This window comes from Amphiura filiformis, chromosome 9 (assembly GCF_039555335.1).
Source record: "Amphiura filiformis chromosome 9, Afil_fr2py, whole genome shotgun sequence".
NCBI classification, from domain to species: Eukaryota; Metazoa; Echinodermata; class Ophiuroidea; order Amphilepidida; family Amphiuridae; genus Amphiura; species Amphiura filiformis.
The window spans coordinates 37,482,164-37,545,481 of record NC_092636.1 but is presented as its reverse complement, the minus strand read 5'-3'; the positions used below and the strand labels follow the sequence as shown (position 1 = coordinate 37,545,481).

The window sequence follows — 63,318 nt, the reverse complement described above, 5'->3', positions numbered from 1 at the left end:
GAAAAGCGAATCCTACGCATGCTCAGTGTTTACTTCCGTTTTTAGAGTGTCAAGCCGATCAATTGTTACAAATCGCTGAGGCAAAAACGACATCACTTTTGCAAGTTGAAGAAAACGTTTGTTTTGGAACTGCGCCCATCGGATGATGTTAAAAATGGCGCCGTGGTCGCTGTGGGGAAATACGAAATAGTGATTTACAATCCAAACCATCCATCGGAAGTTTCACATTGGATTTCATAAAAGCATATGGAATTAAGAGAAGATACATCATGGCTACCATACAATGTAATTTTGTCGAGCGACACTCGCGTGGTGAAATACGCGCGGAATAGCATTGAATTTGTACTGTAGTTTGGTAGGTAAATTTTCCGATTTTTTTTCGAAACCCCCTGGTTGGTAAATTTTCTGATTTAAAAAAAAAAGCCATTTCACACCCCTGCTTTCGAAAAGCGGTGCATTTCAATCGCTCAGCGATCAAGTATAAATTCAGCTTTATTCTTTCCCTTAAGGGCATCATACTAGCAGTCGTATATATGCAATTCAAAAATCATTAGTGATTTTCACAATCGCCTACAGCGAGCAAAAGCTGCAAATGTTGGATTGTCAAAGTTGTCTTGAGTCGACGGACTGTCACGCAACTTAACGCTCAGGCATGCTAATGGCATATCGATTAGATATCAGCAGTCTTTCTGCCGATCAGCAACGGAAGTGATGTCATAAAGAAACCACTACACTCCTAGCAATTGCTAATAGTATGATATGCTTGATAGGGTTCTTTGAACTTCTTTCTCTTAGCCTGAGTTCAATGTTGCTTTTCTAAAATTGGTGACATTCCAAAAAATGGCCCTGTAGCTTGTGAGTTTTTTTGGTATGACCAAAAATGTTTGTTTATGTATTGTGCTGCTTACTTAGTTTTTAGTTTAAAACCAGTTTTTAAAGCTTAGTTTTAAAACATGTACTATTGTACTTTACAATGTTTATGTTCTTTATCAAGATTTTTATTGTATGTTTTAAAAAGGTAATTATAAACAAATTACTACAGATTCCAGGAAATTGTTATCAAAAATGACGAAGCAGTACTGAATCGTAATCCTGTATAATTTAGATTGTATATAAAATCATCCAACAATGCCAACTTTTTCAGAAAGGTCCATAACAGGTTTTTCCCATGTGTTCAATATGCACTTATAGTATTCTGACTATATAATACAAGTATATTAATTTTGATTTTCAAATGTAATAATCTACCTCAATTACACTGGAAATGAGACGAATATACGTTATACCAGTATGACCCTTCTCCGACTGGTAGTAACTTTACATCCAAAAATTATTATTTTTTGTGCTTGATTTTTGTGTATAATGTTCAAACTTGGAAATAACTGTTTTAGCAATCCTATTATAGGCCATTTGGCTTTCTCGAAATAGTAGCGTTAGTGTGTGATACACATGCGATCAAAGGTGGTATGTAGGGTGTATCTGTAGGGTGTAGTCATTTCGTGCTGCACCACACCTTTCAGATGCAATGCCTTTAATCTCACCATAATACCATGTGTAGACAATTTATAGTCTGCCATATTCTGGAATCAGGGGTAAGATAATAATATGTACAACTCATTTTGTTCTCAAAACTTGATAATCAGTTTTATGTATTTCATATTACAATAATGGCAATATTGTATTATAAAATATGAATCTAATAGTTATTTGTTTGTAATATTTATATGCAACATGATTTGATCCAATCAGGCCAAATTGGGGCCTGCTACAACAAAATGAGTCACTAACGTTGTAAGTTTGTAGTTTTGAGATCTCCTGGCTGCTGCATTGGTGTTCTTTGTTTCCCACGCACATCTTCAATCCAATAGTATGTCACTATGTCCTTTGTGAATGGGGCACAATGGGCCATTCATGAAGGACATACTGGATTGTACATACTGTGTGCGGCAAACAAAGAACATCAGCTCAGTAGCAACCTGGTCTTCTAGCTCAGTAGCCAGGATGTCTCGAAACTACTTACTTGCGACATCACACTCATTTCTTGATAGCAGATCACAAATCGGCAATTTAAAAAAAGGCAGGACAGTATAGCAACTGGTCTGTAGACTTTTGTCAAGTGTAGTTAGTGATATTGGAGTGAATTTCATTGTGTATTGCATCAAACTACAAGGGTTCACTGAACTTCACTCAAAGCACTTATTGTACATATGTGAGCGTTCAAAAATGCCGCATATAGATGCATGAGTGAAACAATGTTGATGCCAGGGTCTTGGCTAGAAATTGAGGTTTGCTCATCATTTGAATAAAAATGCCTGTATTAATTTGACCTTTACAACATTTACCATATTTCTACAGCCCATTGGGTGTTTCAAAGCGTTCGAACTTGTGTATTGATATGGCCTTGTTTTGCAAAGCTGGTCTGCTAAAAAGGTCAATAACCTTTGTCAACACCTACAATTATAATGTAGCATTTGTCCAAAGCATCCGTCCCAAGAGCAAACACCTTGTCTAATGACAGGCAGACGGGTGGCTAGCTAAGGCACTGGTTGATGCCAATGATTCACTTGGCAAACAGTACCATATACACTGCTGACAGATCTAGGTGATAGTCTTTACAAATTGCTTGATAATCTTATGCAGCTGTGTGTGGAACTTGTAATAATATGAAAGGAGAAATATATCATATATAGAATAACATTTGGCTATGTCACTGTAGCCTTCCATGTTGATGTGTGCAACTGTGCGTGCTGTGAGCATGAAGAGTGTTTGCTTGGATTATGAAGTGGGCTTGCATTTCTTCCTCCTGTACTATTTCAAGAACATTGGGATAAATGGACTGTAATTGCCCTAATTATTGCCCGGGCATTAAAATCAAGTAAGTGCATTATAGTATTCGGCAAGGTCCTTAAGCAATCTGCTGATTAGGTGCTGTTTACCATGTAAAAACTAAAGTGGGGTTATGATTGGCTAATTGAGTCATATGGCATCATTACATCAGCACCTTATTCGCAGAACAAGCTATAATCGCGTGACCAGGCATGACCTAGATCTTTTTACACAATGATTGGGAAGAGTGTTAGGGCATTGGGACCTCACCGAATACAAGGGAGCTGCGCTAATTGGGTCGAATATGGTTCCTCAAAGAGAATATTAGATCCTATGAATAGGTTTAAAAAATAATTTTGGAATCGATTATGTAAAGCAACTGGTAGTTTTTACTGATTCTATGATTGATAAGCATTGATCAATTTATTAGAAATGTATTTGGTTTGATAATTTGATTTGCTACAGTGTAGCTATAGGTGTTGGCTTTTCCATTATAATACATTGTGATCACTGCATATTGACAAATCCCAGGTGACTATTTTAAACCAGTCCTGTTGTTATGACAATAGAGGGCAATTACATATCAACTTCTTTATGGTGCAAAGTTGTTTTGCTATTATCGCTGCCTGTGCTGTCACATACAAGTCACATGGGTGCTTCACATGTTAATATATTGTCACAAACCAACTTGCCATGGCTATCAGGCGTAAATTCATTGAAATATATCCTGCACTATCTTTGTGTCACTCAGTAATGCCAATACTCAAACCCACGATCTTGTGGTAAAAAGGTGATTGTGCTGGTGCATAGACAATAGACCAAAAGAGGACTTCCCTGTATGTCCATTACACTAATGCACATATATCTTGGTGACAATATGTGACAGGGTCTACTCCATGGCGGCCAAAGAAGGCTTTTTTTAAATTGAGTATTACCTTATACAAACATTAGGCTATCATATTGAAAAACATCAAAATTCTAGCATACTTAGTTCTGAAGTTGTATTTTCTTATGTATTGTTTTTGGTTTTTACTCCATATTTTTGTTTTTATCTTAATTTAAAATTTGACGCCTTTGGCCCCCATGGACCAGATTGTGTCACATATAAACCGGACATATAAACTGTTAACAGTAATCTGGTATTTGTTAATAAACAGAAATCACAATGTAATAAATTATGAAGAGCTGTGCTCAGCCACTAGAATTTATTCAGTGTTTTATCACATGTGCACACTGTATATAATCATCCAGCCAATTATTTTGTAAGTATACTATTAGATGTTGAATATTTGAGATGCAATCATGATATTTATACCTCAAAAAGTATTCCAGATTTTAAAGGATTGAATTTATGTAACTTTATTTTATAGATCAAGTTACCCATGACAACAAGATGAGTATCAACTGGAACTAAACATATATTCTGTATAAACCAAGGCTTGCCCCTCCTTTTTGACTTGCCAAAAATCTCTTGCACCCCCCCCCTCCCTCCCTTAAAAAAAAAAAAAAATTGCTTGCCTCTCCCTTTTTGTCTACAGGTGTATAATTACTGCACAGCTGCGAAGCTATAGCAACTTATTGGATGATGCAGTTTCAACATGAGGAATTCCAATCCCTTATCCTATATTATTTAATTGTTGCAGGTCTTTTGAGCACACCAGAAATGCACATATTTTGTAATTATCTCTTTGAAAACTTATGGCAACTCAATTACCAAATAGGTGTAAATAAATAAAATATTTTATCAAGGGCTCCTACTAAAACCAATTCCCCTGGTCGGTGCCAGGAAAAACTTGATATTTATCATTTGCTAATCCATTATTTACAAACAAAAACCCTGTTCTTTCCTTGGGCATGCACTAAGTGGAATGATTCTTGGCTCTGTCATTGGTCAGTAAGAACCGTGAGTTACTATAATAAAGATCAGATATATTGTACCTATTTGTCCTTGGTGTTAATCATTGCATTCGGCAAAATATTAAAATGCAGGGGACCAATATTAATGATCCTATTGCTTAATGAGAAGCATTCAATTTCCTCAAGTTGGTTTAAGAATGAGTACACTTGTAATCATAGTGGTAATATGGACACCATATAACTTATTTTATGATTAAAACATGGATTGCAAACCAATGAAGATTTGTGCTGTGTCACTTTGTTAAATATAATCCCTTACCCAGTTTTGTCAAATTAAAGCAAGCAAGCAAGCAGATAGGGGAAAAAATCTAAATTTTGTTACAATTTATCCAAAGAACTTTTAAACAGGTGTGATCAATTTGAATAAAATTTATCAGGGGTGTAGGACCAGAGAGCTTTGCTATTCATCTTCTTAACAAGTGATGTGAAAAAGTTGAATAGCAAAGCTCTCTGAGGATTAAGGTGGTACTACACCTGTGATAAATTTTGTAACTAATTTTGCATTTTTCTCAAAAAAATAACTACACACTGGTAACAAAAGTTATGTATATGGGCAAGGATTGATGACTTCCTATGAACGGAACTAATTTCACAATGGGATGCCTAAAATGTTGATTACTTTTCTTGTGTACTCATCTATTTCATTACATATGGGAAGAGAGGAGAAGTACATCTTTACCATGAAACTACTTAAGTTTAAAATGCTTTGACCATCTTTTGATTTATTCTGTACTTTTCTGGTAATATCTTTCATTTTGAAAAGACCACAAGCTCAAGATTCCAGTTCAAAACATTCAACTCCTGACCAAAAGGCATCAAGTAACAATTTCCCAAGTGGAACCTGACACGAATGAGACTACATTTTCAAAACGGATTTAAATTCCTTTTTATAAATGTTTTATTAGATTCAATTCAGGTTTCCAGAAACCAGACAGACACTATAACATTTTATGTGCAATTAATGCTGTCAGTGACATCAATGTGTTTGGGCATACATCTCTGGTGTCTTGAAAATTACGTATGCGTGGATGTCAGAAAATGCTTGCGGTTTGTAGTTGTGGCCACTATAAAATGCACTGATGTCACTGGCTGCAAAGCCTGCAAGTAGAGTAATCATGGTGATGGCAGGAACTACCCTATTCTCATCATTCAGATGATGGTGTACAGGTCATCAGTTTTTGTCACATAAAAAAGTTCTCACAAATTTATGATATTGTTAAACCATCTTTTACGGTCATACAATTCTGTACTCCCAATTATGGTTTAATACCCCATGTTCAAATACACATGCCAACCAAGTAAAACAATAGTTTACAGTGTTATTTCCTTGTGGACATTGTATTTTTCCTTTACTAGCAGACATTCAAAACTGTTTCCAAAGGTGCCCCCTCCCCCTATATTGCCATAATTATTGAAATGGTCTTGGCAACTGATGGTCCTAGGTATGACCATGCAACTCCCACAAAATCTGAGGTTTTCTTCATTTAATTTTACATTATTTCGATTGACAACAGTTAAAAACTGTGTTCATGGAAAAGCACACTGTTCATCAGATTCCCAGATACTGTGGAGCTTAATTGGAAAACTGAACAAATTTAATAGATTTTGATAATATTATATTGATTAGACTTCTTTAGCTACAAAATCTGTTAGGTCCAGTGATTTTTCTTTGATAACATATTAAATACATGATCACATGATATAGTTTTGAACAGACATGTATCACATGTACATAAAGCCAACTGCTTCCAACAAGAGCAACAATGGCAAGATAAATGAAAGTGATGTCCTTGTTTAGATTTGTTGACAAGCTCACCTTTTTTTAACAAAATTACTTGGCAATCTAGGACGGCAAACATGAGTAGGATTTCATTTTTCCCATTAAATCCTACTCAAACTATACCTTCTTACCAAGTAGTGTGTTAGGGATGAAATCAAAATTCGACAGGCGGTTGACTGCCGGTTCTATTGTTCTAAACAATTGAACATCCCTTAATATAGCAAAACTCACAAAAGTACAACTCTACATGATTGTTTTCTTTACACAATGTATATTATAATACTAAATACACCAGCTTCATAAACACAATGAAATAAAGCTTCAAGTTCAAAAGTACAGGTAGTTCTTAAAGACTTTACAAATCTACCATGTGGTTTAGAAAATGTCAGATACTATGGAGACACAAAAAGATTTCTGAAGCAGAGGCTTCAATATAAATGTTTGGTGGCTGTGATATCCATTATCCAACACTTTTACATAAGATTTTAACATTGACTTTGGCTTATGAGACCTTTTCTCAGATGTCACCAATTAATCGATATTGGGTCCAGATATCGAGTCATCAGCAATTAAATGCAAATACCGAGCCAGTGCATGCGATCAACTTTGCGTGACGCTAGGCATCCTGCGCGAGATTGCGAGCTCGCAGTACGCATTTAGTTTGTCACACCATAAATAGTAAACAAAATTGTATAACAAAACAAAGATTGGATTTTCAAATAGCATTGCGGTTTTTCCGTATCTTTTGTATTTTGTAGTATCAAAACAACCTGAAACAATTATTAAGGTACCGGTAACCAATATACAGTTCCGGTTTAAACAATTATTTTGTGGACACTGAAGCGAAAGATGACAAAAAAAAATGGAAGAACAAATATGCAGTATTTGGTGTTTTCATATCGAGGGCACATGGGCAATGCACATGTTGTTTGTTTACATCTAAGACCCCAATATCGATTAAGTGACGTCATGGGAAAAAGTTCTATAAACAATATTATAATGTACGGTATGCCTTATATGTGACCATCCACCATGAAGTGGTAGTAAAGTTGGCTCTATCGGATATCTGGAACTGAAGTTATGGTTCATCAAAGGTCAAATTCCTAATATATTTTACATAGAAATCCATATACTGTTTTTGACTATATCTCAAAATGGAAAATGCTGACCTTACGACCAGTTTGTGGTGGACGGGCACATATGTACTTAAAATATTCCTGTATCCCCTTTACGTAACAAAATTCAACACATGCCTTAAGTCTTTGGCTTCCCCACCACATGATTTTGCTTTACTGGTGAATGTAAAGACCAGAGAACAAGGAAAAACATGAGATAAAATATAGGTGCTTGTTCCTTCTTGCAAACAATAGGGAATAGAAAAGTAGGTAAATTACTAAAGTATAAATTAGTAAAACTATTCTTAACTTAACTATTTGATAGAATGTAAATACAAATGAGTCATCATTATCACTTTATCACAATAAAATTGAAGTATAAATTTGTATATATTTATTCATGACATTACATAATGCACATCTTCTATAGAACTTGTATAACCTAACACATCACAGTCACATGAACATACAATATGTACAAATACATTAGCCTAGGACAGTGTGGGAACATAAAAGTTGGAGGTACATGAATAGTTTTTCAACAAGTAAAATATGAACAGGTTTAGAATTCTTTTGTAAAAAAGTTGAAAAAAGTTGAATCTACAAATGGTAAACAGTAGATAATCAAGATTTATTCTACAATCAAAGAAATATATAGTTGGCACACTTTGACAATATGTTGGAACTCTTCATTGCTGCTCTGAGAGTTCAGTGAAATTAGAATAACTATGTTTGATGAGAAGTACAAACCTTCCCCTTCCCCCCCCCCCCATTCCCAATATTGGGGACTGGAGAGCCCAATGTCAAAATTGCTTTCATCAACATTGAATTGGGAGAGAGGGGCAGCGATTTATAGTTATTATGCCAAACTGTGCCAACATTAATTTCTTTGATTGTAGCTGTCACACCATGTCACAAAATTTTACCCCTACAATACATCACATTCACATGGATAACTTAAATTTGTGATGTGATCAAGCAAAATGAGTCGGATGTTGGGAATATTGATTTTGAGACAGAGTCAATAGTATTCAATTTCCTTTGTAGTTTACCGTTCTGAGCAACACTATATTGACCATATCTCTGGAACCGTAAGTCTAATAATGATAGGTTTTCCGCAAAATATGGGTATGAGAATAGTGCATGTAATGAAAATGAAAACTCAATTTTGATTTTGATCGATATCAGACCAATTTAGCTTAATCCCATCACATTTATTTTCAAATTTTACATACAGCTCTGATCGAAAACTTTATGACAGTAATACAAACATTGTGGATGAGGTTCTCTCTCATCTGCATTTAGGATTAATAAACAAAATCAATGACTTACAAAGTTGGGAAAAAACCTCATACTGGAATTTACTTTTTTTTTCCTGTGTTGTGTCTGGACCCTCCAGACTCCATCTAATAACTGGCCCATTGGACTGGTCATGTGATAGATGGCTAGGTATAGCATTGATGGTTTGGTCCCCTCAAAGACCTTCACTAAGTTATATTATAACATATTCCACCCTTGTTCAGTGACAGAAGTCTGGAGGTTCCAGATGCAATATAGCAAGCTCCACAAAAGTTCCAGTATTAGATTTATTCCAAATTTTACTGATTTCAACTTCTGGATGACTGAGCGCATTTACTCAAATATATATTTTTTTACCAGGAGGATATATCTTTGATAATGGTTCTATAATCAAATTCATCCAACATTATTCTTCAAACCTGTTTGTGTGTATTCACTGCTCCAAAATTGACATACTAATCAAACATGTTGCTGTCCCATTCTGATTCTGGACTGCAGGAATGTCTAAAAGTATGATGTAGATCTAGTTCTCACTGTCAAGTCAGCACATGTTGAAACTGGTTAAGCGCCTGGCATATAGAAACATGTTTTTGACAAGTTAACTTTAACCTCATGAGGTGTCTGTTCATGGTAATATCAGTAATGTTAAATTTGTTACATATGTGTCAGGAAAATATTATTACTTAAAAAACTCATACTTGGTGCTAAGACAATTTGAAAAAGAAATCTCTGTACCTGTAGGCCCATTTACAAAATCACCATCATGAGGTTGAGAAAAATTGTCAATAAACCTTTGACAGTGAAATATAATTATGTGCAGGTGATCTTAGAATTTACCAGCTTGAATCAAGTGGTTGTTGATAGTAATGTCCTGCATCAGGCTCCATCATTGATAGATATATTTGATCATCTAATCTGCCTTGACAGTCCTTACTACTCTAACAGGTTCAGTGAAAGCTTGATAAATGAAAATCACAAGAACAACATGTACGGTCACCACTGCTACGATTGCTCCATAAAATACACTGTTTTTTGCCACCAACTTGAAGCATACCTGTAAAAATAAAATTAGAATATTATAAAATATTTATTAAAAAATAAAATTAGAACTGTATGTAACACAATTAGTTGAGGTCTAAATGCGTATACCCACAATAGCTGCTTTTACTAAACAATTTCTGTATCATGTCAAACACATACAATTTGATCCATTGCCCCAAATGGGTTGCTCCTTCGTGTAATTATACACAAAATTAGGGTTAGGGTTAAGGTTAGGGTTAGTTTAGGGTTAGGAACTTAGGATTAAGGTTAGAATTTGGATTAGGGTTAGAAGTAGCTTACACAAAATAATTACATGACGGATCTACCCCCAAATGACTGACAAAAGTACTAGTGTGGGTCATGCCTCCCTCTGTCACATACTACTGGTTATGGGGTCTAAGCTTGGTTGGGCACTTTAGATGTAGCTAGCACCACAACTATCACTATAATTATGGTTGAGTCAGCAATACCCCAATGGACACATCTATGCTAATATGATCTGAGAACCAGTCCAGACCAGAACCAGCTTGACTCTGATCCAGCAAGCTTAGTCTCACTTGACTCCTTCAAGGTCGGGTTGAGGGCTGCTGGGACCTAGCTCAAAACCAGGACATTTATTTTACTCACATAAGGTCAAGACACCTGTTGTATATATTTGTCCTTGCACAATTTTTGTCTTGCGACCAAATTCCAATTTTTGTACCATGTGCCACCACAGTGCAACTAATAAAATTAAGCAGCACTTATATGGAAGAAGAAGAAGAGAGCTGTGTGTGGATATTAAATTGAATACCTGAGTGGAAGAAGGGCCCAAATCCAATTTTTTACAAAATGAGTTAGACCTAGCATTTTATTGCCAGCAGATGGTTCTTCCTTGTGTGTGAAAGATGAGCCAAAATCCACTCTCTAAATAGTCTTCCACATACACTTAATCAAGGTTTTCATGAAAGAAAGGCCCAACTCCACACGGAGTTGGGCCCTTCTTCCACAAATATTGGGTTAAAGAGGATTTTGTTCATCCATGAAATCTGCTTTTCACTACAATAAACTTTCTTGCTAACATATTATAAATGCTTCTACTTGTGCAATTAATGGATAATTACCAAATTTCTGTGCACAGCTATTTGTAATACATCTGCTTAGGGAACTGTCACTTGCAGTATATTAGTGGAAGTAGAAGGGCCCAACTCCAACTTGTATTAAGACCTGTACCGCTGCCATAGAAACATCATATATAATTTCGAATGCATGTAATACTGTATGTTCGTGTATTTTAAAGGTCCCCTGAAGATGAAAACATTCTGTCTATAAAACTTTTCCAAATATTAAGTTTTTTCTTAATATATCTCAAAAACAGTTTTGATGGAGTTGGCCCCTTCTTCCACTCAGGTATTCAATTCTTATCTATGCTTGAATCAACACTTACCTTCAAATATATAGTTTTTTGAAAAGTAGTACATGAACAGAGGAAGCAACAAAATCATGAAAGAGTAGAATAAAACTGCCCTCAGTGGAGATGTATTGCTAGCAGTGCTGTAGCCAATCCTGGAACTTGCAAGGAAAAAAAAGTAATTAGAAGGATTCATAATGTATTTAATAATTTTTTGGAAAGTGCACTGATGATCACATAAAATTTCATTGACTTCAAAAGTACGGAGTACATGCATCACAGGATGCATCATCATATTGCCTCAGTCAGCTGCAAAGCAGGCGACTACAAGTTTTATTTAAAAATGAACTCTTCACTCATGCACCAAAGATACAAAAGCAGCCGCCTATATATCTCATTAGTAAGACCAATTGTTGAGTAGGCCTATATTGTTCAAGCAAGCGCATGGAACCCATTCACCAGCGTCCCCCCGCGAACACATGTATGTATGATGTATACGTGAGATAGGTAAAAATACAAAGAAGAGCTGAGCATGGTGATATGATTATGATAGAACTACAAGTGTTTCAGGACTCATACAGGAACATTTAGTGGGAATTCAAGATCTCCTAGGTCAATCTACTTTATACTTCAGGGGTCACCTACACTACAAGATTCCTGGCGACGGAGTACCTCTGCTGCAATGTTACTTCGCGGCTACTACCGCTGCTACTACCGAGTATCCAAGCCCTTTGTGGCCGACGCTGGTACTACACCAAAGTACCAGCGCGGCCAACATACTGTAGATACCCCGTAGCAATGTACTTACATCGATACTCCACCATGCGTCACCTAAGAGTCAACTGCGATGTACCGGTAGGTGACTTATAGGCACACCATAGTCGGGGTACTTGATGGCCCTTCAGCGAAGTACCTGCACAGTAACCGCATCCATGGTGTACCCATGTGTCAGCAGTGAAGTAGCAGTGAAGGTACTCACCCGCTGAGCACGCCGTCGCCAAAGTCCTTTGATCGTTAAGTTCATTGACTTCAAAGCGCGCTACCGTGGGGTACAACCACGCTGCCGACTGCATCGCTCAACTACGCTGCTCAACAAGGCTTGCACACGAACGCGTTGAAGTGGAATTATTAATTTGTTATGATCTGGATGTAATTGCTTGTTGCACAATGTAGTTTTTCCGCACGCCGGCGACAGTGTTATAATCCCGTTGTTTTTCTTTTGTTTTTCTTTTGTTTTCCGCTTTTTTATTTTCTTGTGCTTTGATTTTTGTATAGGCCTAAATTGTTTTATGTTCGTTTGATTGTTTACTTGGTTGGTTAGTTAGGTGTTCGCTTGGCTGGTTGCTAAGCTTGGTTGTTTTCATTTGTAATTTTTATCTTATTTAATTATTTAGTAAGTTTGTTATTTTTTAGAAATGTTTAGAAAAGATTGCATCATGTATTTTATTGACATGTTCATGCGTTGTTTTATTCATAAAACTCATTATTTGCTTTAGTTATTTACTGATTTATTTATTACCTATTTATTTATTTAGTTGTTTACTTATTTATTTACTTATGTACTTATAAATTTACTTAGTTCTTTACTTATTTCACTATTTATTTATTTAGTTAGTTGTTTATATATACTTATTTATTATCTTCACTTATTTATTTACTTACTAATTTAGATATTTATTTATTCATTTATTTATTTAGTTGCTTATTTATTTACTTGGTTATTTTCTTATTTTCTTGTTTATTTACTTATTTAGTTATTATTTACCTATTTATTTACTTATTTATATAATTAGTTATTTACCTATCTCCCTATTTATTTATTTACATCTTTGGGTAATTATTTATTTAATAACTTAATTACTTGTAATGGGCCTACTTAACTTATCCGCTTAAAAAATGCCCAAAGAATAAAATAAGAAACATAAATCAAGAACATATTAATCAATATAAATCAATATGGCAACAGAAATAAATAAGAAATGGCAACCCGCTTGCCTCATTTTTTTTTGCCAGAGTACCCACGCCGGTACTCAGCTGCAGAGTACCTGGGAGGTGAGTACCAGTGTCGGTACTCGGGGTACTTTCAAAGTACCTCCGCCATGAGGTATTCGCGAGTTGCAGCCGGCTTGCTGGGCCACAAGGGTCTGGTGGCTGACGAGGTACTCGAGAGTAGCAGCGCTGCTACTCTCATGAGAATCCTGTAGTGTAGTCCTAGCCCTACCGGCGTGTCAGACTACCTGTGCCCGGTAAATTGCCAGACTCAAAGATCAATGTACAACAAGCTCATACATCGATATCTAATTATCTAACCTGTACAGACTGTTTCAAAAAACTCATGTGACTGCAGGCCCCGCAATAAAAAGGACTGGAATAAATTACCAACAAATAGCCTTGCCCAGACCATAGAACACAATTAAAGTCAAAGAACAGATCATTCAAGAAGATGATTAAACCAGAGAGACTCTCTAAAAGTAGGCATGACATGACCATATTGCTTTATATTGAGTGCATCCTTCAAATTAAATAAAAGTTGCAACAATAGGAAAAAAATATTATGGCTTAATTACTGTGTATCCATATGGAAATACAAACATTTGAAATTTGGGCACCAGAAACTTGAGGATGAATGCAAAAAAAAGCTGGTACCCCGGTACTTTATCCTTGATTCTGAAGTTATCATGCAGTTAATAAATAAAATCACTTTTGTGTAAAATGGATCCCCGTGGTAAAAAATGATGCATCTTTCTTTTTTTGTAGAGTACAATAAATAAGTTAATAACTAAAATAAGTCATTCATATGATTAAGGCATTGTCAATGATGGCCACAGAAAAATATGCAGAATTTGAAAAGAGACATTTGCCCATAACTTTGCTCATTTTTGATCTGCAGATATAGTTGATCCCCCATTAAATAATCACCAAAATAATCCGACCTTTTAAAAGTGCCGCCCTACTTGCGCACTCATCATCATACCTTTTCCTGGTCCCACATGGTATGTTGAAAAGTATCCCAAAGAAGTAGAAGAATCTAATATTGTCTGACAATGCAATTTGGATATATAAATTATAATTTGATTTGCAGTGCATGCAATGCAGAACAGTGTGCAGTGAGTCTGTGCATGTAATCATGTATGTGTCATGTGCAGTGTTGCCAAAACTTTTCAGCGTCAAGGCGCCAAGCGCATTGACTCGCCAGGTCATGTAAAAGATTCTCCAGTAGCCCAATTTTTTAAGCTTCCAAAAGCGCCCAAATACCGGATATTTGGGCGGATGTAACCAAATTTAGAACGAAATTCACCCAATTGGGCGGAAAAGCACTTGACTTTTGGGCTTTTAAACTTCCGGTACTCACTATAAAGTTACTAACCGATCAATAAATGGTCACAAAACCCATTGTAATTGCAATTTAGAGCTTTAGAGACTCAAAACCTTTATAAATCGGCTAAATTGAAAGAAAAATACATCAAATTACTGCCGCAGCCTGACATTGTCAAAAGTAGCCCAATTTTAGGCAAGTAGCGGCATGCTTTTTTGAGTAGCGGCAAGTGATCGCCAAGTAGCCTAATTGTGCGTCTAAGGCGCGGCGTTGGCATCACTGGTCATGTGTGTGTGTGACAAGGCGGTAAAGGTAGCATACGTCCTCTTGTTATCCAAGACAGATTATAAGAGATTATATTGACCGACGAACTCCTAGAGCAGCTTACCCAATATCAAGTGCCGGATCAAGTGCACCGATCAATCGATCGTGGTGACCTCTTATCTATCAATTAATATACCCAATAATTCTATTACCCTTCCGAAACATGTGTGTGATCAGACAAATTGTTGTTTATGTGGACACCAAGATATTTATATGAATCACAAGTAGAGATGGTGCTTTCTCCTAATTTCCAGAGCATGTTTTTTCCCTGCCTATTGGATTCTTTACCTATGATCATAACATATACCTGGTCTCATGTACCCATACCTAGTGTATGGGTACATGGTATGACCAGGCATTCAAACAGGCACGGAGAGAGCTGTCAAAGAGTGTTTATTTCAAAACATGATAACTGCACCAGTTATAAAAATTCACACAAACCCATTATTTTCAAAATACACTGAAACCCTGTAATCCATTTTTGAGAAATATGATCCCTAATGTTTACTTACTTTTGTTCAGCAAAAACCCATTTCCAGTAAGTCAAATTCTGTAATTGTACATGTCTCCATGTTTACATTTTGTGGACTAAAAAAAAAAAAATACCTGTTTCCAAATATTCCACCCAAAGTGTTAAGTGCCAGACACATGTGTTGGGGCAAATAATATTAGAAGTCATGAAGTATACTCTTTTGACCACACACAGCTGTACATAGATTAAGTTATTCTTTAATCCACCATAATGTGGTGGATGTTAAGCATGAGTGGCAACTCTTTCTCATGCCAAGGTTAAATTGATGACATGTCTTGACCTAATTGGCCAATTTACCAAACATATCATAACAAGATAGACTAAAACCAAGCCTGAATGTGCTCATATCTGTAACCATGCTGTATACACATGCCTGTAACAGCTTCTATAAGCAGAGATGAGGTTACATGCTATGTGTAAAGGGCTACATGCTGGAGATAGCACATTCTAATGGTGGGAATTTTGATCACAAGAATTTATGTGGTGGAATAAACACATTTAAACACAGTTTTTGGCAACAAATTTCAACCAAATTGATATTTTAAGTGGACTATAATGCAGTAGGACTTTAAATAATCAAGTTTGGCCACAGAAGACATTTGAGGGCGAGGTGGCCTAGTGGTCTAAGGCGCTGGACCATTAGGGAGAGTTGAGCGAGGGGTCCGTGGTTCGAAACCCCGTCCTGCCCGATCCTTGCTCACTCTAAATAGTTCCAATAGGTCGGAAATATCATAATCATAAGCTCTTTTAGTCTAGTAGAATATAATTGTGATATTTCTCCTTGTTCCCATCCACCGTGTAGAATATGCAGGTGTTCACGGTGGGTGCCCAGCGTCTCGTGGTTCGAATGGTCACGTAAAATGGCGGTTCCGTGTGTCAGACGAGTCAAACCTGAGCACGTAAAAAGTTGCAGGCCTTATCGAAAAGAGTAGGGGGATCATCCCCGGGCTTGTTACCTGCACCCTCCCTAGGTCCCAGGGCAGTAGTACTAGTTGTGAATACAGTGACTGTAGTAGATTAGTTGTGTTAAATAGTAATGTTGTGAAATGGTGATATAGATAGATGTTAAAAAGTACACTGCTTGCTCAGTGGTGCGCCTGAAAATAGGCGGGATTTCCCAAAATACAATTGGTGAGTAAGTCATTTGTTGTGAAAAAAAACCAGCTGTACATTGAAAGTATGCTTTCCTAGTTTGTATGTGGATTGTAAGTATGTACCATGTTCTGCGTATAATCATAACATTCGATTTGTCATAATTAAAACCAAGCCGCCAGGTGCGCGAAAATGATGAGGCGACGCCCGTGGTACAACTACGCGGCCGACTGCACGTTCAACAAGGCTTGCACACGAACGCGAATTATTAATTTGACATTATGATCTGGATGTAATTGCTTATTGCACAATGCAGTTTTTCCGCACGCCGGCGACAGTGACAGTTATTAGTGCCGTACTATTACGCTGACTTTCGTATTCGGCGAGGAGGACGATTTCGACCTCCTCGTTTGTTTACAAACAGAGAGGTAGACAAAGGGGCCTGTCAAACCTGTTCCGCTTGTCCAAATACTCAAGTATCAAAAGGATGGTCCACAATAGAGACTAAATCAGTGATTCACGTAACATGAATAGGGGATTAAAAAACTGTGAAGTAGCACCATGTGCTTCTATTGTCCAATTTGCCATCAAGATTTCGAATGAAAACAGTTCAGACCCAGTACACGATAATGTCAGAAATTAATAATTTGTTCTGGGTCTGATTATTCGGACTAGACAGTTATAATCCCGTTGTTTTTCTTTTGTTTTACGTTTTTTTATTTTCTTGTGCTTTGATTTTTGTACAGGCCTAAACTGCATTGTGCAACAAGCAATTCCATCCAGATCATAACAAATTAATAATTCCACTTCAACGCGTGACATGAGTGAGGAAGGAACAGCATGAACACATGTGAACAGGGCAAGCCATGATGTTTCGGGCTAGCATGTCTCAGTCAAGATTTTTAAGGACTTTCACGTTCGGTCTAGGAAGAACAAATACTACAGCAATGTTCTTAGTAATCCTGTTCATAATATAGAAAAGTTAAAAATTTGCCAATATCGAAGAAAACAAGGTAATTCTTTGTCAAACATACCCTCCAACAGCAGCCGACCCTTCCATGTCTGCCATTGCTTTGTTTATCTTGCACAGCGCCTCCAGCGTTCTTAAAATAATTTATTCAGTTTTTTGTATTTTTTTCATGCTTTTCATCACAAATTTAGCCCATAAAGCGGAAACTCCTGTACAAAAAACAATTTTTAATAATTAATTTTAGGAATATGTCGTATTTTATGTCGTTTTTACATTGATATTCTTCAAAAACCAAAAGGAAAGGTCACTAAAAGGTCACCTATTGGAGGTCAAAGGTTAATTGATCTGCTGATTTGTCGAAGAAGATTCCAATTTTGAGAACCAAAAATGTCTATGCAGCAGGTTATACCAAGCTCCAAACCGGGGATAGCAGCTGATAGAACGCTATTTGTAGGAACAAAAGTCCCTACAGAAGTAAAGCTTACTGCAAAACTTCTTCGTAATGTTGATAAAGACACTTTCCGGAAGTTCCTAAAAGGTAAATATCAGACTCGGTGCAGAATTCGGAGCCCTTTTAAAAGTAGTTTTAGCGTGAGATTTTACTCATTTTCCAGCATTTTGCGTGAGATTTACTACCTGCATGACCTGACTGAGACTGAGTGAGATTAGGCCAAGTAACAAAAATAACATGTATATCGTCCCCGCCCTCACCGATTTTTGGAGATCAGATTTTCAAATATTTTTGTTATTTTTCTTATTTGCACCCTTCTTACTTAATTTCTAAAATTGTTGTGATGAAAAGACATGTTCAGAAGTTCTTGTTTGTCACTTTCTTCAAGCTAGGGGTAGGGCTTTGGATGATGTGTTGACAAACGCCTTTGCAATTGCAATATTACACAGAAATGAATGGTAAAAAAATAACACAATAACAAATAATAAGGACCTCCCTCATCGATTTTTGAAAAAGTCCGGACGATATGTATGTTATTTTTGTTACTCGGCCTTTGTACTTCCAGTTTCCCACGTGTTTGAAATGGAATTGGATTGCGTACTTTCTCAATGTTTATGTTTGGTGAGTATATTTAGGTATGCTAGGTGAATTCAAATTTGCCATCAAACTGCATCATATTATATATCAAATTAAAGCTCTTGAGTAAACAAAGCCAAAACTGAAAACCTTTTTTTCATAGCACTTTCCGTAGCAAAGTTACATCTTGTCAAAGATTGACTTTCATCAAAAAGATTCAGCTAGCAAAATTCCCCAAAACGGCATTTCGGGGTGTTTCTAGATCTTAGTCTCATTATGATAGCAGCTTTTTTTAATGGAACTGCTATCAAAGGAAACAGGACGGTTCGCACCCTTTCAATTTCGGACCCGTGCACTTTCGCCTCTTTCAATTTCGCACCCGTGCACTTTCGCCCCTTTTAAACCGCAGGTAATGTGCTGCTGTTGATTGATGATGCACGATCGATCGCTTCAACTCTCGGCGGTACAGTGGGGTGTTGTATGTGTATAGTATTGGTTGACTTTTGAGTGTTGATTGTCTGTGTTTGCAGTACCGGTACTGGGTCCAGCGTGTACAAAAGCAAATAGTATGTTGATGGACTCTCCGGTTCGATTGAATTTAATAGGCCTATATTATTACGATATATTAAATGTGCTTCGACTAAAGATTGGTATTCATTATGTTTTTGATTTGTTATTTTGTTTTACTTAGGCCTATTTTATTTTATTTCATTTCTATTTTATTTTATTTTAAGCCTATTAATTATTTTTATATTATTATTATTATTATTATTATTATTATTATATTAATTATTATTATATTATTGTTATTAGAATTATGTTACCTTATTAGTACTTTATAATAGGCTATATAATTTAGTATTCAATTATTTATGGCCTATAAAGTATAAAATTTTTAGGGCCTAATATTGATATGGCCAAAAATATGATGGCTTATAATTTATAATTTTATCCCATCTTTATGTTGCCGAATTGATCTTCTTTGACATGACACTAATGGAAAAAAAATATTTAGCAAATTTCTCAAAGACAAATGCGCACAAGCAAAACAAATGCCTGCAGCAGCTTTGCGATAATGCTGTGCCGACTTTCACCACCTTTCTTCACCGCGAGTATTAGCTGCCACTAGTACGCGAAACTCGCGAAAGCGCCGGGCCGGCGTGACATGGGTTCAATCAATGCAATGGTAGCCCACGGTGACTAGGCAGTAGCACGCATATATTCGATCCCAGAACACACCCGTGCGGATCGATTGCTTGACAAGTCTCCGGCCACGCGCCAGCGTGATTGTATAGACCTTTTCCCTCTTTCCCATCATGCACTATTCCAGGGGGTATGAGTGTCGCAAACTACATCATCTCCCGGGGAGTACAGAGTTATGTTCATTACATTATAAAATACGGACATTTCGGCTGGTGCCTTCATCACAAAAAAAGAAATCCCCGATAATCACGATAATGGCGCCGTGATCACTAATACCTTTCGGGGGCAAAAAACAACATTTTTATGCCTTGTGGACATGGTGACCTCACCCAAAAAAGTTTCCTGCTATTGAAACCTAACTTTGTATACATTTTATAGACCTAATGGTGAAAAACTAATGACGGGACACGCAGTGATATTTTGTCGGTGTCCGTTTCACTTTTTTTCGGAGATGAAAATTAGACGTAAACATAAATCTCTTACACAGATGTTCTGCATCGCTCCGTAACTGCATCATTCGTGTATTCAATAATTGCATAATTAGTAACATCGATGGCCTTTACGATAATCCGCATATATGGAATCAGTATGCCCATATTAAGACAAAATAATTGCAAAGGCCTGGCAAAGACCATCGGATGCACACGATCTATGAGGTTAATGAGCTACGTCATACCCCCCTGGAATAGTGCATTGTGGGATAGAGGGAAAAAGGTCTATAAAGTGTGACTCCTTCAACCCATTATGTAATGAATGACTTACGCGAAAGCGCCGGGTATGGTGTGGGTCCAATCAATGGTAGGGTTCCGTAAACAGACACGCAAAAGTGCCATATACCTCTTGACGTACGATCGTAAAATATTATTAATCAGGAAAGTTTTCTGTTCGTTTTAATGAGAAATGTAAATAATGAACCAAATGTTTTAACTTTTATGTCTTTTAATGAATGATGTATTTTGTCTGTGTTCTTAATTAATTTAAAATATATTTCTACAAGTGTTACGTAAATTGTATAAAACAAAGAAATGTAAATACTTTTAAGATATATTTGATGTATGATTTTTTGATGTTTATGCATTTTTATGTTTTTAAAAAATTCTTACATAATATAGGGCTTATGTATAATTCTACAAATTGTTATGTATTGTTTTTATGACACAGATCTTTGTAATAGCAGATTTATCTGAAAGGTAGCCCTGTATAAATATGGTTTTAATAAATAACATAAAGTAAATAAACAAATTTGTGGAAAAAATGCTATCCAATTCTGCATTGTAAATGATTGACATTTATGTGTTCATGATTCATTTTGTTTACTGGCCTGTCAATCACGGACTCATTATGACGATGCTTTATTAACACCACGGCACATCTTATATCTTAATCTGCTAAATACATATGCCGACAATTTTAAGGCGGGATGTTTGAACTCGAAGATGTCAATAATGTAATATAGCATCTATTTCTTAGATAATAAAGATCGTGTAAAGGAGATGAATTTCTTTCTTTATTTTTCTTTTCTTTTTCCTTTTTTTTTCGTTTTTATAGTGCCTTTTTTCTTCTTTTTTTAATCAAGAAAGCTGCTTTGTCTTTTGAACCCTGTTTTGTTTTTGGATGTTGCTGCACATAATAAACAGTTTTAAACAATCAATTTATTTCTATCAATTAGATTTGTTCAGTTCATCTTAATTTCTTTGGATTTCGCTTTTTTCTTTCCCTTTCTTTCTTTCCTTTCTTTCTTTTTTCGTTTGCATGATCAGGCTATAGGGGTCCGACGCATAAATGACATCTATCTTAAAGGAGTATTTCGTGATCCTAGTATCATCTTTTTATGACATTTTTTAGTAGACATGGTAGATATGCTTGAAAAAATCTTATTCCCAAAATTTCAGTTGATTCCGATTTTGCATTATGCGAGTTATGCATGACTATGTGTATTACACTGCTCCATAGGCCACTGTTGTAATTTCGTTCTGGTACACCAGAACGTAATTCAAAATATTTTTGCTAGACGAATTAAATCTGCAAGAATTATTTTTTGGACATAAACATTATGTAGCCAGAGGTTTTCAGTGGTATAAAAATCTCAATTTTTTTTGAGAAAAGTGAGGGATAATAATAATAATAATAATAATAATAATAATAATAATAATAATAATAATAATAATTAATAATAATTTTATTTATACACGGTAAAACATGTTCAATACAATATTGATCTTCCACATGTCCGTGAGGGGATAATAATAATAATAATAATAATAATAATAATAATAATAATAATAATAATAACTTTATTTATACACGGTAAAACATGTTCAATACAATATTGATCTTCCACATGTCCGTGTGGATATTAAAACATTACTAAAATATAAAATATAAAAGTTTGTTAAAAGATAATTATAATGCAAAAATATACATAGACTAATACAATATTTCACTAAGAGACAAAACATTTATAATAAATGAATATTGTAACGGGACCGAGCTCGCCCCTATTACCCTTGTAAACGACTGATAGAGAAGACTAGCCTTCTAAACATACAAGTGGTAGCGTAGTATCAAAGACTAGAATTCTCCCCAAGACATGTTGAATCAGTGATGCATGAAAGGAGAAGTAACAGGTAAAAATGAGACTTGACAATTCTGTTTTAGATTTGCTTCTTTTGTTATATCTTGTATTGTTATTTTGCTTTCATATTTGTCTTATCACATCACAACATAAATACAAGTTAATACAGCCTAGTAAATACACAATCTCTGTTGATGATCATGACGATATTTCCTTATTTCTCTCTTTTAAATCCAAATAAATTACCAATAAATGTTGCCGAATATACTATCTGCTTAAATAATCAAGAAGCATAAAAATACAATTTAATCAACAGAATCTGTCATCACATGACATAGTCGTAGGCTAGGCCAAGGCCTAGGCCTACGCCTACTTCAGGGTATCCATGCCTATACACCAAATACGAGCTTGCCATGCAACAGTGAATGCACATGAATACAGTGCATAATTTTCATTGGACTTGTGCGTGTGTGCGGCAAGTCACTTGCCCAAATTAGGCATAGGCGCTAGGCCAAATCACCGGAGTGTATAACCACCCTGGTGTTGCCACTATTGTGGTAGCTAAGCTGCCCCTAGCTCAATCTGAGCTCCAGAGTAGGGCGATTTGCTTTGGTTGGCAGTGCTTACCCTGTGGTTTCCCTTTCAGGGTTCGTGGGTGGACTAATTGTCCACCAAGCAATCTGATTAATTCGCCATCGTGCACTGGCTTTATATACTCTCCTGAACGCTGCTCATGGAACCTTTTGGCGGCTGCGTCAAAGCGTAAGCTCTTACTATGGATATCGCTAGAGTCACTCCGCGTCAGGCGCCACTTTCAAAAAGATTTTGAACATGACGAAATTTAATAACTAGAACTGCTAGTGTTTTTAAATCAGGAATCAAACTGATGACCCCTTTTGACCATGTAAAACATAAAAATACTCAAAAATATCTTAAAATTCTACATCCTTAAACAATTACATCTTAAATAATCCAAAGTTTGATCAACAAAAGTCGCTTTTAAGGAAATTTACAATTTTAGGAAAACTTGTTTACGTGCCAGACGATTGATGGCCGGGAAGTTTCAAATGGCAAATCCAAAATTCTGTAAACAAGCGGGTAAACAACACAAGAAAAACCTGAATTTTGTCCTGCATATTTACTCATAGACGGTATGTAATACCTTATTTTGTTCATGACAAAATTATTTCCACAATATTATAAGATCTCTGTACAACTTCTAGCAGAATAGTGAAATTTTGAAGCCAAATTCACATACGTCATTTACATGACAAATTTCTCTGCCGATTTTCAACCCACGGCAAAAACTGACGATCGACAGATAAACAAATCCAAATATTTACAAAAATATACCTTGTGCAGAGCCATGCAATCATTTTTAAATGCATAATAACAATCACAAACTACCACGAACACGTGAGCATCGTGACTCTTCTCTAAATAAGAATTTGACAAGAGCTAAATTCGGCCATTGACAACACACGGGAGGAGCTGGGAGGTAAGCTTAAAACAGGCCAAAAATCTGAAATCGCATTTTGGCTCTCCGTTTCAATATGATAAAAATAATCTGCATTCATCCTCATATCATTGTTATTCTTATTATTATTATTATTATCATATTATTATCATTATATTATATTATTAAATAAACTTTGTTTATATTATTAACATTGTTATTATTATTATTATTATTATCATATTATTATTATTATCATCATATTATATTATTAAATTAACTTTGTTTATATGTTTTGTGTTACTCCCCCATTGGATGTTGTGTCATACTTTCATTGTTTTTAATTTTATCCATTGCTTGTTGACACTTGTATCCTTTTGGATCCATCCTTTGGTCGTCAGTTGGAACACATTTTCACTGTTTTTATACATATTATAATTAATAATTAAATATAAATTTATTATTATTATCACTATTTATTATTATTACTATTTTTATCATTGAATTCTAATTATTTCATTATTTTGGGTAAGGGGGCGGTCACTATTTACGCCAGGGGGGGGGGGTGGAGGATTTTCCAACTTTTCCCTCAAATTTTTTCATGTTCCCCTGTTGGCTTCAGAAAAAATTCAGGTTCCCCCATCGATCAGGTAAAAAATTCAGGTTCCCCCCCTAACAAAAAACAATACTACGGTCTTCATGTATTTTTACTTTGTACTTTTATTGTCTCTCTTTTTAAAATAATGAAATGCACTTGTGCAAGTCGATGAATGGATTGTAGACTTAGAGAAGAAAAAGACTCACAAAAAACAAAGGGGAAAAAAAGTCAACACATTGACAAACTACTTTGCTTCGACAAGTAAACAAAATGAACATGAATCATGCTCAGATTCAGAAAGTTCAGATTCAGAAAGCTCAGCCTCAGATACAGACTCAAGTAGCAATTGAGAAAGGTTATAAAAATAGTTAACAATTTTGTGACATCCTATAACATCATAGGCCTACTTGGTTAAAAATTGCTATTTAAAAAATGGTCATAATCATCTTTATTATAAAGCAATTGTCTAGGATCAGGGACTTTTTTCCACCACAAAAATGGTTAGTTTTCAAGATATTGATGAAAACTGACAAAATTTAGATTTGTTGATAAAACAATTTAAATTTTGCTTCTTTTTGCCTATTAAGGCCAACTTAAATTAATTGTTTGTCTCAAAGCCCACCTATTTTTCAAAAACTTTATTGTTTGTTTTTTTTAAAGATTTTTTTCAAATGTTTTTTCAATTAATGTCAAAAGGCAAAACGTTTGGGTAAATTTTCAGTATTTTCGGGATGTTTGTAAAATAAAATTAAGAAAATTAAAAAGAAAACTTGGATTTGTGGGATATCGAATGCGTGTCCATTTGCTAAATGCTTGTGCAAGGGGGCTTTGAGACAAACATTTTTTAATTTGGCCTAATTGGAAAAATCATTGGTTTGTGTGAAATTTGATGACGGAAATTGAGTCTAACACTCTTGCCCTTTCCAAAAATGTATGATTTGAGTACATAACTTTGAAAGGTAAAACTTGACAGCATTTTGTATTTTTCACAAAATTTAGGTTTGACGTACCCCATGCCCCAGCAAAAAGTAATTTACAAGCCAAGAAAAGTAGTGGGATCTGTCCTTTTGTCAAGATTAAAATTTGAATAGTAATAATTATATTTGTCTTCATATACTGGTTAAAAATTCAATTTACTTTTGGATCATATCAATAATACACATTTTTCATTCAAGAAAAGAGTTTAGAATTGTGGGTTAGTACATTGATACTTTTGTATATGATTAATATTTTCCTGGGTTAGTCAGGCTGTAAGACTTTTTTCTCCGTCTGCTTTCAGATTTGCACATACATTTTGTATTTTGTACTTTAATGGTTTTGTGTACTGTGCTGTTTTGTAGGTGTAGAATAGTAATAACAACATCTGTATTTGTAGCAAAAGCAAAAATGAAAATACTTTCAAATTTGTTTCAAGCTTGTGGTGAAAGTGCTGGCTCTGGGGCCATGGTGATAATTCTCGCTATTCGCAATAAGGGCGCCGCCAGCGGTTTGCGATGTAATCGTGATGTGAAAATCGTGATGTATCATGGGAAAAGGTCGACATCCAAGTCCGCGCAATACGAATATTACCATGCTATTACATAGGAACATGTGACAATATTTTTTAGTTTGTCAATATAACGGTATTACACGCAAATCGATAGAGAAAAAATTAATTGTGCACATTTCAAATCACATTATTAAGTATTATTGAGTATCGATTCGCGTGTAACACCTTTATTTTGACAAACTAAAAAATATTGTCACGTGTTCCTATGTAATAGCATGGTAATATTCGTATTGCGCGGACTTGATGTCGACCTTTTCCCATGATACATCACGATTATATCGCAAACTGCTGGCGGCGCTCTTTATTATTGCGAATAGCGAGAATTATGTAGCACCTAACATGCACGTATATTGCAAGTATTTGCACATTTTACACATTAAAAGAACGAGGCCCTGTAGCCTGCACTTTCACAAACCTGGGAACAATTTTGACTTTCACTGTAAAAATCAGTAGTGAATCAGCCTTGTTTGTACATTGTATTTTATGTTACATGTAATCCAAGAAAACATGTCATGCCACCAAGGCTGTCAAAAGATTAAATAAAGTAGTGAATATGCACATATGCTTTAATATCAACATGTAGGCTACTACCGCTCTGTCACTCTGCTTTTCCTGTTTTACAGTGGTTTATTTTTATTTTTAATATACTGGGGAAAAATTCATGTTCCCCCAAATGGAATAAATATAATTCGTGTCCCCCAATCATAATAGAATTTTTTTCGTGTTCACCCCTTCAATCCTCCATCCCCCTCTGGCGTAAATAGTGACTGTCCCCTAAGCCTGCTGCTAAAATATCTGGCCTGTAATATATACTAAGAAAAAAAAATCGTTCCTCTATTTTGTTATAAATATCCTTTCTTTCCTTCCTTCCCGTTTTTATCATGACTTAATAAGTGCATGCCCGTCATTGCCCGGACGCCCCAGCACTATAAACATACTCACGCCGCACCGCCGGAGTTCAAGCAATCGATCGTGCATCAATCAACAGCATAGCAGCACAATACCATGTATAAAAAGGGGCGAAAGTGCACGGGTGCGAAATAGAAAGGGGGCGAAAGTGCACGGGTCCGAAATTGAAAGGGTGCGAACCGTCCAGCATTCCTATCAAAATCCCTCTAAAATTCCATCTGCGATTGTCTTATCACTATAAAAAATCATATATTTGGGTCAAGTGAAGTATAGAAAACATATTTATGTAGGTTTCCTTCTTCGACCAGTTGTTTTAAATTTCTATGTAAATATGCATTGACATTGTTGGCGAATTTGGCTGACTAGCAAATGTGTTTAACTAAGGTTTGCCTGGGATACCTAGTATATTTCTCCAATATTTTACCAGACTGTCCTTACATTAGATTTAAAATGTTAGTGAATGGAGACATTCAATATGCATTGAATTTGCCAGTGCGATAATACTCATACATACATGTATGAGGTAGGCACTTACAAGGAAGAAGAAGATACATGTATGAATGTCACCATTCATTTACAATTTTAAAAAGTGAAAGTACGATTTTCCTAAACGGATAGTGGATTTGTGTTCGGATATTAACATGAAACGTGCAAACGTTGACACCCCTAGTACTTACATACATCCTCAGATTATAGTTATCTTACCTGATGTATCCATTATCTTCTTCTTCTTCTTTCCGTTAATGTGCGTACGTGCATAAACCTCCTAGGAGTATCCCCTCGCACAAATGGTGGCACGCTCTCACACATAACAGGCATGAGACTCAAAGGCATAAAAAGATATACTATATACAAGTTAAAAACAGGCTGGAAGGTACTGGCTTAGCTGAAGACGACGTCCTTGACCCTGGTTTTGAAGACGTCGACAGATGGTGAATCAACTACTTGCTGAGATAAGGCGTTCCAAAGACGGATGGTGTCTGGGAAGAACGTCCCCTTCAGTAAAGTTGTACGAGTGTTTGGTATGGTGAATCTCTTGTTGTTCCCTCTGGTTGGTAAGGTAGGGACCGAGTCCCGGAATTCGAAGTCCCGCCTGGTAGCCGAGAACCCGGCAGGAATTCCATGCCCGGATACCCGAATTAAAAAAAAAAAAAAATTCAAGATGTTTTGTATTTGAAAATTGATACTTTGTATTCATGTCATACTCTATTAAGGGGGTACTACACCCCTGGCCAATTTTGTACCTATTTTTGCATTTTTCTCAAAAATTATAGCGCGTTGGTGACAAATAAGATATGTTTATTATAGGGGCAAGGACTACAACTAATGCACTGAAAATTTAGCAACTCAAGGCAAGTAGTTATTGATTTATTGATCAAATAGTAGTTTTCCCTCATTTTTGACTGTAATTCAACAACTGTTGTCTGTGCTGAAATAAAATTTCCAGTGCAGTAGTTGTAGTCCTTGCCCCTATAATATACATATTTTACTTGTCACCAATGCACTTTTAATTTATGAGAAAATGCAAAATAGGCACAAAATTGACCAAGGGTGTAGTATTTTAATGATTTCAAAATGCATTCAAATTCAATGCATTTTGAAATCATTAATAGACTATGACATGAATACAAATTATCAATTTTCATATTAAAATACAAAACATCTTGAAATTTTTTTTTTTTTAGGTCAACCATGAATGATCCTAGCATTTAGGTCTAGGTCCAGGGACACTACAAACCGAAAAAAAAACCTTAAAAAAAAAAAAAAAATTTTATTATTATTTTTTTATAATTTGGTACCCGGTACCCACCCGAAAAATAAACGGGTACCCGGGCACATAATTACCCGAAAATCCCAACCCTACTGGTTGGTGTTTTGACAGGTATGAGCTGAGTGTCTGGAATGTCTATGAGCTGGTTTGTGATGCGATACATCATGGTAACCTTGGCGGTGGCTCTCCACGATGTTGTAGGGAGTCCCACTTTAACTTCTCAAGCATGGTGGTGACACTACTTTCTCTGGAGTAGTCACCCATGACATACCGGGCAGCACTGCGCTGGATGGATTCGACCTTGGCTGAATTCCTCTGTGTTTGGGGGTCCGAAACGCAACTGGCATACTCTGCTGTGGGACGAACAATAGTGTTGTAGCAGGTGGTCTTGATGTCTCGAGGGCACTTGCTCAGGTTGCGACGGAGGAAGCCAAGGGAATGGGATCTCATTCCTTTCTTGGTGATGTTGTCGACATGTTTGTTCCAAGACAACCTGTTGGTGAGCTCGACACCTAGATACTTGGCTGATGGAACTGCCTCTAGTGGATGGCCATGAATGGAATATGTTGAGATGATGGGATTGCGGCGTTTAGTGATGTGGAGTACCTGGCATTTTCCTGGGTGAAATTCCATCAACCATTTCTGCTCCCAGTCCTGCAGTGCGTCCAGGTCCCGTTGGAGTTGGGCAAACAATCTGACCTGGGAGTCTTCAGAGATGCAGTCCGGCAGGTCATTTATGTAGGCCAAGAATAGTAAAGGGCCCAGCACTGATCCCTGGGGAACTCCGGATGATACAGGAGCTTGATCTGAGGATTCCCCATCCAGGACAACACGCTGAATTCTACCATGAAGAAAGTTGCCGATCCAGGTGAGCAGGCTACCATGAATGCCGTAATATTATTTGAGCTTGTGGAGCAGACGAAGGTGAGGAACTTTGTCGAATGCTTTTGAAAAGTCGAGAAGTATGAGGTCTGTTTGCAATCCACTGTCCAAATTGTGTGCAATGTCATCCACAGTGATGATTAACTGGGATTCACAGGAGCGTGATTTGCGAAATCCATACTGGAAGTCGGTCAGAATATTACAGGACTCAAGATGATGCATCACTGAGCTGTGGATGATGTGTTCAAGTAATTTGCAGCAGATGACAGTGAGTGATATGGGGCGATAGTTTGATGGTTTGTTCCTACCCCCCTTCTTAAAGATAGGTGCGACTTGGAATGTTTGATATTTAAAGATAATTTCCGAGCCAGGGACCCCTACGTCGTAAATGCACCTACACAAGTTTCTATACCACATGTCAGGTGATCCCCATTGAAAAAAATTGACACTAAGTCAAATTTTGCAAATCGGAGTGAAAGGTTGCCGAATGTCAACTTTGACAAAAGCACTTTTGCCGATTGTCGACAAGAGCTTTGCATGTATTGACAAAAAGTAAACAAAAACTTTGGCTAAGAAAGCTCAAAAAGTTTAACATCCTAACAAAAATTTACCACGGTATTTTCAGGATCTCTTATTCTTTACATCTTTGTCGATTTCCCTGACGTTCTCGTCGTGTTTCTTTAGCGTTTTCATCGTGACTTTTTCGATCTATCGCACAAACTGGTACTGGTAGCATCCAATTCTTTTACTCGGCAGTCCCTATTTTTGCTGTCACGCAACATTGGCAAACAGGGAAAGTCTCAGATGATCAACTGATGAAAGATTATGTCATTTATTTATTGAAACAAGCACACTGATTGGGTATTTATGCAAAATGGGTAAAATATGAGCCAATCACAGTTGCTGTTTATTTGCGATTTGACCTTTCACACAATGTTTTTTCATCTCTGTATCTGATTCTGTACCAACTACTGTACACTCGCAACATACGACAGCATAATATTAAATTCTAGCGAGCGTCAAATTCAAAACGAAAGCAGAGAAGGAGACGCAAATCAGGACTCGTGTTTATCGCTGCAATTTTTACGGGTATTTTATTTTCAACATCGCTTTTGTAAACATTGCACACCCTACCCCAATGTTTTACCAGATTCACATTGATCTCAGGGGGTCATATTTTAGGAAAAATCTCATGCCTGTTCATTGCCAGTTCGTATTGCTTTCATGGTATTCCTGTGTGCCGCCGTGTAGGTTGCCGAATTTTGCACCCGGATCGTTACAGAATTTGCCAGGTTTGCGGACGATTTTGGAGGTTATTAATTAGGCCTGATTGTCGACACGTCGGCTTTTTAATTTTGCGATTGTCGACAATGAAAATGCTTGCCGATACCAGCACTAGAAAATACCCGCATTGGAACATGAAGTGGATATTACAGAAGACACTTTTCTGTACAAAATAAAGCAATAAAAAGTATGGCTACATTGGATTTTGACCCCCAGGAACAATTCTGATTTTTCCGAGTTTGTGAGGGCTTTGTTCATAAAGTAAATGACAAATGTTCATATAAGTTTGTAGATATGACATTTCAAACATGATCTTAACATTCATTACCGGGGGTAACATTTAAAAAAGGCAATTCCACACGCAAGTGTAACAACATTTTTTCCCCATGAAATTTACTCCCAAATTGGTTTATATTGCCATTTTCAAGTCTCTAGCTAATATAATTTAGGCAAATAGACAAAATTTTGATTGTCAGATTTGATGGTATTTAATATAAAACCTCCCAATATTTGATCAGCCACAAAGGAAAAACGATATAAGGGTTAGGGATCTGAAACTTCTGGGTTTCTAATGGCTATAATAGGTATAACATTTAAGTGAAATTTAAAGAAATTCTGAGAGGATAGTGTTGGAACCATCTGTTGAATTGACAAGAAATGGCCCTGAAGTTAAAATTGGGTACTAATATGAAGGAGGGGTATCAAAAAGTTTTTGAAATCGCCCAGAAGTGAAAGAGCTATCAATGAAATTTTGTCAGTGCAATCACTGGTCCTTATGTATACTATGGTGCAAAAATGGTCTCATAAGTATGTTTACTTTTTTACAGGTGGCGCTAGATGCCAATAACCTGCTACCCCAGTTACTGCGCATAAACTGCAAGAATGAGAAAATTGAGGCAAGCAGCGTTATTAAGATCCTGCTTTTGGGCTATTTCACGTTAAGCGTACACTTAGAGTCCCACAGATGGTCAAAATTAGAAGTCCTTAAATTCATAAAAATTCTATGATTTTTAGGACTTCATGATGTACAAAATTCAATTCCAAAATATCAGAGCGTGGGATCATCAATAACATTGTTAAATTCATCACTAAAGCTTCAATGGGAAAATGCATGGCGTCTGGAGAGGACATTTTGTTTAAGGGGGTACTACACCCATTGATTTTTTTTTGCATTTTTTTGCATTTTGTGAAGAAATTACAAAAAAAAATTGGACAAAGTGGTATGCAAAATGAAGGGGCAAATCTTCTCGTTTTATTGGTGGTATCGGTATCAATGTAGCTTACATGCTTTTACAGATAGAAGCCAAAAGGAGGTACATCACTGATGATTTAAATTCACTTCATTTTGGAAAGCTTACTATCAACGGATTTCGTTAAAATTTTGGATATGTGTTGCTAACACATTAGGGAAATAAAGTTGATATGTAAAATGGGAATAAGTGGTTCCTGATTTCTTTTATGACTTCATGAACTTGGTGCTCCACAACTATCAAAAAAGGAACTGGTTAAAATGCTTCTATTTTCAATGTTGAGCTATATTTTGCATTTTTAACTTGCGACATTATTGCACTGAAACTTAATTAAGCCATAGGTAACAGGTTACAACAACCATACTACAGCAATGATGAAAAAATTGTATTTCTTGTCACCTATACAACCATATTGGGTAGTTTTCCGTAAGCTTAAGTTTTGTGATTTTGGTAACTATTTTATATTTATTTGTGAAATCTGTCTCAACTAGGCAAATTGTACTCACCATTTACATCCCAAGGTATATTAGTATATCCACCATGCACTTCTCGATATATATCCAGTTAAAGACAGAATATCAAAATTATGCCTCATATGATATCACAGACTCTCACATGTGTATTCAAAATTGATGCTTAAATTTGACCTGAACCAATTGACCTATAACCTGACATACGGTGACCTAATAGCCTTTTCTTCTCCCTAACAACTAATGACTATGCATCCATTGTATAAGTGTTTATTTAATTTATTCAGTGTTATATCATGGTAGGTATTTTGCATGCACCACTATAGATTTTCTATAGAGAGTATAACAAAGGATTTAATGTATTCTATTCATGTACCCTACTTGAACATTTTCAAAAGAATAAATTATGGTTTGTTATGAAACACAGATCTGAGTTACTAGGTTACAGTAAACAAAAAATATATAGGGCTAAAATGACTTACTAAAATTGTTGAAATTCACTTTATATGTAGATATATTTTATAAGTTCAGGACATGAGGTGATAAACATATATATGTGCTTAATAAATTTGCAAGAAAAAAAAGAAGAGGGGTACTGATGAAAATCGGGGTATTATATCGCCTTAACAAAATAACATTAACCACTTCAGTGCTATGTAGTTCAAATAATGTATGGGTCAAAATTATTTGCATTTGTTTACATTGTTCATCAGATGATAATACACATTTTCTAATCATTCTACATGACATTTTTTGTTTAAAAATTAAAGTGCGGGCTTCTGTAAATCCAGAAGCAAGTTAAACACTTGTTGAAAAACATTAACAGTATATCCTCTTGTGTATCCTTTTTCTTATCATAAATATTAGTTCTGATGTGTTTTAATTAAATATTGTCAAATGCCCATATTTTTCAGTAGAACTTGTGTTTTCTGAGCTTTCCAACGTATGGGTGTCTGGAGAGGACATTTTGTTTAACAATCAATTTTGCTCTTTTTTTCACTGATATTCAAGCAGCACACTTATCTTCATCAGTCTAAAAGTTTTCATCAGATGTTATTACACACAATTACTGCTAAAAAAGCATACTATGTCTTGTATTTTACTTTTAATGAAGGCTCCTGTAAATCCAGACACAGGTCACAGCTATTTGGCGAGGCATGAAATCCACACTTTCACCATCAAAACATATCTTCAAAGTAGATGTTTCTGACTACAAATGTTCACTTTAAATGTGTTGTCAATATCTAGATGAAACATTCACTTGAAATAAAAGTACATGCTTTTTGTGAGCTGTTACGGACCACAGTTTTTGGTTGTTCTGGAGAGGACATTCTGTTTAACAACTTGATATCATCAGATATTGGCTACTTTGAGTATTGTGATAAAAAACTAATGCTTGTCTTGTTAGAGGAAGGAGAAGGTTAATTTTGTTAAAATAAAGTGAAACATTTACCCTTGGTTTTGTGTCAATTGCCGATTTACCCCTGTTCTGGAGAGGACACAGTTTTAACGCCAAATCAAGACACCAAAACTGGCAGGTTGTGATATTTTATACAAATATCCTCAGAACTAATTGTCTTGTTTTATGATTGCGGAACACCCTGAAGATTCTACAGATGCAAGTTTTGGCAGGAACTACCAATTTAGTTTCAATTTTGATAATACTTGTTTTAGAGAGGACATCGCTTTTTTCGTTTAATACAGAATCTACATAAATTTACAAAAATGGTTATAATTTTCGCAATACTGGACCAATTTGTGCCAAATAACTTGCATTGTATTGTGTATGCTTCATACTTTGTTACCAAAGCAATAGCTACAAAGGAGGCTTATTTATATTCCTAAGAAATCATTCACAAGACATTCCAAATATGAAGTGGGACTCCAGAAATGTGTTAAAAATGCATGTAAATGCAAAAATCTGATATAAAAAATTGTCAGAATTTAATGAAAATGCTCCTGTAGCTTCTCCTCCATAACACCCATCTAATGAAATCACCCACATTATATAATGTTCCAAATTCAGGTAACCAGAAATGCTGAAGCACCATTTTGAAAAGTGCACACTTAAGGCAGCTGTGTTCTCTCAGACATGCATGTAGTAAAAGTGCAATAACTTTGTAATTATTCACAAGAAGACATATAAAAGTATACATTTTTATGAAGGCAAGACATCAATAAATCTTAATATAAATACAGATTTGGGGTAAAAACAACAATTATGAAGAAAATCACAAAAAGTGAGTTTTTGGCAATATTTGTTTGGTACATCATAACAAAAAAACACTCTTTCCAAAATATTTTATTTTGTTTTTAGCTCAATCTTGAGGCTCCATTCCAAAAACGTTTTTTTGTAGTTTTTTGATATTGGCCTTATTTTTTTGAGATATTGACCATATAAGGCATCAAAATGAACTTTTTAAAAGTGAAAAACGCCTATTTGCACAAAATGATGCCTAAAATCGGAAATCGACGAAAATATAAAAAAATGAGAAAACTGTTTCTTGAGTCGATCATGCTTTTTACGATGATCATATTTGCGTACCTATAGGTGCTGTATTTATTGAGTTATCGTAGTACCTAAATCGTCATTTTACCGAGAAAATGAACATTGAAATAATGGCCGTTGAAGTTTAAAGTGGTCACATTTTGCACTTTCATAGAATCTCACAGGAGAATGCGGCAGTTTTCGTTTTTCTACCTTACATTACATGAACATCGGGTTAATCCACGGCCCCTTGAGAAGTTTGAGGGAAATCCATTCATAACTTGATATTTAAATCGGGGAAAGAACTTGAAAAACCCACATTTTATCAGCTAAACGGAGCCATTTGACCACTAGGTTTTTGTGAAATCAGTGCTTTTCCATAAGATGCGCCACAAGCATGCAGATAAGCGTCAGCGTATTTGTGCGTTAACAAATTAACGATACGCAACGCGATGCGTTGTTATGCTAGCAAGCGTACCCTGCTGGTACAACAAAGGTTTTCTTTCCTTTTCAATTTCAAACACGAGTGGAAGAGTGAAATAAAATCCTTAAAATATTGCAGTTGGAGTTTAGAAATCTGGATTTTCATTCCTTGTATTTATAAAAAAACATAACAAAGTACAAACATATAAAAAAAACTCAATTTTGCGAAAGAAACAATATCTAGAGTACACAGCCGCGTTAACGTGAAATAGCCCTTTTGAAGGGTTGCAATGCCTAGAAAATCGATGATAAAATGAAAGGTACCTTCGGTGGTGATTGTGATATGTCACTGTTGCTTTTTGGAAAAGGAATTTTTATTTCATCACAGATTTTCTAGGCACTGTAACCCTTAAAATGGAACTTAATCATGCTACATGCCTTAATTTTCTCCATTTTGCATAGGCAGGTACTGACGTCTAGCGCCTGTAAAAAAAGTAAACATACTTATGAGACCATTTTTGCACCATAGTGTACATAAGAACCAGTGATTGCACTGACAAAATTTCATTGATATAGCTCTTTCACTTCTGGGCGATTTCAAAAACATTTTGATACCCCCTCGTACAATAGGCATTTAGGGAATACAAGACACGCAACAGGTATTATATAGGTACACACATCGGTACTTAGAAAAGAGGCAACATACTAAACTTTCTTGCCTTTATCATTATCAATTTATTTGTAATTGTTTTTTTTAAATTATCAACATCAGTATTGAAAATTAAAACAGGAGATTTTTCAAATTACATTATGGTATATATATTTCTAAAAGAAATGCTTCAAAATGATTAACAGTAGAAATGTTGGTTTTGAATAAAAAGTTGCTGTTTCAGGTATTGAAGGAGAAGACATTACTGAAGAAATATTTTCAAAGCTAGCATCATCTAGTAGCTTGTCTTCAGAAGCAGCTGGAACTGTTTACTCGGGCATATGTACACTTCTCAAGTGTGCGTTGAGATTATCACAAAACTCACTCAAACCTGAGGTAAGGAGGTTCAAGGTTAATGAGGTTAATAACTGTGTACTACTTGTTGAGAGTGAAATTGTGAAGCACATTTACTGAGATTTTGATGCATTTTATCTACTAGTCTCACAGTGGTAGTGAGGTGCGTATACAGAACTTCGGCAACCGGGGAGCGTGAATTTCTTGGTGAGCTAAGAAAGGATCATGAAACGTGGTAATATAACATATTGAAGCTTAAATGGTCAAATATGGTTTAAATTTGTGCACTTCAACTTTTTTAAATGCTAATGCAGTTAATTTGGGCGTTTCTCTTCTCTTTTTCTCGTGTCTTTTTTTTTGATACTGGGAGTGGGGGCATGCCTATTTAGAAAGGGCTGTATATGCTACTGGTAGTACATTAGATGCATCAACATCTCAGTACAAGTGCATTATTTTGTACAATTTCTCAAGCAACAAGTAATATGCAGTCATTGGCCTATGCACATTTTCATATATCAAACTTGCCACTAAAAATGCTGGAAAAATATGAGCAAATATAAATCAAGGATGTAAGTTTTCAAGCATTTGCCTGAATTCAGGCTTTTTTGTAGCCCACATTTATGCAATTTTCAGCCTGTTTTTGGGCCATCCTGGTCATTTTCACACTGTTTTTCAGGCTTTCATCCCGGATAAATGCATCAACCCACAAAGCCCATGACTGGGAGTAATATGCGAAGTGCATGCCAGTGCAGTTATATACATAATTAATCATACAAGTTGGTACACTTGTAGTACTCTGAAACTATGACAATGTTTTGATTCATATTTTGCAAGCCACATAATATCGGCTTTCAGCATCTATAATGTTGTCTGTGAATATTTTGGTCTATAGATAAGAGTCAAACCGCTAATTTAACAAGACAAGTATTTTCACTTATATTTTTCACGTATATTTTCTTCTTTTCAGATTTTTAAAGCCGATTTGAAAGATCTTAAGTAAGTGTACTTGTTATATTGTTTGTAAAGTCAAACTACAAATATGTGAATGAAAGAACATGATATTTTTTATGTAAATATGTGATTAATTTTATGTCAAAAATGTAGTAATTTTCAGATAGATTATTATTAGTCCTACTACAATTCACCTGTTTGTAATACTTTGTTTATTCCATAGTTTTCAGCATCCAGTTTTTTATGATTTTAATGTTACAAATATCATTTGGTAGTCTTGGGCTGCAATTGTAAAATTAAACTGCTGTGAATAAAGAATGTAAAAATGTAGAAATTGAAAGAGTCGTGAGGCGCCTAAACTATCAAACATTGAATACCTAGAAGTGGAAGAATGGCCCATCTCCATCACCATAGTATTCCCAATATTTGTGGAAGACAGGCCCAACTCCATGGAGTTGAGCCTTTCTTTCGTCAAAACCATGATTAAGTGTGCTTGGAAGACTTAGAGAGTGCATTTGAGCCTCTTCTTTCACACACACAAGGAAGAACTGTCTGCTTGCAATAAAATGCTGAGTCTAACTCAATTTTTAAAATGGTAGAGTTGTCCCCTTCTTCCACTTAGGTATTCAATTGTGGCATGGATTCTGCACATGCTATGCCTGCATGATAATGCAAAGTTTTACTCTATTTTATTTTCAGAATTCCTGCAGACTTCATTCCTGATTTAGCTAGTGCTGTATTTGGATCTAGGTAAGTGTGATTGTAAATCACGGTTTAAATGACATATACAAAGTTCAAATGATAATACAAAGGTCATTTTGTCAAAATATATCTAAAAAATTGTTTTGCAACATGTGTTTAATAAATAAATACATGAATGTTGGCATTTATACAGCGCCTTTTACAAGCGCTTAACATTTTTTCCACTGGCGTTCTAAGTATGTCAGCTGCCATGCAATGCCCAAGGCATGTTCATACCTTTGGGCGGTGCTCAATGAACAATATTCCTAAGAGCTCTCCATTTCACCCCTGGTTAGAGAGAGGCAAGTGAGGTAAAGCACCTTACGCAAGTTACATGAGACAAGATATGTGATGTGTCATGTCAAAAGGAGGTACTTTTGGGCAGGTTATCAATTTTGAGGTTTTTACATATAAACTCCTCAACAAAAGTTTGGAAAGTTTTTTCAAGCATCTGTATCTCAAATTATTTGTAACATATTCATATCGTGTTGCATATCAATGGATAGCTACAATACTCCCCTTTACAATGACATCCCATTTGAAACAATAACATTTTTCACGGCTGAGTACACGCCTTGTGAATGTAGTGGGGTCTCAAACAGAATTTGCCAAATTGACCATTATTCTGTGCTCACACAACGCTAGCCACTAACCTCAATAGCGGGTGGAAAAACCACAGACAGCCACAACAGTCATGCACTTCTCCTCATGCTGCTCACCGACCTGGTTACACGTTCCATTCCATTCTTCAACAAGGATTCAACAGGTCTAGCCTGATGGCAGGCCATTTTGGCTCTACTCCCATATTCTGTAGGTAGTCGTTGACTACCATGGCTCTGTGGGGCGAGCGTTGTCATCTTCAGTTGGAGGATTGCATTAGGTCCCAGATTGTGAAGATATGGGATTGCAGCTTGCTGCACAGAATAATGCCCAATTTGGCAAATTCTGTTTGAGACCCCACTAAAATGTTATTGTTTCAAATGGGGTGTCATTGTAAAGAGGAGTATTGAAGCTATCCATTGATATGCAACATGATATGAATATGTCACAAATAATTTGAGATACAGCTGCTTGAAAAAACTTTCCAAACTTTTGTTGAGGAGTTTATATCTTGCATATAGAGATATTTTGCTCCACAATGCCGTTTTCCCCAATGAAATCGGACATTCCGAAGTGAAGATATTGAGTTCGTAAGTTATGGTATTATAAAATTGGAAATTGAGATATCAGCCTTTAAAAATATTGTTGACAATGTTGAGATTAGAAATTACCTTGAAAAATGTCTCAAAAAATACAAGATGCCAGTTTATCTGGTCTGAAACTCTCAGAAAATATTTTAAACATAACATCACAAATTCGCAACAAACCAAAATTGTGAAAAAATCACCACCAGGCAGATTTTTGGCTATTGAGCGGGTGACGGGGAGACTTGGAATCAACTTTCATTAGCTTAATGTAAGTATAGGCCAATGACATAGATAAACATAGATCGCTGAGCTCAAGCTGATGCATTGCCATTTCATTGAAAATCACACACTGAGCAACCGGTACCCGCTACAAAATAAAGGGACTTAACAAATATCAGCATCAAATCAGGGTCGCGCTAAGTTATGCGTTCTTGCGCCACAGCGCATTTTTTTAAGTTTGAGCGCATCTATTCATTTTGCATACCAGTTCGGGGTTTTCATGCGCGCAGAAAAATGAAAACATGTGAAAGAAAAATAAAAGCTTCGATCTCCAATATTTACGACCTGTCCAGAAATTATGTAACATAAAATGCAATAACATAAATGTTGATGTGAAGTCGCCGTAGCATTGTAACATAATTTAAAAATAAAAATAAAATACACACCTCCAGCGTAATTTAACACAGATTGTGATATTGTATAGAATCACTGATGAGTTTTATTGCAGTACTGAATGACGACAACGCACGTGAGTTGGTAATTTCTAATTCTAGGGATCGGTAAGGAATGCTTCAAGGGTGGTGTGTAGAGATATGCCAGCGGTGAAATACGAGAGGCCGTAGAAGGAAAAGGTGACAAAAATTTGCCCTTGAATTATGTTTTATAGTCAAAATACTCCAGTAATTCAATAAATATCATGATATTTGGCCTAAACTTGAACTCATTAGCAATGAAATGTCATTTTTATTGAGTAAATCATGGCTTTTTCACTCGTCACATGTGACTTGCAATGCTGTTGAATTCTGCACTTTGCCAAAGTTGAACTGCATTTTATGGAATTCGCGAACTTTTATGGCATAAAAAGCAACACTTTTATAGCAAGTACACTGCGTGGGAACTTTCTTTAAAAGCCAGATAGTTGGTTAGGGAGTGATCGTTATTTACGACAGGGGGTAATGGGCGCTTTGAGGGGGGGGAATCCGAATTTTTTTTGGGTCTTGGGCCGGGGGGGGGGAGGGGGAACACAAAATTTTTCGTTGAACCAGGAGGGGGGAACGCGAAATTTTTTGTCGATATTTTTTCCAAAGCGCCCATTACCCCTGCCGTATATAACGATCGGTCCCTTACATGACATTGCCTTAATAGCGAGAATCATGGCGTGAAAGGGAGATCGCGTTTTGCCAGGCCATAAACTATTTACACATAACCAAAATCACAAAATCTGATACTGATATATTGAAACGGGCATTCAATACTTGACTAGAGAACCCCTCATTTTAGGATTTGAGCGCATATTTTTAACACTTTCAGGGGGTTCAGGGTTCTGAGAACCCCTGGATTTAAAACCTAGTGCTACCCCTGCATCAAATACTTATACTAAAATGGTATTACTGAATTTACTGTAGCATGTATAGATTAATAAACTTAAATAAATTACATGTTTAGCAACATTCAACTTTACTGTGTACCTTTGTTTTATCAAACCAGAATTGTTGAATAATAAAGGCAAGCACACTCCTAAATCTATCTCATTTGCCAGTTGCCATACAGCGCTACCACAATAACGAATGAAGCCGAAAAGTGGTAGAGAGATCGGGCAACACAGACGAAACCTATATGTACTAGATTCAGAGGATGTGCTTGCAATAATTACATAAAATGAGGAAACACTGGGAAACTTAATGTGTTCAAATACATGATTTGTTAAACTTTGTCTATCTATACACAAAATAGTAGATCTGTTGCAGGGCCTAAATTTTGATTGGGTTGCGAGAATCAACTGCTCTCATTGTATCATACAGTAAGTGCAGTGACTATGATGGATGTTGATTCTTGCAAACCAAGACGTAATCTTGGCCCTGTGTTGGCCAATAATAAGCATTTGTAATGCGCCATCAATCTAGGCGCAGACATGAAAAACAAATAAGTACAATTAAACCAATAAGTCGGCTAATTTGGTGAGATTTTTTGCTGCTTTTGGAACGTGTTTTATTTCATAGCAGGCAATTCCGGGTTTGATTTATAAAACACCGGCAACAAGCACCCTTGAGCAGACAACTTGTTGGTCGGGTGAGTAGGGCGATCAATCCTTATATACCTCATTGGTATAGGTACCTTTTATGAAGGACCGTTTTCCAAATTTAATTATTTTGGTTTAAAGGTTATTTGAATACCAAAACACCAAGGCCAAAACAGTGCATTTTAAAATGTATTCTTATTTGATGTAATGATTCTATTTATTTGATGTCTTTTTTTATTCAGGAGACAAATTATAGAAGATGCAATACTAGACCAAGGTGGTAGATTGCCAACATTACAGAGACTAAAATGGAGACTAGATGTTGCTATATCAACAAGGTAAATTGCTTGCAATTGGCAGGAAACCTGTTGTGGAATACTAAACCCAATTCCAGAAAATTAAAGTACTTTTTTTATTGAAACAATTATCATCCTGTTTTACCAACATTTAACAAAATTATTTACAACTCCTTTATAGAGGTTAGCCCAGATCAGTGAACCAAGCACTACTTTCAACTGGGGCCCTCTTTACATAAGGCTTAAATATATGTTAGAAAAAAATTATCAAGCACGAATCACATTGTTTTATTTAAAACAAACTCATATTGACCATAAAAACGAATAAAACAGTCGGCTCTCAACACGCGATATTCAAAATTCCCTCGCTGAAATTGTTTTAGTGCAATGACATAATGGTTATTTGTGTTCAATTGTCGTCAGCCTTCATTGTATTACTGGAACGTCATTGCACTCGGCGCCCAGGAATTTTGAATATCGCGTGTTGAGAAACGGATGTTTTTGTTCGTTTTTATGGTCACTATGAGTTTGTTTTAAATAAAACCATGTGATCCGTGCTTGATAATTATTTTTCTAACATATAAGGAATAATGTTGTGATTGCCGGAGACTTCCTTTAAAGAAAATAGTTGACTTGCCATTTAGGTGCCAACACCTGGGTCGATCAGTCAATCTATCTTTAAAAAAAAAATTTGTTGCAATTTCTGCAAAATACAACATGACACGTAATGAACAGAGAATATTTTTGACGTTAATATATGTGCTTTACAAATGTATTATTCTACTACATGCCATGGTCCACTTGGACTTGCCGATAGGCTTACTTGAATTTTCTGGACTTGACATCTTCAGGCGCCGGTATTTATCAAAATACTATGTAAAATGTGATTCAAATTGGGTGATTAGCACTAATTAGCACTCAAGTTAATTTATTTTTTTTAGCCTAATAAAATACACAGAAATAGTAATTACACAAACTTTGAAATATAAAATTGCCCAATTCTTAAGTATGTTACACATAGACAAAACATAAAACATTTTACAAAACATAGCACAATCCTAATCCTTTAGTTGGAACTTCATAGCATTCAGCGGTATTCCTTCAGCGGTAAGTCAGGCAATGCTATGCTGCTTGACCAGCATCCGATTGACATGAAGTAAACATATGTGAAAAGCTGACTCTATAAGAATACTGAATTATACAGGGTGTGTATGAATTATACAGGGTGTAACATAAAAAATCACATTTTTTCCTATTTTCAACATATCCATGTTATTTTTTTTCTCTGAAAGTATTTTATTAATTTTAACAAATATTGCAGTAAGAAGGTATGATATAGGGGTTTCATTAAAAAAAAACCCTGTCTTCCAATCATCCCATGTAAAAATATATAGGGTGACCAAAATCATGTATATTAAATAATGGAAAATACGGGTTTAACTAATTGGCACCTAATTAATAATTTAATTTTGATCTTTGCTTACAGATTTCATTAGTTTAATGTTTTATTGATTACAATACTTGAATTTTGAGACACCAAAGAGTTATACTTTTCCAGATATGACACTTAAAAGAAGGCAACATTTTGACTGATTTGTGTGTGAACTCTATAGATGCCTGCTTTGCGTGTAAACTCTATGGGTGATTAGCACTAATTAGCACTTGAGTTAAACAATTAATTAATGAGATGTTTTGATACAAATCATATTTCATTAGTTAAATGTGTTCTTGATTGCAATACATGTGAATGTTGAGACCCCCCAAGAGTTAATTTGACCAATTTGTGTATAAATCTATGGCGGCTCTCCCACCGGCTGCTCTCCCATCGACTGCTCCCCCTGCGAGTCTACCCTTGACTACTTCAACAATTAAAGGTCTTAACTTTTTTATTTGTCATCCAAATGAACTGTTTTGTTTTTTTAATTTAAAAGAAGACAGTATTCGTAATAAAATGACACCTTAATTCAGGCAATAGGTTTAGTGCTTCCAATTTAGATTGATGTCTGATCAACACAAAAAATAAAAATATTTGTAACTTTTCCACCTTATATGTACCAATTTATGACATATGACCTTAGGAAAAAAGTTCACTTTTTGGAGAAAAAAACCTGGCTACAGAATGCACAATCTGTGAAATTTTTGATCCTTGATATTTTCTCACACTTACAGCGACTATTGTATGATATAGCAGAATATTTTAGCGGTATTCATTTTTCACAATTTTTACTGTTCTGAACAATTTGCAGTAAATTTCTTTTATCCACGGTTACACATAGCTGCTACGCTTTTTAAAGGTCAAACAAAACATTTTCAGGTTTCAAAATTTGCAGTTCTGAAATAAATCCTAAAAGACACAAAAATAAAACCTCACAAAAATTCCCTGCTATACATTGTACACTACATCATTTTTGCAAGTTTCATAACCATGTTCAAGGTGAGTTACATAACCTGTGCATACCTGTAACTATGTAACACTAAAGTCCAGATCATACTAAGCAGTCGCGGGTTTTGTTTTGTTTGGGTAGGGGCGTGCCACTGATAATTTGAAAGTGAACCAATCAATATACCAATTCTTCAAGAAATTTGGGGACCCATTGATATGCCAAAAGTTAACAATATTTGACCAAATTTAAAAACTTTTCCAAATATTCTTGGAAAAACAGAATTTTGGCTACAGTGAGGCAAAATTGGGCTATTTTTCAAAAAGTAATTTAAAAAAATTTACCCACACATAAAACAAAATTGGCCTAGAAAATGGGGTCCCTGGTTCAACATACCAAACGGCCGGAAATGCTTCCCATGTTTGCGGCACATTAGAAAATGGGGTCATTGGTTCAACATACCAAAAGGCCGGAAATGCATCCCACGTTTGTGGCACATTATGGTAATTTCTGGAGTACTTCTTGGGGCATTTAAGAAGAGCAGAATGGTTTTTTACTCTTACAACTGCTTAAAGTATGACATGGACTTTAGAATCATATGTGTGGGTGTTATGAACTGACACTAAATAGATAATGATAAGCTGTTCAGTGATGCAAGGGATATGTTACATCATTACAGTACAGGTGCTTTATGGAGATATTTTGTGAAATACAGATGAACAATGATTTTTTTAGGTTTGTAGAAAAAGACCCCGTGACATCTCAAGTTGTGTGTCTGTGTACATGTATGGGGTGCTCGTTTGTCAGTCAACAATAATGTAAGGCCTTTGGTTAAAATTTGATATAAATTTATTGAGTCGAGCTATGAGTTTTAAAATATTGGACGAGACAAAGTCGAGTCTAATATTTTAAACTCATAGCGAGACCAATAAATTTTGTATTGGGTGAAAAAACCATCCAATTTTATCATTATTATGTTCTCAGAATCTTTTCTTGGTCAAAAATATGACTTTTGGTAAAAAATGTGATTGTCAAAAATGTGATTTTTGGTCAAAAATGTGATTTTGGTCAAAAATGAGCAAGTCAAAAATGAGTTTTGGTCAAAAAATTGTAGAAAACAAAATTTTTTGGGAAAAAGTGAGCCTATCCAACACACTTGCAGGGGTTGCGCTAGGTTGTAAAACAAGGGGTCAAAAATATGAAATTGTGTGATACCATGGAACCAAAACAAGAGAAATAAAGGGTTCAAATGACCCTTTAGCAACCTCTAAATGGTAATTTTGTGCACCAAAAGCTAAAAGAATGTGCCTATGACCCCATGGCGCAGGTTAGCGCTACCCTGCAACACAGTCCAAGTTTTGAGTCCAAGTGTTGATCATATTGGACTCTTCAACTCTGTACAAAGTATAGGAAGGAAGATTCTGAGAACATAATAATGGTATCATATGAACAGTTCAAATCCTTTTGCAACCATTATTATGTTTTGATGAATCCAAGTGTGTGAAAATATTGGATCCCAAAACAAAATTTTATATCAAAGTTAGGTTATGTAATGTTTTCCAGATTTCCTTTTACAAATTCAGCGTACTGCTGGCCATCCGGCCGTCCAGCACGTATTATTTTGCACAAGGTCCAATGCACATGCTTGACGTCGCGTGCGTATACGCGATGGTTAACGCTGAAAAGACAAAACTACTAAGAAAAATGTAACTTTTTTGAAATATTAGTACATTTGACTTGATTTTGATTATTTTGTGTTTTTACATTACAGTGCCTTAAATAGAGTGCTTGAACCTACTATCCGGCCGTCCAGCACGTATTATTTTGCACAAGGTCCAATGCACACGCTTGACGTCAAGGTGCGTGATACTGCCGATGGTTAACGCTGAAAAGACAAAACTACTAAGAAAAATGTAACTTTTTGAAATATTAGTACATTTGACTTGATTTTGATTATTTTGTGTTTTTACATTACAGTGCCTTAAATAGAGTGCTTGAACCTACTATCCTTATGGAAACAACACTTAGTGATGGTGCTGTACATAATTTTGAAGTAAGTATATTATTATACTCGTATATGTGGCCAGATTTAGTCTGTGTAGGCTAAAGTCTGCAAATACAAAACTGAGATATAGCCAGAAATAGGTTAGAGTTATAGTTAGTCATAGTTAGACTATGAACATGTAAAAATGTTCTAACTTTGCAACCAAATGAGCTGTAAACCAGACTTGTAGTATTGGGACCCGTCATGAGTGCAGGGCAGGTCCGAGCCATGAGTGCGGGTACAGTGCGGGTCCCAGACCATGGGTAGGGTACGGGTCCCAGGCCATGGGTGCGGGTACGGGTACGGGTGCGAAGCCATGAGTACGGGTACGGGTACGGGTCCGAACCCAAAATAGGGTGCGGGTAAGGGTGCGGGTCCGGAGCCATGAGTACGGGTACGGGTACGGAAATTGGGACTCGAGTACGGGTACGGGTACAGGTCCCAGTATGGGTACGGGTACGGGCCATGGGTACGGGTACAGATATTGGGACTAGAATACTTGTATGAGTCCCATTATGGGTACATGGGTATAAACAAAGCTATTGTTATTGATTATTGACATTAATTTATTGGCTATTATACCTTGCTGTAAATACACACTTTGATGTCATTTATACCACAACAAATGAATTAAACTACATTTCGCACCAACAGAATTAGAGAAATTAATTTTGTCATAACCATAATACAACATTTTAATTTGTTGTGTGTGCCATGAGTTGCTGAGACATTTCTATTTGCTAAGAAGTACTTTGTAGAAAATTGTAGAACTGTGGAAGTACAAAAAGAGATTGGTGATGGTCTTAGTGAATCTAGCTTAAATATTTTGGGATGCAAAAATCATGTAAACTATGTCTGTGTATTGACACACAGACTGTACAATACTAATTTCAACATACATTTAGCAGTGATATAGCATTCACCGCCTCAAAACATCAACTGGATTTCAAATTTAGTGAAGCCTTTCATGCACATCCACACATCCCAGCACACATCCACCAGATTATCCATTGGCTTAATATAATTATTATCATTAATTATGCACATCTGGATAATTATTAATATTTTGCCTATAAGCTCCAATAAATCATAAATATCTGTAAACATGGTATGGCAAAGGAACTCTGTATCATTTGACTCAAATGCACACACTGCCTAAGTACATGTGGTGGGAAAATGTAGTTTTTATGTGTGCACTTGTGCTAGGGGAGTGTATTTGGATGGGGAATAAAATGATGAATAAAATAATGCTATAATAATGATATCAAAACATGAGAACTTGAAATTCACCACAAACAACAATTTCTTGAAATGTTTTAGTTCCAGTTTGCTATTTTTTCTGTATCAGTCAGAGTGTGAATGCTACATGTAATATATAGTATACATGTATGAGTGGCATGAGTGTGCATATAAGGCTGGAGGCTGTCACAATCATGACAATGTAGGTATCTACCCTGTGTGTAGCATACATGTACATTTTGTGTAGCCAGGACTAGATTTACCTCTTTCAGGGCCCTGGGCCAGGCTACAATTTTAAATTAGGGCACTTGCTATCTGGATCCATGCATGTGTTACTCGACCCATCCATGTAACCTATTATTTTGATTATGTCTATGATCAGAGGACTCAGTGCAGGCTTGTGAGAAGTGAGAGTAGATCTACTCTCACTTTCTTACATGCATGTAGGCAGGCACTGTATGGTATGGTACCCGTACCCATGGTACGGGTCCCGGACCATGAGTACGGGTACGGGTACGGGTCCCAGGCCATGAGTACGGGTACGGGTCCCGGGCCATGAGTACGGTACGGTACGGGTCCCAGGCCATGAGTACGGGTGCAGGTACGGGTCCCAGGCCATGAGTACGGGTATGCGGGTGCGAGTTCGAAGCCAAAATAGGGCATGAGTACGGGTGCGGGTCCGGAGCCATGGGTACGGGTATGCAGATGCGAAATTGGGACTCGAGTACAGGTACGGGTACGAGTACGGGTACGGGTACTACAAGTCTGCTGTAAACATGAAGTTTAGACTGATAGAAAAGGAACTTTTTACTTTATATAAACCTAATAATAATTCAATTTTGAAAAAATATGACTAAGTGGACTGGATTGGGTCACTAGTTGTATATATTGTGTTTTAGTGGAAATCAAATTGTTAATGATCTTACAATGGGACGGGGACTCGAACCCATGCACGTCGCGCAAGCTCTCAGATAATGAGTCCAAGGCCATAACCACTGAGCCACCATGTCACACATTACAGGGTGGGCCAAAAACAACTTTACCCAATTAAAAAGGTTCACTTCTCAAAATTGAAAAGTCTGCTTCAAATTATTTTCACATATTCGTAAAGAACATCTTCTTAAGAGTATTTGGTGAAAAAGCTATCCAAAAATGTATTAAATAAAAAATGTGATGCTAGTTTTAAATCAAAGGGTCAAAATTAACTTTGTCCACGCTTGAAGGCCTACTAGCTGTCGCGTCGCATCACTTGCAATACCGAGTTCAATAGAGAATGAGAACCACTCAGTATACGTACAAATTTGTTCAGCAATTTTATATAACACAACCAAATAAATCAATCATAAACAATTTAAATTTCAAGCTACGATATTTCGTCATGATATGCAGCTTTCATGCTGCAAAGATATAAAAACAATTCTCTTAAAATATGTGCAAAAGCAATTGTAACCTCAGACCTCATTTTTTGTCATTTTTGTCAAATGTTATCTACAAGAAAGTTTGCACTTTTTGCATTCGTGGTATGTTCGGCCGGCAAATTGTTGCGTAGACAACTGACTCTGGGGTTAGCTGCAAGTTCCCTTTGAACCGCTGCAATGTTTGCAGCTGAAACGGTCAGTTCTTGGACGTCCGTTCCGTGCTTTGCATCTATTCATCACACTTCTGAGGTTGTGAAAGTTGTTCATGTGTAGATGGTAGGTTTTGGCGGGACTCTTACGTTCGGGAACGAGTCCGAAATTGACGCTGCACTTCCAAAAAGCTTTCTGTCCTTAAGTGTACCGCTGCCATAAAAATCCTCTTGTGTTGTGAATTGCCTTATCTTGACACCTTACAAACCTATTTAGAAATAAGCCACGCAGTTTCAAAATGCACAAAGACCTAATTAAAATTCAAAACTTGTGCCAGATGAAACCTTTTTTTTGTAATTTTTATGCTAATTGTTGGTCAATGACAGGAGTGAAGTTCGAGTACATGACAAGTAAATGGGGATTAAAATCGATTGTATTTCTTTCATGCATATAAAACAATCATCACTTTTCAAAGACAAGCCAAACAAACCTAACAAAGTGCTTTTTGACCCTCGGACGTAAATCTAGCACCATTTTGTTAATTTAGCTTCTTTTGCTTTCATTTCTTCATCACATACTCTTAGAAAGATACACATTTAGAATATGTAACATTATCATGAATAGCTCTTCTATAATTCGAGCAACCACATTCTGAAATTGGGTAAAGTTGTTTTTGGCCCACACTGTACTAATGATATGTGATTGTGTAAGCATAATATCACACGGGAAAATCATCCAATTCACTTATCAAATAGTCACACTTCACTAATGATATAGGATTGTGTAACCACATTACATGGGAAAGGTTATAACATCAGATTACATTTTTAGCCTCCCTGTCGATCTTGATTTGCATTTCATCATTTTAATAATATTTGTCAGAAAACAACAAAGAGACTTCAATAAGTTTTCATCCCAGCTAGAAACCTTTCCCATGTAATGTGGTTACACAATCCTATATCATTAGTGAGGTGTGACTATTTGATAAGTGAATTGGATGATTTTCATGTGTGATATTATGCTTACACAATCGCATATCATTAGTAGTGTGTATAAACAAGAGCAGTATTGGATGATATAAACAAGAACACTATATCATTATGTGAATTGGATGATATAAGCTTCCCATGATGTTGATGAATCCAATTTAATATCGGTAATACAAGTCTGATGGGACAAATTATTGCTTATGAAAGCACTGAATATAAGTCTCTATGTTCCCCAGGGTTTTGCATCATCTTCAAATAGGCCCTTGTGTTTTTAATATGCAAAATTACAATTTGTGTAATTGTGTTCATGTCATACTCTATCAGGGTTCGAATTCAGTCAATTTTTTGCATAGCTGTTTGTGCTATGCTAAACACATGTTCGCATAGCAGTTTCCAAATTTTGCATCGCAGTTTTTTTTTTTTTCCAAAAAAATGTGTAGCATTTGGCGATGCAATCAAATCTCGGCTATCACTGCCGCCAATATTGTATTCGCGCATCACACACATTTCCCAAACTCACCTTGTTGCTAATAAAACATCAAATATATCCAAGAAAATACAGGTTGTATGTGTTCATCATTTATTTATCATCAATAAAATCATGTTTGTGCTGGATTTTATGCTTAAAAGCCATCAGAATTCACGATTGTTTTCAAGAAGTCAAAATTTACGTGTAATATCACCATTGACATTTCCCTCATTAATTATTCATGAGCGACGTAAAGTGGGTATTTTGAAACCGATGCTCAGTAAACATATAAACAAATTTTATGCGCCGTTGGTATATACAGCTTCAGGGAGTCTTGAAACTACTTGAAAACATCTCCTAGCAACGGTCAGAGGTCAGGTTTTTAGCTGATAGCCGTTGATTTGACAGACATAATTTTGCTATTGCAAGAGCTTGACAGATTCGGGAACCACCAAAATTAACTGGGGCTTTACATTGCTAGCTTGAGGGATATCACCACGTGCTTTATGTCAAAATGCCAAAAACAAGAGAGTTAACTGAGTCCGAAAAAGGGCAAATTTCTGCCCTTTCAGATGCGTTAGGGAACTTTTGAGGTAAATACGACGTGGAATTTAGCTCAAATTTATGTATAGCACTTTTAGCTATGCATTTTGGAAAAGTGCATAGCAGTTGATGGAAATTGCATCGCATTTTGCAATGCGATACCATCGAATTCGACCGCTGTACTCTGTTAATGATTTCAAAAGGGATACAAATTCAATGCATTTTAAAATCATTAATAGATTTGTTTAAATAATAATTTTTTTTTAATGTCAATCAAGAATGATCCTAGCATATTAGGTCCAAGGACACTCCAAAACCAAAAAAATAAATGACTTTTATGAAAATTTTTTTTTTTTACCATACGTTTACCCGGTTAACCGACCAAATTGTGGTCCATGTAAAGGGATAGACAAATAACGGTTAATTTACACCCCTAATACCCAGAGGGAGTCAGAAAATGTTGCAAATAAAAGGATATAAATTATATATTTCGTAGTGTACATTAGCTTATCAAGCTGTCCTACCTTTTTTGCAGTCCTATTTGCATAAAAAGAAAAGATAGAACACATCAATAAGTGCACCAGGGATGTTTGCAATAATCATACATGTACATTAATTTTATATTTGAAGATTCATTTACTTGTAATTTTTACTATCTAAAGAATGCCTAGAAACGACTTTGTCAATTAGTCTTGATGATGAAGCCAATAACAATAACTTTGATTGAATGTGACATGTGAGATAAACAATATATTGTTATGTGTAGCAGTCATATTCAGACAAGCAATAGATTTATAAATTCCAAAGTGATTGAAACATTGAGGGCCTGTTTGCTAGTTCTAAGGTTCGCTAGCCCCCCAAAGGGTCCATTAGTCCCAGAAATAAAAAGAGGTTGTTTGTCCAAAAGTTAGGGTTGGGGTCAGGATCCCGGGTCAGGATTAGATTCAGGGGTAGGTGTAGTGTGCTAGCAAACTTTTTGGAGTAGCAACCTACCCCAAACATTGAGTGGGAAATTTAAAGTCCCCCCTCACACAATACATGTAATATTATATACTGTACTGTAGAATTCCATCAAGAAGCATACTTATGCTTCTAAATAAGAGAGAAAGGGCAGACACCATCCACAAAAACATTACAAGAGATTGGTCTTATAATATATGTTGTACAGGTGCCTGTATTAGTAATATAGTTGCTCAAACTCCAAATAATGTTTTTGTGGAGCATGTCTGCCTTTCGTCTCTTTTGTAAAAAAAATTCTCATTTTGAGGCATTTGCCTCCAGATGAAATTCTAAAGACTTGGAATGGAAACTGTCTGCAATATCTTTGAAACCATACATGGAATTAACTGGCTACTGACAATTGTTTGGGTGCAACAAAAATACTTTTGGTTAATCGCCACCGAATGACCCATATTTCGAAATACTGATCCTAATTTGGATATTCCAAAGAAAATGATAACATGCAAGAACAAGCAAGCAGGTTTTTTTTTCATAACATAACACATTATTAAACAATCATACTGAAATTGTTAAAGAACCTTCCAATATTTAAAGTCCACATAACATAACATCCTTGAGTTTCATCTGAGTTAACAGTGGGGTAGCCAAGGGGAGTTAAATTTTTCCCCTTCCCTTGAAAGTTGTCATTCCCCCCCTTCCCTTCTGAAAAAGTCCTAGCTTTGCCACTGTGATACTCACTACAATATTTCGTCTTTCACATCGGAGGACTTCATCAGGTGTGACCACTGTTTTCCGGTGTTGCTTAGACTAATTTCCAGTCTTTAAAAGTGTGTTGTATACGTGGCTTAGGAAGTATGTGCCCTCCTCTCTGTTCAAGGTCTTACTCCCCCTTCTTTACTTATCTCCATGGCTTCTCGAACTTCTCTAGAGTGCTAGACCAAGGGTGAAAATAAGAGAGCTTGAGCCAAGGGGCACTTTGGCAAAAAAGTAGCCCCTGGTTCACCAAGATTTGGAAGAACCAGGGGCCATTTCCAATTACCAAGGGGCCAATAAAAATAAAGATGTGCTGGATGAGTTAAATAAGCACTATTTGCTTGTAATTTAATATTTTTGGTTCACTATCCAGGGGCCAGTTTTGTGAGAAAAGTGTCCCCTGGTCAACTGAAATTGAGATGGAACCAGGGGCCATTTCAAAGTTTCTGGGGGCCAAACGGCTCCCGTCTCCTACTTAATTTCACCCCTGCTCTAGACTTTATACTAAATGTTTATTTATACAGCCTGGAACTGAATTATAACCGATGAATCTCCAAGGGTTTTGAACCCCTGAGTTTTGAACCCTTATGTGGATATGTACATTGTTACTGGTTAAGGTTAAATTTTCTAGGTTATTGGAAACAATAGTGGTATTTACCATTAATAATTAAATGTGTGTTATTTTTGTCACCTGTCTGTAATTATAATTTGTGAATGATTTCATAATAACATGAAACTCTGGCAATGGCATACATGTACTAGACTGTTTTGTGATTTAGTTTGGTCTGGTCTTATAATCGTATTTTTGGGCCAATTATTTTACATGTTCAGTGACCTACATGTATCAGGGTCAGTTGTCTGAGGGGAAAAAGATAAAACATTCTGGTGGTAGGCATCATAGTCTCGAGATGAAATTTTGTGTTAAGCGGGCCAATTTTAAACCCCTGAGTTTTGAGTTTTGAACGCTAATGTGGATATACATTGTTAAATATTCTTCTTTTTTTTTGGGGGGTTTAACCCCTGGAGATGAATTTTTATTTTTGCTTTTAATAATGAACACATTTTACTTTGTAACAGCGGGCGTAGCTGGGATTTTTTCCAGGGGGCAAGCCTGTATGGGGCGGCCCAAACTAGGGGCGGGGCCCAAATAGACAATTTTGTCAGGCTTATTGATAATAATCGTATGGTATTGCATATCGTATGGATTCTCCATCTCTCTGCTCCTCTTCTCCCTCTCACTCCTCTCTTTTTCCTCTTCTCCCTCCTTTTTCCTTGCACTAGGGGCGGGGGCCCAAATAGGCAGTTTTTGCCATGGGGCGATCACCCTCCCCCTGCCCCCGGCAGCTACACCACTGCTTTGTAATTATGCATTGCATATTTTTGGTAGTTACGCAAGACAAATTAATGGGGGAGTTTCCCAATAACATTTTATGTGCATTTAACAATAAAAGCAAATGCACTATACTTTATTTACAAATTCTATCAAATGTCAAAAAGGTACCCATCAAATGGCAAAAATTATCCTCAAACGGCACAAACATTACCTTCCTATGGACAAAAATTACCCTTCAAAGGACATAAATTATCATCCAAAAGAAAAAAAACCCTTCAAAATGACAAAAATTGCTTCCCAAAGGACATAAATTACCCTCCAAGTGACAAAAATTACCCTCCAAAGGATAAAAATGACCCTCCAAAGGACAAAAATACCCGCCAAGTGACAAAAATTACCCTCCAAACTTAGGACAAAAATTACCCTACAAAGGACAAAAATTATCCTCCAAAGGACAAAAATTACCCTCAAAAGAACAAAAATTACCCTCCAAATGACAAAAATTATTCTCCAAATGACATAAATTACCTTAAAGTGGTAAAACTTTACCCTCCAAATGGTAACAAGGACCCTACAGATGCAAGAATTTCCCTATATATGTCAAAGTCAAAAATTACCACACAAATGACAAAAATTGACACAAATGAAAAAATGACACATACATGTAGGACAAACATTAAAATGACAAAAATGATTCCACAAATGCCATGCAAATTGTAAAAATTACCCAAAAAATTGTAAAAATTACCCAACAAATTATAAAATTTACTCAACAAATTATAAAAATTACTCTACAAATTATAAAATTCACCGAACAAATGGCAAAAATTACCCCCAAAATGGCAAAAATTACCCTACAAATGGCAAAAATTTATCCTACAAATGACAAAAATGATTCCACCAGGGCTCGAAAAAATGTTAATTTCCCGGGAAGCAAGCTAAATTGTGCACAATTTATAGCATGTTTTAATACAAAAAGACACAATTTCCTCCAAATACCAGAATTTCCTCCAAACACCAACATTTCCTGGGAATGAGCTTCCCAAATTCCCCACTTTTTCGAGCCATGGATTCCACAAATGACACACAAATTGTAAAATTTACTCAACAAATTGTAAAAATTACTCTACAAATTGTAAAAATCACTGAACAAATGGCAAAAATTACCCCCAAAATGGCAAAAATGACCCTACAAATGGCAAAAATTTATCCTACAAATGACAAAAATGATTCCAAAAATGACATACAAATTGTAAAAGTTACCCAACAAATGGCAAAAATTATCCAAGGAGGTTCCTGGTTTCCACATTTTTTCCAGGCATGTCTGCATGTAATCCCTACACATGCTATTCTTAACTCAGACTCTTTCATAATTTGCAACCTTCTTGTATCATAGCTCTATGATGAATTGACAGTTATGAAACCATTCGGTAGTAGGCTCAGGTCATATTGTATCGAGGGCATCTATTTCTAGTCTAGCCACCAAATACATACAATTGCATCTATTTCTAGTCTAGCCACCAATTACATCACTTTTGAGATCTGTAATACATTGTTGTAAGGATTTTGGTTTGTTTCTTATATTTCCTTATACAGGTTCCTATTAGTAAATTCCATGAACTAAGGTATAACGTGGCTTATGTGTTGAAGGAGATGGAAGATCTGGAGAAACGAAGCATTCTGAAGATCCAAGACTGATCTGTGTTTTATGCCTACTATGATATGCTAGTTGGTATGATTTTACAGATTCATGGCAGCACGTACATTCAGTACTTTTTTATACCCCTGGCTTTGCAAAAGCAAAAGGGGGGTCATATTCTGCCAGGGTGTGTATGAGGGGGCGATTAGGTGTTTCATTTGTCCTAATATCTGGATACCTCTGTGGAGTACATACAATTTGGTATGGGGTAGCAGGACCAGAGCATATTTTTGTTACGAGCTGCCAAAGCCAGGGGGATTTGCAAGATTTACTTGCTGTATTTTTTTGTATTATAAAATTCTGTAATGGGATATTTTACACATCACATAGTAATTTCCCTCTTCATCACAAAATCTATGCAAGGCAAGGTTTAAAACTGAAATAGCAACAAGAAACCAAGTTGTATTTTGCAAATTTTGATGTCTCATTTGTCTTTAAATAGCCCAACATTTGTTGCCATAGTGGTGAGCCTGCGATTGTAAAAATGTAGATTGAAACTGGTCTCTGTTGGTGGTATTCTTGACCAGTAGAGAATGTGATTCTGAAACTTTTGAAATGACATCTTTTTTTTTTCATTTTAAGGAGTCGCCATGGCTACAAATTTTGTGCTATCCAGGCAAATGAGGTATCAACATTTGCAGAACTGACATGGGTTTCTTTTTGCTATTTCAGTTTTAAAATAGGGTAGATTTTGATTTACTATCTCATATAATAAAGGGGGTAATTACTTTTTGTGATGTGTTTAGCTTTATACATTGTTATATAAAATATGTCATGAGTGTGATTGTTGAAATACAATCATAATATGAAAGATGCATTCTTTCAATTCACAAACTGGTTCAGCAAGTGATTAGACTAGAATGTGATATATATATATATATTTACGACAGAAATTTTTTATATATCATTATCAAAAATCGTATTACAGTTGAAGAATTATTCAATACTCATATTTGTTAACACAGCACCAAGAAAAGTCTTTTAATAGAGATACAATGTCCATGGTAAGTCTGATGTATACTCCACTTCGCGACTGCAATTTATTTGGCAGGCTGCAAAGAAATTTGAGCTGAAATTTTACAACTTGGAGCAGGTTTCTTCGCTTCGCAGAGAGTTGGCCGGGATTTGGGTCACCTTTTGGGGGGGGAGGGGTAGGCCAGCGAAGTTTCTATAAGAAAGCACAGGGTGGGCAACAATTCTTCACGATACATATTATACTCAGTGATATTTTGATTAAGTATGCATGAATGCCTTCGCTGCGAAGCTGTAAATTAATTTTTTCATCACAGCTTCTCGCAAAGTTGCAAAGAAGAGTATACATCGAACTGAAGGCATAAACATGCCTCGCTAAGAATCACAAACATTTGCCCTGTGCTGGTGAAAACTATCAAAATGCTTGTAAAATGCTTGATGTTATTTTTTATCTCAACGGCATGCCTGATGGTAGAAATATTAAATTGCGATCAACCAATGAATTTATGTATGAGAGATACAACTCATGATATTAAAGAATGGATTATTGAATCAAATCAAAGCTGTATTAACACCCCTCCCTACAGTGGCAGGTAACCTGTGGGCGCCGGGCGGGTAACATTTCAAAAGTACATGATCATCTAGCAGCTAACAATTTTGGATCTGAGTATAAAGTGATCCAAATGTCAGACTGGTAGTAGTGCTGGAAACCTTTGCAGCCAGCCTAAAACTAAGTACATGTAGTGTACAGTGTTCTAAATTGGTAAATTACTGGTATTTTACATCGGTAATTAATTAGCAATCTCATTTAGTATGTATTCCAAGTAAAACAGCATAGTCTGAAGGAAACCTTATGATTTTCTAACCATGCATCTTGTTTTGGATAACTAGTAGAGATCAATCTTATTTAGTATATTGTATTCCAAGTAAAACAGAATATTCTGAAGGAAACCTTTCGATTTTCCAACCATGCATCATGTTTTAAAAATATATTTCAAAAATATATTTTCCTTTGGTGTCTTTTATTTACCGAATTTTATGGTAAATTACTTGAAATACAAACCATGTTACTTATGGGGCAGTCTTGTCCAACGTATTGTCATTCAGGTATATTGTAAAAAGAAGATGGGTTTGTTCCATATACACAGGGGTTTAAGGCAATCCCCCCTCCCTTCACAAAATAGCCCCTTGAAAAAGATCTGCCAATGGCAAAGAGTACGTACAATACAGATAAGGGCTAATTTTGTAGAATCTGTTCAAAGTAGCCCTCATAATTATTAAATAAATATTTGATGCCCCCCCTTTCAATCTATGGAAAGCTTTCAGTACTTTTAAACCGCTGAATGTCTGATTAGCTAGTGGCAGTCAGCCAAATAATTAGCTGTTCATTGTGACAATCTGTGGGTCAAGTTCATAACCCAGCAAACACACAACTTTTTACAGAAAAGGTTTATATGTCAGGATATATAAAAGGTATAAATATGTTTTAATAACATTCACAAAACATTTTTGAAAATGTTATGCAAAATATTCTAACGGAATATTATGTTTTGTAAAAATGTTTGCCCAAAATATTTTACAATAACATTTTAAAAACATATTCATGATCTTTATATAACCCAACAATTGAATGTTATTAAAACACATTTTTTGTTTGTTTGCTGAGTAATAGTCTGTGTGCGCAGTATTAGGCCAATAAAAAAATATTTGCTTATCCTCATCAGACAAGTCAAATTTTGAAAACTGGAAAAAACGTTTTTTTATCTTTACTGTACAAAACAATACCGGCCCTAATTTTGGAAATTCCAGAAAAAGTGTTTCTTTTTTTTCCAGAAATATGACTGTTTCTTCACTCTTCTAAAACAATTTAAAAACATGAAAGAGTTATAATAGTTTTAAATATTCCTATTCACAATTTTTTTTAAATATATATATATAATTTAATATAATTTATATAATTTTAATTATTCATCTTTTGAATGTGGTTTCAAGAATAATTATTAGGCCTATAGCGCTGCAGAATGGTGCAGAACATCAAACCTATTGTGCATTTTTCCGGAAAAGCACATAAATTGGGCACAATTTGGGCACTAATGGGGTAGGGTCTGTCAGATTTTGTTTTTTTAAAGGTCAAGCCAAAACATGTATGGGCCTACTTGAAATCCCAAATAGGTGTGAATTAGGATATTTTAGTAAGTTTTAGAAGTTTGAAGACATTGTTTGAAAACCCTTTCTGGATGTCAAAACTTTAAAAAACTTTTTCTGAAATTTACAAAATTATGCGCAGTAAAAACGTTTTCCAGATTTTCCAGATTATGGTCATCTGTTGAGGACAACCAATTTTTTTTTAACCAGAACAAATTTAATTCAGATACACCACAGATCCTGAAAGAATTGCTTTCCAGGAACTGTAGATACATAATGCCTGAATTATTTATTTACTTTGCCACAGAAGTTTGACCACAGGATAAATACTCTGACCCAGACTTTTCAGTGAACTTGACCCACAGATTTATATAATATAACTTTGACACAAAAGTTTGATCACAGGAAAATACGCCGAACCAGACTTTTTTAGTGAACTTGACCCACACCTTTATATAACTTAGCCACTGAAGTTTGACCATGCATGGATAAACATGATAAGGCAGAGGACAAATTAAAACTATTTGATTGTCCATAGATCTCCTACAAGGGTAAGGTCAGTTGGTCCAATTGTTTTTCTGCCATAGTGCTGCAGTATGGTGAATCTATTGTGCATTTTGCTGGCAAAGCACAGGCACGGATGTAGCTCTTGATATGCTTAACAAATGGAGTAAGGACCAAAAATAATTTTTTTTTATTTTGCGGTAAAAGCATGCAAAAAATAAACAAAAGAAACAAACAAAAATTGGAAGTGGACCAAATCTGTGTAGATTTACGAGTGTATATGCATGCTCAGTATCAACACATTTGTTGAAATAGTCCAGTCCATCTTTTGAAGAACTGTTGAATAAAAAGGGTATATATTATTGTCAAGAAGAGTATTAAATTGTGGATTATTATTATAATGTATAACAAATATGCTTACTTTCATGTACATCCAAAATGTATAAGTGAAATAATTGATCAAATCAAAACAAATCGTAAAATATTAAGAAAACGAATACAATCTTAGCCTCAAACCAATGGATTTGATTTGATGTGATAGATGTAAACAAAATGCATCGTCTAATTCTTAGGTAAAATATGAAACAAATATGTGTACATCCATATCAAAAGGATGCACTTGTCGGCTGCTACATGTGTCTCATTTCACATACTAACTGGGAATAAATACCAGACTCATTTTAAGTGGGGGTCACTTTATATCATCCCCAAGTCACATGGCTTAACAGAGAACATTCCATAACCATGTCACTTGGGGATGATTTGAAGTGACCTCCACTTGAGATGAGTCTGGTATTTATTCCCAGTTATTATGTGAAATGAGACACATGTAGCAGTTTACAAGTGCATCGCTTTGATATGGATGTACAATGTCTCAAAGCAAAGATACTCAATACAATGATTGGTCGTAATTGTACCACGTGGTATCTTTAAAGGGCCTGCACCGTGGCATCGATAGAAGCCGCGCTGTGATTGGTCAGTCGTGATACTCGATACTGGCTGATCGTGGTGGATTGGCGCAAGGTCAGATTGCGTAATTGAATGAGATCTGTCATCGGACAGTTCTGGTGAAACACACATCGCTTCAAATTGGTGCGGCAGGTCTTTTGAAGTATATTAGTGTTGGATATCCCTATATTGAGTATCTTTGCTCAAAGCTGGCAAGGCAAAGTGAATTTCATACGGTGTACCATCTCCGCCAATTTCCGTTTTTAATTTCCCCTTTTTTTAATTTCCCTTTTTTTTTTGAATTTCCCCTTTTTTTTTTTATTTCCCCTTTTTTTTTTTGTATTTCCCCCTTTTTTTTTTAATTTCCCTTTTTTTTGAATTTCCCTTTTTGTTTTGAATTTCCCCTTTTTTTTTTGAATTTCCCTTTTTTTTTGAATTTCCCCCTTTTTTTTGAATTTCCCTTTTTTTTTTTTTTTTAACTCACGGCGCACGGCTTTGGAAACTCTACGGGCCTGCATGTAAATATTATGAACTAGATTTCGCGGTTCTCGGTCGGGTGGTTCTCGTGATAGGCCTATAACCGTCCTGCCCTGACCTATTAAACGAATACCGTATGAAATGCGTATCTCAATGATCAAGATCAAACTTGACACAACAACTCTCTTTGTTTTGTAGCTGTGATGCTTAGGCCTACTTCGGTAGTTAGGTAGAAGTAATGAAATCAATCGGGAGAAATAGGCCTTGGTCCGATGAGATGCACCTGTTAGTGTTAGTCACACTGTAATGCTTTCCGATCGCGGCGACTGTACTCCGCGCCCATTGATACTCCAGCGATAGCATACCGCGAGCATCGCGATAGCACACCGCGAGAACACGAACCGCGGGCACGCGAACGCGATAGCGCGCGGACGGACGGACGGACGGACGGACACTCTGTAAATAGTATTATGATGCTGCATGCGCTGGCTGTGACTGACATGATGAACACATGCATGACAATGGCGACCAACGTTGACTTCGAGGGTATTGCTCGCCGGATTTGCTTGAAACACCCATACGATTTTGCTTAAATTGATATTAATTTTTTTAAATAATTTACTTTATTGTTTTAATACTTACTTTCACCAACTTTAAGCCAAATCAGATGAAGTTTAAAATGTAGCTCCTGGATGACCTTTGACCTCGGATGACCTCGATTTTAAGTTTTATGTGTTCCCCTCATATCAAGGGTACATGCCACTAAATAGCTCTCCATAGACTTCACGTGCAAAATAGGGGTCACGTTTTAGGCTACAAGTCGAGTTACGTCTTACTTTGAAATATATATTTGATATCATCTTAATCAGAACAAAATTCTGCATACCATATCTGAAAATGACACCATATTTTAGGTCTACTTTTTGAGAAAAATAGCGCTATATAAAAAGGCCCGATTTTCCCGTGTTTACGTCCGACTGCTAACCGTGTTTTGACCTCGTGTGTTCATGCGCTCATCATCGTAAACATCACTCAAATTTTCGCGTTTTTTGTTCAAATTAGTAGAGATCACATTCACAAGTTCTAGCAAAACACGATTTGCAACACTAAAATTGTTAATATTGTACCGATTTTGCACAATTTTTATGCAAAGTTGGGACTATAGTCGTGATAAACTTTTACCGGAAACCGCTTCACATGCGGATTTAGTGGTATGAACCCTCAAGGATTCCACCCACCAAATTTGAGCTCGATCGGACAAAGTTTGAAATTTGACCCCCTCCGTAATGACCTTTGACCTCGCTTGACCTCAATTTTATTTCGGGCATATATTCCCCTCGTATCAAGAATTCCACCCACCAAATTTGAGCTCGATCGGACAAAGTTTAAAATTTGACCCCTCCGTTATGACCTTTGACCTTGGTTGACCTCAATTTTATTTCGCGCATTATATTCCCCTTGTATCAAGGATGCCACTCACCAAATTTGGGCCCGATCGGACAAAGTTTAATTTTTTGATGAATATGCATTTTTTTGGCGAAATAATTTCCCTTCTTTAATTTCCCTTTTTTTAATTTCCCTTTTGTTTTTAATTTCCCGATATTTTTTTTTGATGTGCGTATAATGTTGCAGCTAGTGGATTCATGTTAGTATACCGCTGGGGAGCATTAGCCTTAGTCAAGGCTTCGTCCGTACTTTATATTTGAACACAGCTGTCCAACATGGATAGCGCTTCGCATAGCTTTCTATTTTTTTTTTTTATATCTTGGCCTATTATAGTGAAGACAAAAATTAAATCCAAACCTAGTAAAACAATCCGAATCCAATAGAGTGATCACGAGGCTTATATTAAAGAAGGCCTAATTTGAATTAGATTAGAATAATAATTGTTAATAATATATTAAATATTTAGACCCTTCCACTGTATAAGTCTTTATGGTGTTACAAAATCTAAAATCCGTATTGCAAATTGGACGATTCCGTGATTTTCCGTGTCCACTGTAAAGCACTAGGCCTATGGCCAGAATCTTGGATCGCAGGCCTAAAATTAATGCTAGAATTGATTGTTTAATAATGGTTGATTACTGCTAAATAATCACTTTTCAATGTTTTATTTTGCAAATCAACACAAAAGTTAGACATTTTATACAGTTTTTCACTATTTGGTGGCATTTTCAAATTTCCCTTAGCAAACCCCGACATAAGATGAGTTTTTAACATCTTTTTAAACATAGTTACATTTTTAGCAGTTCTAAAATATATAGCCTATATAGGCAGTTCATTCCATAGACGTGGAGCTGCAATTTCAAATGACTCATGTGCTCTTATTTTGTAGAAGTTGCATGTTTCCAGATCGAAGAGTACGAGTGGGAACATAATTTGAAAGAAGT

At 35.9% G+C, this 63,318-nt stretch overlaps 2 protein-coding genes across 2 annotated transcripts; one reads left to right on the top strand and one right to left on the bottom strand.

The window, feature by feature from the left end:
• Nucleotides 1–8,611: 8,611 nt before the first annotated feature.
• On the bottom strand, nucleotides 8,612–17,740 carry LOC140160952 (uncharacterized). Its single transcript, XM_072184300.1, has 3 exons — nucleotides 17,667–17,740; nucleotides 11,405–11,529; nucleotides 8,612–9,991 (listed from the first exon to the last, which is right to left on the bottom strand). Exons 1-3 carry the CDS (start codon nucleotides 17,699–17,701, stop codon nucleotides 9,885–9,887), a joined length of 267 nt encoding a protein of 88 aa, XP_072040401.1. The 5' UTR covers nucleotides 17,702–17,740; the 3' UTR covers nucleotides 8,612–9,884.
• A 196-nt stretch (nucleotides 17,741–17,936) lies between these two features.
• On the top strand, nucleotides 17,937–58,397 carry LOC140160951 (COMM domain-containing protein 5-like). Its single transcript, XM_072184299.1, has 7 exons — nucleotides 17,937–18,140; nucleotides 36,369–36,532; nucleotides 37,458–37,486; nucleotides 38,141–38,191; nucleotides 41,851–41,946; nucleotides 46,263–46,338; nucleotides 55,780–58,397. The coding sequence occupies exons 1-7, from the start codon at nucleotides 17,990–17,992 to the stop codon at nucleotides 55,879–55,881; spliced, it is 669 nt and encodes a 222-aa protein (XP_072040400.1). The 5' UTR covers nucleotides 17,937–17,989; the 3' UTR covers nucleotides 55,882–58,397.
• The last annotated feature ends 4,921 nt before the right edge of the window (nucleotides 58,398–63,318 follow it).

What these genes read in the sequence shown, in the direction of transcription:
- LOC140160952 (XM_072184300.1), bottom strand. Translation starts at nt 17,701, where the DNA reads ATGGCAGACATGGAAGGGTCGGCTGCTGTTGGAGG. An exon ending in GGGTCGGCTGCTGTTGGAGG is followed by an intron (nt 11,530 to 17,666) that starts GTATGTTTGACA and finishes TTTCCTTGCAAG; the next exon opens with TTCCAGGATTGGCTACAGCA. An exon ending in AAAAAACTATATATTTGAAG is followed by an intron (nt 9,992 to 11,404) that starts GTAAGTGTTGAT and finishes TTATTTTTACAG; the next exon opens with GTATGCTTCAAGTTGGTGGC.
- LOC140160951 (XM_072184299.1), top strand. Translation starts at nt 17,990, where the DNA reads ATGTCTATGCAGCAGGTTATACCAAGCTCCAAACCGGGGATAGCAGCT. An exon ending in AGTGCTGTATTTGGATCTAG is followed by an intron (nt 38,192 to 41,850) that starts GTAAGTGTGATT and finishes TTTTTTATTCAG; the next exon opens with GAGACAAATTATAGAAGATG. An exon ending in GTGCTGTACATAATTTTGAA is followed by an intron (nt 46,339 to 55,779) that starts GTAAGTATATTA and finishes TTCCTTATACAG; the next exon opens with GTTCCTATTAGTAAATTCCA.